Source organism: Staurois parvus, unplaced genomic scaffold, assembly GCF_062004578.1.
Source record: "Staurois parvus isolate SC_StPar_1 unplaced genomic scaffold, SC_StPar_1.0 ptg000449l, whole genome shotgun sequence".
Taxonomy (NCBI): Eukaryota; Metazoa; Chordata; class Amphibia; order Anura; family Ranidae; genus Staurois; species Staurois parvus.
In genome coordinates this window covers 3,881,291-3,942,238 of record NW_028318245.1, presented here as the reverse complement: position 1 = coordinate 3,942,238, position 60,948 = coordinate 3,881,291, and the positions used below count along the sequence as shown (strand labels likewise).

At 49.7% G+C, this 60,948-nt stretch overlaps 3 protein-coding genes across 5 annotated transcripts; all 3 read left to right on the top strand.

Moving 5' to 3' along the window:
* Nucleotides 1–231: 231 nt before the first annotated feature.
* LOC149453369 (uncharacterized) lies at nt 232–40,288 on the top strand. 3 transcript variants are annotated; one of them, XM_089688274.1, is made up of 9 exons: nt 232–285; nt 3,902–4,015; nt 4,111–4,233; nt 4,303–4,426; nt 23,299–23,396; nt 23,610–23,894; nt 24,011–24,145; nt 24,243–24,327; nt 38,612–40,288. In XM_089688274.1, the coding sequence occupies exons 2-9, from the start codon at nt 3,923–3,925 to the stop codon at nt 40,069–40,071; spliced, it is 2,403 nt and encodes an 800-aa protein (XP_089544400.1). In that variant the 5' UTR covers nt 232–285; nt 3,902–3,922; the 3' UTR covers nt 40,072–40,288. The 3 variants fall into 3 exon arrangements, with proteins under 3 accessions (XP_089544400.1, XP_089544402.1, XP_089544401.1); XM_089688276.1 differs by lacking the exons at nt 23,299–23,396; nt 23,610–23,894; nt 24,011–24,145; nt 24,243–24,327; nt 38,612–40,288 and adding exons at nt 4,543–4,946; nt 5,062–5,118; nt 5,230–5,373; nt 5,490–5,628; nt 6,838–8,230; XM_089688275.1 differs by lacking the exons at nt 23,299–23,396; nt 23,610–23,894; nt 24,011–24,145; nt 24,243–24,327; nt 38,612–40,288 and adding exons at nt 4,543–4,946; nt 5,062–5,373; nt 5,490–5,628; nt 6,838–8,230.
* LOC149453370 (gastrula zinc finger protein XlCGF66.1-like) lies at nt 20,244–23,250 on the top strand. Its single transcript, XM_089688600.1, has 4 exons — nt 20,244–20,554; nt 22,475–22,601; nt 22,802–22,972; nt 23,059–23,250. The coding sequence occupies exons 1-4, from the start codon at nt 20,550–20,552 to the stop codon at nt 23,248–23,250; spliced, it is 495 nt and encodes a 164-aa protein (XP_089544726.1). The 5' UTR covers nt 20,244–20,549.
* Nucleotides 40,289–54,117: 13,829 nt separating the features above from the next.
* LOC149453368 (uncharacterized) lies at nt 54,118–58,497 on the top strand. Its single transcript, XM_089688442.1, has 4 exons — nt 54,118–54,229; nt 54,338–54,448; nt 54,558–54,699; nt 55,930–58,497. The coding sequence occupies exons 2-4, from the start codon at nt 54,395–54,397 to the stop codon at nt 57,399–57,401; spliced, it is 1,668 nt and encodes a 555-aa protein (XP_089544568.1). The 5' UTR covers nt 54,118–54,229; nt 54,338–54,394; the 3' UTR covers nt 57,402–58,497.
* Nucleotides 58,498–60,948: the final 2,451 nt, after the last annotated feature.

Below are 60,948 nucleotides of genomic sequence, written 5' to 3'. Positions count from 1 at the left end.
TCCTGAAATATTCATTTTTTTGTTTTTTTTTTATCTCTGGTGTAATATATGTTAAAAAATTAAAGAAAACATCAAGAATTGGCTGTCAAAAAAATCAAAAACAATGTAGGCTGCAGTTTTTATGGTCTCCACAAGAAGGTGATCCTAAGTCGTGTCAATGGACCACACAGACAGGAAGTGATGTCCAGACAGGAAGTGATGTCAGGTATAAAAGGGAAGTTGTGGGTGAGAGGGGAGTCGGGAGGAAGTAGAGAGGAGACATTGCTGGAACTGGCAGCAGAAGAGGTAAAAATGTATATATTTTTCATTCTATTTCCCAACTTTTCTCCCTGGCAGCATACACGTGTGTTAGGCTCCTCTCTTTGAACTCCCATAGGATTTCATACTAATGAACGAAAGTCCCACCGGGATGGCTTCAATCTCTTTTTGTCCTCGTTACCTAGGATCGTAACCATAGGTTATGACATAGCCAGGAAAATGGAAAAATTGGTATCAAATACTTACCGTAATTTTCCTTGCCTGACTTACCTCAATGGCACCATGCTTCCTGCCCCAGAAAGTGTAATTTATTTCAGGTACTTATATAGCGCTGTCAATTTACGCAGCGCTTTACACATATATATTGTACATTCACATCAGTCCCTAACCCTCAAGGGGTGTACAATCTAAGGTCCCTAACTCACATTCATACATACACATATTAGGGCCAATTTAGACTGGATCCAATTAACCTACCAGCATGTCTTTGGAGTGTGGGAGGCAACCGGACTACCCAGAAGAAACCCACGCAAGCACAGGAAGAACATGCAAACTCTATGCAGGAGGCGCCATGGTCGGGAATCGAACCCATGACCCATTTACTGCAAGGCAAAGGTGCTAACCACTAAGCCACTGTGCCACCCATAATGACTTCTTACAAGAAAAGGACCAGCTGGGTAGGACTTCAGTTTTTTAGCAGGAGGTCCTGTGGCAGCTCGGAGACCAAGCCTAACCTACCAGTATGCTGCTGGGAAAATGGAAAATTGGTATCAAATACTTACCCCAATTTTCCTTTCCTGGCTTACCTCAATGTCAGCATGCTTCCCGCCCCAGAACGTGTGATGACTTCTTACAAGAAAAGGACCAGCTGGCTAGGACTTTCAGTTTTTTTACTCCCGAGGTCCTATGGGAGCTCAGAGACCAAGCCTAACCTACAGGTATGCTGCTATGAGATAGCTGGGAAAATGGAAAATTGCTATCAAATACTTGCCCTAATTTTCCTTTCCTGGCTTACCTCCATGGCAGCATGCTTCCCGCCCAAGAAAGTGTGATGACGTTTTACAAGAAAAGGACCAGCTGGCTAGGACTTTCAGTTTTTTTACTCCAAGGTCCTATGGGAGCACCAAGACCAAGCCTAACCTACAGGAAAATTGGTATCAAATGCTTACCCCAATTTTCCTTTCCTGGCTTACCTCCATGTAAGCATGCTTCTCGCCCCAGAAAGTGTAACAACTTCTTTACAAGAACAGGACCAACTGGGTAGGACTTCAGTTTTTTAGTAGGAGGCCTTATGGGAGCTCGGAGACCAAGCCCAAACTATGCATATGTTGCTATGAGATAGCTTGGAAAGCAGAAAAATTGGTATCAAATACTTACCCTAATTTTCCTTTCCTGGCTTACCTCCGTGGCAGCATGCTTCAGTTTTTTTACTCCCAAGGTCCTATGGGAGCTTGGAGACCAAGCTGAACCTACAGGCATGCTGCTATGAGATAGCTGGGAAAATAGAAAATTGGTATCAAATGCTTACCCCAATTTTCCTTTCCTGGCTTACCTCCATGTCAGCATGCTTCCGGCCCCATAAAGTGTAACAACTTTTTTACAAGAACAGGACCAAATGGGTATGACTTCAGTTTTTTAGTAGGAGGTCCTATCCTAACCTAACCTATGTGCATGTTGCTATGAGGTAGCCAGGAAAATGGAAAAATTGGTATCAAATACTTACCGTAATTTTCCTTTCCTGACTTACCTCCATGGCAGCATGCTTCCCGCCCCAAAAAGTGTAACAACTTCTTTACAAGAACAGGACCATTTGGGTAGGACTTCAGTTTTTTTAGTAGGAGGTCCTGTGGGAGCTCAGAGACCAAGCCCAACCTATGTGTATGTTGCTATAAGATAGCTGGGAAAGTGGAAAAATTGGTATCAAATACTTACCGTAATTTTCCTTTCCTGACTTACCTCCATGGCAGCATGCTTCCTGCCCCAAAAAGTGTAATGACGTCTTTATAAGAATAGGACCAACTGGGTAGGACTTCAGTTTTTTTAGTAGGAGGTCTTATGGGAGCTCAGAGACCAAGCCTAACCTATGGGTATGTTGCTATGGAGATAAATCCGGAAAGGAAAATGATGGTATTTGATGTGAATTTTCTGTTTTACACCCAGTAACACCCCTCCCCTCGTTTTGTCTGTCCTCATCTTCCATATTGTTTCATCTCCAGCAACTGCTACACACACAAATATTTTTATCTCATTGAGACCAACAAGGGGGCTTATTTTATCCCACTGATGGGACTAATTTTATCCCACTCGCACCAACGGTGGGACTTGTTTTATTCTAGTGACACCAACAATGGGGCCTATTTTATCCCACTGACACCAAAAATGGTGCTTATTGCATTTCACTGACACCAACGGTGGGACTTATTTTATCCCACTGACACAAATAATGGGACTCATTTTATCCCACTGACACAAACAATGGGACTTATTCTATACCACTGACACCAATGATGGAGGTTATTTTATTCCACTGACCCCAATGATGGATCTTATTCTATCCCACTGACACCAATGATGGAGGTTATTTTATCCCACTGACCCCAATGATGGAGGTTACTTTATCCCAATGACACCAACAATGGGACTTATTTTATTCCAAGGACCCCAATGATGGATCTTATTCTATCCCACTGACACCAATGATGGGACTTTTTTTTTTCCCACTAACACCAACATATGGACTTTTTTTTCCTTCTCACACAAACAATGGAACGTTTATCCCACTGACACCAAAAATTAGGGTTAATTTTATCCCAATGGGATCAGCGATGGGGCTTGTTTTATGCCCTTTACACAAAAGATGGGGCTTTCAATGATGGAACTTATTTTATGCAGGTGGCACCAAGGATGGTGCCATCTCTTCTTATTTTCCTAAAACAGGCGAGCCATGGATGGAAAGGTGTAGCACTATGATGCCAGCTGGCATTTTTCTTCTTCAACCCTTTAAGATGTCCGTTTAATTTGTTCCAAATTCTGACAACGATCGAATATATACCAAACAACCCCTTTAAAAGCCCAACGGCAGCTAAAATGTCCGTGGTTTTGATGGGGAAGGGGACAGTTAGGACTGGTTAGATTATTTCGGTCTATCCTAGTCGTGCTGATTTTCACTCATATCCTGTTCTGTTTGATATGTATCACCTGGAAAAGATTAGGGACGGACTGACCATTCGGGCACTCGGGCACTACCCGAGGGCCTGGGGTCAGTAGGGGGCCCCACGAGATGCCCCTGGAACCTTTCATAGGCTTTTTCATAGGCTTTTTTGGGTGTGGTTTGAATGTGGGCGAGGACTCAAGGGCCCCATGATCCCCTATTGCCCGGGGGCCCCATGAGTTGTCAGTCCGCCCCTGGACAAGACACGAAGGTAAATCTCCCCAACCGGAACACGGACAGAAGAATACCTCCATGGAGTATGTGACATTTTTCCAGTCAATCCAAGCCTAGTCAATGGTTAGAGTTGTGCTTTAAAGGTCTGCATGTAGTAAAGGAAACCATCTGAAATGATAGAAACTCTGGAAGAACTATAGAGGACATTATTCATCCCGGTACAGTCCAGATAATTCTCTGTTTACTATCCGTCCACAGAGAGAAGAGTCCAGTATAGACATGACCCTCAAAAAAATGGACAAAGACCAAAGCCATGTGACTGAGAGGATGATAAATCTCACGCTGGAGATCATCTACCTGCTGACCGGAGAGGTGAAGAGGATTCTGGGAGGTTACATGACATCACTCCAATCTCACATTTTTGGAAAGTCCATAGTTATCATTGTCACTTTCTTTTTTTGACGCAGGATTATAACGTAGTAAGGAAAAAATGTGGTGAGCATCCACCTCACTCAATGACACCTGAGACAGACAACATGCAGAAGATCCTAGAAGTCACCAAGAAGATGATGGAGTTGCTGACAGGAGAGGTGAGTGGTGAATTCTGGGACATTTTCCAGAATTCACCAAGATGGTGACTGTATCATTGTGTGTCACAGGTTTCTATAAGGTGTCAGGATGTCACTGTCTATTTCTCCATTGAGGAGTGGGAGTATTTAGAAGGACACAAGGATCTCTACAAGGACGTCATGATGGACAATCAGCCGCCCCTCACATCACCGGGTAAGAGGAGACTTTATTGGAAAGGAGAGAGCAGTACGGAGGGTCCACCTAGATCCCCCATCATCTGATAAACACATAGAAACAATGGATTCAGTCAGTGTGTGTGTTTCCTACAGATGGATCCAGTAATGGGAACCCACCAGAGAGATGTCCCCGCCCTCTGTATTCCCGGGATTCCACACAGGAAGGTCACACCATCCCCCACCATCATCAGGTAGACGGATCCAGTAATGGGAACCCACCAGAGAGATGTCCCTGTCCTCTGTATTCCCGGGATTCCACACAGGAAGGTCACACCATTCCTCACCACCATCAGGTAGATGGATCCAGTAATGGGAACCCACCAAAGAGATTTCCCCGTCCTCTGTATTCCTGGGATTCCACACAGGAAGATCGCTCCATCCCTCACCATCATCAGGTAGATGGATCCAGTAATGGGAACCCACCAGAGAGATGTTCCCGTCCTCTGTGTTCCTGGGATTCCACACAGGAAAATCACAGCTATGCAGAACTTGATCAGGTAGATGGCATTGAGCATCCAGAACTCAATAATGGTTCTAAGCTATGAGATGACACTCTTTTATGTCATCTCTTGTTCCTTTTAAGGTATGTAATCTGTCATCTTTGGGGTTTAGAGTGAAGAACTGCAAGACATCAAAGTAAACGTTAAAGAGGAAGAAGAAGAGACATTGGTGAGTGAAGCTCAGCAGTCTATGGAGGAGGGGGAGATGATTGTTTTTCCCACAGATGAATTCAGTAATGGGAACCCACCAGAGAGATGTCCCCGTCCTCTGTATTCCCAGGATCCCACACAGGGAGATCACACCATCCCTCACCATCATCAGGTAGATGGCTCCAGTAATGGGAACCCACCAGAGAGATGTCCCTTTCCTCTGTATTCCCGGGATTCACCACAGGAAGAACACACCATCCCCCACCATCATCAGGTAAGTGGGACTGAACCTGCAGACCTAAAAATGTATTCTAAGCAAAGAGAGGATATTCTTCTATGTAATATCTTGCTCCTTTTAATAATTGCATTCTATCATCTTTGGGGTGTTAGGATGAAGAATTGAAAATCATCAAAGTTGAGTATAAAGAGGAAGAAGAGACTTTGATGAGTGGAGATCAGCAGTCTATGGAGGAGGGGGAGATGACTATGAAAAGTAAACAGAAGGAATCTTCTCTGCCTATAAACATAGGTAAGAAATAAATACTAAATGCAGCCAGATAAAGACTGAGATAACCACTGGCAGTGTGAACATCATCGATGTACCTACTTGTCCAGCTAATGTTCTAAAAAAAATGAGGCTGAAGTATTGTAAACCATATGGTATACAAATCTCCTGTCCTTACCAGAAGAATGTAAGCTTTGTGTTTACCACACTATCAAATGTTCCCAACAAATGAGGAGGAGATACTGGACACCATATGAAAGGTCCATCTCCAATCCTCAATATAACGTCATGTTCCCAACAAATGAGGAGATACTGGATACCATATGAAAGGTCCATCTCCATTCCTCAATATAACGTCATGTTCCCAACAAATGAGGAGGAGATACTGGACACCATATGGAAGGTCCATCTCCATTCCTCAATATAACGTCATGTTCCCAACAAATGAGGAGGAGATACTGGACACCATATGAAAGGTCCATCTCCATTCCTCAATATAACGTCATGTTCCCAACAAATGAGGAGGAGATACTGGACACCATATGAAAGGTCCATCTCCATTCCTCAATAGAACGTCATGTTCCCAACAAATGAGGAGGAGATACTGGACACCATATGAAAGGTCCATCTCCATTCCTCAATATAACGTCACGTTCCCAACAAATGAGGAGGAGATACTGGACACCATATGAAAGGTCCATCTCCATTCCTCAATATAACGTCATGTTCCCAACAAATGAGGAGGAGATACTGGACACCATATGAAAGGTCCATCTCCATTCCTCAATATAACGTCATGTTCCCAACAAATGAGGAGGAGATACTGGACACCATATGAAAGGTCCATCTCCATTCCTCAATATAACGTCATGTTCCCAACAAATGAGGAGGAGATACTGGACACCATATGAAAGGTCCATCTCCATTCCTCAATAGAACGTCATGTTCCCAACAAATGAGGAGGAGATACTGGACACCATATGAAAGGTCCATCTCCATTCCTCAATATAACGTCACGTTCCCAACAAATGAGGAGGAGATACTGGACACCATATGAAAGGTCCATCTCCATTCCTCAATATAACGTCATGTTCCCAACAAATGAGGAGGAGATACTGGACACCATATGAAAGGTCCATCTCCATTCCTCAATATAACGTCATGTTCCCAACAAATGAGGAGGAGATACTGAGAATGTTTCTTAACACTTATATCAAAATTGTTTTCTAACAGATGGATTTGGCGGGAATTCCCCTGAGGAACATCGTATTATATCTTCGACCTGTAATGCAGAAGACAACATTGTACAATATTCCCCAGAAGAAAATCTCGTTAATAAAATTACTCATCACACGGCTTACTATGTGAAGAGATTGATGGATCCCTCTAATCCTGAGGAACCATCTGATAAATCACATGTGTCATTTTCTGAAGGTTCTCTAAGCCATGAAGTAGTTCGCACAATGGAGAGTTCATTGATAGGTTTTGTAGTTAAGAACACTCTGACTGAAAATGGAACACTTTTTAAACAGCAGAGAAGTCGCATGAGCGGGCCTCCGTTTTCATGTTCAGAGTGCGGAAAATGTTTTACCGCCAAAAGAAACCTTCTAAGGCACCAGAAAAATCACAAGGGCGAGCGCCCGTTCCCATGTTCAGAGTGCGGGAAATGTTTTACTGTTAAAAGCAATCTTCTTACACACCAGAGAAGTCACACAGGTGAGCGTCCTTTCCCATGTTCAGAGTGCGGGAAACGTTTCATTGAGAAAAAAACACTGCTTACACACCTGAGAAGTCACAGGAGTGAGTATCCTTTCTCATGTTCAGAGTGTGAGAAATGTTTCCTTCAGAAAGAAGACCTGTATAAACACCAGAGAATTCACACAGGTGAACGTCCATTTTTATGTTCAGAGTGCGGGAAATGTTTCTTTCACAGATCAGACCTTCTTAGACACCAGAGAACTCACACAGGTGAATGTCCCTATTCCTGTACAGAGTGCGGGAAAAATTTCAATGACAAAGGAAACCTTCATAAACATAAGAAAATTCACACGGGCGAGCGTCCATTTCCATGTTCAGAGTGCGGGAAATCTTTCATTAGTAAAGGAAACCTTCTAAGACACCAGAGAAGTCACACAGGTGAACGCCCATTCTCATGCTTGCTGTGCGGGAAATCTTTCATTGAAAACAAGGACCTTCATAGACACCAGAGAATTCACACAGGTGAACGTCCTTATACATGTTCAGAGTGTGGGAAATGTTTCACTAAGAAAGAAAGCCTGGTCAGCCACCAAAAAAGTCACACCTGAAAGGGAAAAAAAAAAGAGACCTCTTTATACACCAGAGATGTCACTTAATTTTTAGGTGACAGTGTGACTATTCTTGTTCAGAGTGCGGGAAATGTTTCATTCAGAAAACTGTTCTTGTTAGATACCAGAGGATTTACATAAATGAGCAATCTCTATTCATGTTCAGAATACAAGAAATGTTTTACACATGAAGGAAATCCAATTAGATATCGCAGTATACTCAGCTGCTGATTTTGCTGACAAATATACAGTGCCATTTAACAAGTGGAATTGTTCTATTCATAAAAAATGGTATAATTAATAAAACATAGATTTTGGTACATCCTGGTAATAGAGACACAACTCATTTATAGGATGGGGGAGGAGAGGTGTCAGAGAATGTAGTGTGGATGGTGGAGGGAGGAGAGCTGTCAGAGAATGTAGTGTGGATGGGGGAGGAGAACTGTCAGATAATGTAGTGTGGATGGTGGAGGAGAGCTGTCAGAGAATGTACTGTGGATGGTGGGGGGAGGAGAGCTGTCAGAGAATGTAGTGTGGATGGTGGGAGGAGAGCTGTCAGAGAATGTAGTGTGGATGGTGGGAGAGCTGTCGGAGAATGTAGTGTGGATGGTGGAGGAGATCTGTCAGAGAATGTAGTGTGGATGGTGGAGGAGAGCTGTCAGAGAATGTAGTGTGGATGGTGGGAGGAGAGCTGTCAGAGAATGTAGTGTGGATGGTGGAGGAGATCTGTCAGAGAATGTAGTGTGGATGGTGGAGGAGATCTTTTAGAGAATGTAGTGTGGATGGGGGAGGAGAGCTGTCAGAGAATGTAGTGTGGATGGTGGGAGGAGAGCTGTCAGAGAATGTAGTGTGGATGGTGGGGGAGGAGAGCTGTTAGAGAATGTAGTGTGGATGGTGGGGGGAGAGCTGTCGGAGAATGTAGTGTGGATAGTTGAGGAGAACAGTCAGAGAATGTAGTGTGGATGGTGGGGCGAGAGCTGTCAGAGAATGTAGTGTGGATGGTGGAGGAGAGCTGTCAGAGAATGTGTTGTGGATTGTGGGAGGAGAGCTGTCAGAGAATGTTGTGTGGATGGTGGAGGAGAGCTCTCGGAGAATGTAGTGTGGATGGTAGAGGAGAGCTGTCAGAGAATGTAGTGTGGATGTTGGGGGGAGGAGAGCTGTCAGAGAATGTAGTGTGGATGGTGGGAGGAGAGCTGTCGGAGAATGTAGTGTGGATGGTGGGAGGAGAGCTGTCGGAGAATGTAGTGTGGATGGTGGGAGGAGAGCTGTCAGAGAATGTAGTGTGGATGTTGGGGGGAGGAGAGCTGTCAGAGAATGTAGTGTGGATGGTGGGAGGAGAGCTGTCGGAGAATGTAGTGTGGATGGTAGAGGAGAGCTGTCAGAGAATGTAGTGTGGATGTTGGGGGGAGGAGAGCTGTCGGAGAATGTAGTGTGGATGGTGGGAGGAGAGCTGTCGGAGAATGTAGTGTGGATGGTGGGAGGAGAGCTGTCGGAGAATGTAGTGTGGATGGTGGGAGGAGAGCTGTCGGAGAATGTAGTGTGGATGGTGGGAGGAGAGCTGTCGGAGAATGTAGTGTGGATGGTGGGAGGAGAGCTGTCAGAGAATGTAGTGTGGATGGTGGGAGGAGAGCTGTCGGAGAATGTAGTGTGGATGGTGGGAGGAGAGCTGTCAGAGAATGTAGTGTGGATGGTGGGAGGAGAGCTGTCGGAGAATGTAGTGTGGATGGTGGGAGGAGAGCTGTTGGAGAATGTAGTGTGGATGGGGGGAGGAGAGATGTTGGAGAATGTAGTGTGGATTGTGGAGAGCTGTCGGAGAACGTAGTGTGGATCGGGGGAGGAGAGATTTAGGAGAATGTAGTGTGGATGGTGGAGGAGAGCTGTCAGAGAATGTAGTGTGGATGGTGGGAGGAGAGCTGTTGGAGAATGTAGTGTGGATGGGGGGAGGAGAGATGTTGGAGAATGTAGTGTGGATTGTGGAGAGCTGTCGGAGAACGTAGTGTGGATCGGGGGAGGAGAGATTTAGGAGAATGTAGTGTGGATGGTGGAGGAGAGATGTAAGAGAATGTAGTGTGGATGGTGGGAGGAGAGCTGTCAGAGAATGTAGTGTGGATGGTGGGAGGAGAGCTGTCGGAGAATGTAGTGTGGATGGTGGGAGGAGAGCTGTCGGGGAATGTAGTGTGCATGGGGGGAGGAGAGATGTTGGAGAATGTAGTGTGGATTGTGGAGAGCTGTCGGAAAAAGTAGTGTGGATCGGGGGAGGAGAGATTTAGGAGAATGTAGTGTGGATGGTGGGAGGAGAGATGTCAGAGAATGTAGTGTGGATGGTGGAGGAGAGCTGTCAGAGAATGTAGTGTGGATGGTGGAGGAGAGCTGTCAGAGAATGTAGTGTGGATGGTGGGGGAGGAGAGCTGTCAGAGAATGTAGTGTGGATGGTGGGGGAGGAGAGCTGTCAGAGAATGTAGTGTGGATGGTGGAGGAGATCTGTCAGAGAATGTAGTGTGGATGGTGGGAGGAGATCTTTTAGAGAATGTAGTGTGGATGGGGGAGGAGAGCTGTCAGAGAATGTAGTGTGGATGGTGGGAGGAGAGCTGTCAGAGAATGTAGTGTGGATGGTGGAGGAGATCTTTTAGAGAATGTAGTGTGGATGGGGGAGGAGAGCTGTCAGAGAATGTAGTGTGGATGGTGGGAGGAGAGCTGTCAGAGAATGTAGTGTGGATGGTGGAGGAGATCTGTCAGAGAATGTAGTGTGGATGGTGGGAGGAGATCTTTTAGAGAATGTAGTGTGGATGGGGGAGGAGAGCTGTCAGAGAATGTAGTGTGGATGGTGGGAGGAGAGCTGTCAGAGAATGTAGTGTAGATGGTGGGGGAGGAGAGCTGTTAGAGAATGTAGTGTGGATGGTGGGGGGAGAGCTGTCGGAGAATGTAGTGTGGATGGTTGAGGAGAACTGTCAGAGAATGTAGTGTGGATGGTGGGGGGAGAGCTGTCAGAGAATGTAGTGTGGATGGTGGAGGAGAGCTGTCAGAGAATGTGTTGTGGATGGTGGAGGAGAGCTCTCGGAGAATGTAGTGTGGATGGTAGAGGAGAGCTGTCAGAGAATGTAGTGTGGATGTTGGGGGGAGGAGAGCTGTCAGAGAATGTAGTGTGGATGGTGGGAGGAGAGCTGTCGGAGAATGTAGTGTGGATGGTGGGAGGAGAGCTGTCGGAGAATGTAGTGTGCATGGGGGGAGGAGAGATGTTGGAGAATGTAGTGTGGATTGTGGAGAGCTGTCGGAGAACGTAGTGTGGATCGGGGGAGGAGAGATTTAGGAGAATGTAGTGTGGATGGTGGGAGGAGAGATGTCAGAGAATGTAGTGTGGATGGTGGAGGAGAGCTGTCAGAGAATGTAGTGTGGATGATGGGGGAGGAGAGCTGTCAGAGAATGTAGTGTGGATGGTGGGGGAGGAGAGCTGTCAGAGAATGTAGTGTGGATGGGGGAGGATTGTTGTCAGAGAATGTAGTGTGGATGGTGGGGGAGGAGAGCTGTCGGAGAATGTAGTGTGGATGGGGGAGGAGTGTTGTCAGAGAATGTAGTGTGGATGGGGGAGGAGAGCTGTCAGAGAATGTAGTGTGGATGGTGGGGGAGAGCTGTCAGAGAATGTAGTGTGGATGGTGGGGGAGGAGATCTGTCAGAGAATGTAGTGTGGATGGTGGGAGGAGAGCTGTCAGAGAATGTAGTGTGGATGGTGGAGGAGAGCTGTCAGAGAATGTAGTGTGGATGGGGGAGGAGAGCTGTCAGAGAATGTAGTGTGGATGGAGGAGGAGAGCTGTCAGAGAATGTAGTGTGGATGGTGGGGGGGAGGAGAGCTGTCAGAGAATGTAGTGTGGATGGTGGGGGGGAGGAGAGCTGTCAGAGAATGTAGTGTGGATGGTGGGGGAGAGCTGTCAGAGAATGTAGTGTGGATGGTGGGGGAGGAGATCTGTCAGAGAATGTAGTGTGGATGGTGGGAGGAGAGCTGTCAGAGAATGTAGTGTGGATGGAGGAGGAGAGCTGTCAGAGAATGTAGTGTGGATGGGGGAGGAGAGCTGTCAGAGAATGTAGTGTGGATGGAGGAGCAGAGCTGTCAGAGAATGTAGTGTGGATGGTGGGGGGAGGAGAGCTGTCAGAGAATGTAGTGTGGATGGTGGGGGAGGAGAGCTGTCAGAGAATGTAGTGTGAATGGTGGGGGTCTGTCTCTATAATCCCAGACTGGCTGTATGATGGTGGGATCGTAGGTTACACCTGTCATTTTGTTCCCTACAGATAGTTCTTTTTATTGTTTTCATGCGTAGTTCGATGTTGGGACTACTCAGACACTCCCTCCGTACCATGATATGATGTCTAAGAATCTTCCTGGTTGGATTCCATCAATGTTGAACAAATCACCAACTCTCTCCATATACAAATGTCGCCCAACCCTGCAGGGCAACGTCATTATTCTTTTCCATCTTTACCATTCATGATCCATTAGATGGAAATCTGGCTTCTATTAGAGCCAAATACGAGGACTTCTGAACACTGTAGATAGGTGGACCCGGTTCCCAATGGATTCTGCCAGTTCCAACCTGATAGAGGAACAGTTCATGATTCAAAAAGGAACAAGTTTGACATAAATCTCATCTGCTGCACTCAGTTTCCATGGTCAAAGTTTGTGATTACTACTGTCTCAACCATTCTGGTTTTGTTGGTGCTTCTACAGAACATCATCAGAGATCAGACAGAACATCAGGAAATATCTGGCTGCTGTAGAACATCTGGCTGGAAGTAGGAATGAGCTTCTAATTAACCATGAGCTTGACCTGAACTAAAAAATGGGGGAACTAACTTGAAGGCTCACCAATATAGCAACCAATGTCCAATAAAAGACTTCCTGCCTATTGAACTGGGGTCAGGTGGCTTAGAAGGGCCAATAATAATAGGGGGTTTCACATGTGCCACACCCCTCCTTATAAAAGTCCAGCTTCCAAGCAGCCTTTTGTCCCTGTGTCTGGAGATCTGTACACGGCTCAAAAAACCGAAAGGCAGACTTTGTAATCCGAGTCGCATCAAATCAATGACACTCCTGGGATATTGATCTGGTCAGGAAAATAGCAGAGGGGGTTGTTCATCAGTTTCAGCTGCTTTTGTGTTCATGAATTTAACAACAGGTGCACTAGATGGGCAACAATAAGATGACCCCCAAAACAGGAATGGTTTTACAGGTGGAGGCCACTAACATTATTTTCCCTACTCATCTTTTTTGACTGTTTTTCACTCGTTTTGCATTTGGCTAGGGTCAGTGTCACTGCTTGTAGCATGGGGCCATACCTGGACCCTACAGAGGTTGCACAGGCAGTCCAACTCCTCCAGGATGGCACATCAATGCATTCCATTGCCAGAAGGTTTGCTGTGTCTCCCAGCACAGTCTCAAGAGCATGGAGGAGATTCCAGGAGACAGGCAGTTCCTCTAGGAGAGCTGGACAGGGCCGTAGAAGGTCCTTAACCCATCAGCAGGACCGGTATCTGCTGCTTTGTGCAAGGAGGAACAGGATGAGCCCTGCCAGAGCCCTACAAAATGACCTAAAGAAGGCCACTGGTGTGAATATCTCTGACCAAACAATCCGAAACAGACTTCATGAGGGTGGCCTGAGGGCCCGACGTCCTCTAATGAGCCCTGTGCTCACTGCCCGGCACCATAGAGCTGGATTGGCATTTTCCATTGAACACCAGAATTGGCAGTGTTATGGACCAGCCGGCGGTAGCCTCTAGCGCTCCACAAACTGGGATTCCCCAAGGCGCGGAATCTAAGCCCCGACCTGCTTGTTCACCAGGGCCCCTGATGGTGGGGATGGACTTGGAGCAGGCCGAAACCAGGTCGCGGCCCCTGGGGGCAACCAGTTGTGGTAGAAGCACTTGCCGGTGGTATATAGCAGGTGAGAGCCTGATGTGAGGAGGCAGAGTGAGCGAAGTCAGACAGGCCAGGTCGGTAACGGTGGAGGCAGGACGGTACAAGCGGCAGGCAGAAGGATAGACAGGTCACAGGCCAGGTTCGGTAACGGGAGATCAAACCTACAGGATTAGGCAGGAGAATGGTCAGACAAGCCAGGGATCAAAGCCGGAGATAGTCAACGAATCAGGTTCAGGCAGGGTCGGCAACAAGGCAATCACTCAGGAAACACAGGATACAGGTAAAGACCATACGGCAACTTGAGCATAGACATAGCCTGTTTAAATAGGGCGCCCTGCGCCCTCATTGGTGCCAAGCGCACGTCCGCGAGTGCGCATGCGCGACCGCCGTTGCCGTCGCCCAGGTCCTAATGACCGCACGCTAGTGTGCCCTGGCATACCGTGCATGCGCAGACCTGTGCGCCGCGGTAAAGCCTGGGGTCCCTGACATTGCCCCCCCCCTACGGGCAGCCTCCGGATGCCCACTCGATTTCTCCTTCGAGGCTGGTTGCGAAGGTTGCGAAGGAATTCCTGAATCAATCTAGGGGCATGGACATTTTGAGCAGGTTCCCACAAATTCTCTTCTGGCCCATAGCCTTTCCCCTTGATGAGGTATTGCATTTGATCACCCCTTCTTCTGCAGTCAATAATCTCTACCTCGAATTCCTCTTCCCCATCAATGTCTATGGCCTCTGGGGGTCTAGATCTACGATCTGAAAAAAGATCTGGAACTGCGGGTTTCAACAAAGACACATGGAAAACAGGTTGTATTTTAAAAGATTCGGGAAGTGCTAGCTTGTATGCAACTTCATTGATCTTACGTTCTACTCTGAAAGGGCCCACGAATTTGGGTGCCAATTTCCTTGACGGGCATGCCAGTTTCAGATTGGTCGTCGCTAACCAAACCTGATCCCCGGGGTGTATGACCAATTCCCCTCTTCCTTTTGTTTACTGTAATAATTTATTATTGGTTGTGAAGAAATTTAGGGTCTCTTGGGCCGCTGGGACTGAGTTCTCCGGGACCAGATCTGGCAGGAAAGTAGGGTGGAACCCATAGTTGGCGAAGAACGGGGATTGATTGGTGGCAGAATGGTTCACATTATTATAGGCAAGTTCTGCCATTGGCAGAAGTATCAGCCAGTCATCTTGCAGAAATGAAGTGTAACATCTAAGATATTGTTCAAGTGTTTGATTGGTCCGCTCAGTCTGTCCTTTAGTTTGTGGGTGATACGCCGAAGAAAAAGACAGCTTGATTTCCAAACCCTCGCATAAAGCCTTCCAGAATTTGGACGTAAACTGAACTCCCCGATCCGAAATAATATTCTTTGGCACTCCGTGAAGTCTCACTATCTCCTTAATGAAGACCTGTGCCGTTTCGGAAGCGGATGGTGTCTTTTCTAGTGGGAGGAAGTGGGCCATCTTAGAGAGACGGTTCACTACTACAAAAATCACGGTGTGATCCTGCGATGGTGGCAGTTCCACGATAAAATCTATGGAGATCATACTCCATGGCTGGTCAGGTATTGGCAAGGGTCGCAGCAGGCCCCAAGCCCTGTCTCTGGTGGGTTTATTCCGATTGCAAATAGTGCAAATTCTAATGTACGTTTCACAATCTTTGGCCATACTTGGCCACCAAAACGTGCGTTGTGCCAATTCTAGGGTCTTGTGTATTCCAAAGTGACCCGCCAATGGATGATCATGACAGTAGCCCAAAACCAGGATCTGAGCTTCCTTGGGTACCAGGATCTGTTCCCCCCCTCCACAAGAGACCTTTCCTGCGCTGTATTAAGATTCCAGGTAGGTCAGGAACCCTGGTGGACGCAGCCTGTGGTTTGGACAAAAGCTCAGACTGGAGCAGTAAGAAACTACCTGCCGGCAAGATGGTATCCGGTTTGGGTGTTTCTTTAGGGTCTTCAAACATCTGGGAGAGAGCATCTGGTTTCGTGTTTCTAGACCCGGGTCGATAGGTTATATGTAGATTGAACCTAGAAAAGAATAATGCCCATCTGGCCTGGCGTGGTCTAAGGCGTTTAGCTGTCTTCAGATACTCTAAATTTTTATGGTCGGTGTAGACCAAAATGGGGTGTAGGGCTCCCTCTAATAGATACCGCCACTCCTCTAATACTGCCTTAATTGCTAACAATTCCCGATCCCCAATATCATAATTCCTTTCTGAGGGGGAGAGCTTCCTAGAAAAGAAAGCTACCGGGTGCATAAGCTCCTTTGCACCTACCCTTTGCGACAAAACTGCTCCGACAGCAACTTCTGATGCGTCCACCTCTAATATATATGGTAATGATGCATCAGGGTGGCTCAAGATGGGAGCTGCTGTGAACAGTTTCTTCAAGGCCTCAAAGGCGGCCTGTGCTGCTGGGGTCCACTGAAAATGTACCCCCATCTTTGTGAGTTGGGTGATGGGGGATACCAGGCCTGAGAAATTTTTTATAAATTTCCTATAAAAGTTGTCAAAACCAATAAATCTCTGAACCCCCTTCTTATCCGTGGGGGCCGGCCATTCTAAAATTGCAGTGATTTTCTGGGGGTCCATAGCAATCCCAATGGTGGAAATGATTAGACCCAAAAACGAGATACTACGCTGCTCGAAATGGCATTTTTCGGCTTTGGCATAGAGCCCATGCTGGCAAAGTCGCTCCAGCACACTCCTGACATGCCCCCGATGCACTTCCAGAGACGAGGAAAAGATCAGAATATCGTCTAGATAAACAATTACAAAAATGTCCAAAAAGTCTCTAAAAATATCATTCACAAAATGCTGAAACGTGGCCGGTGCATTACATAACCCAAATGGCATAACTAAGCATTCGAAGTGCCCGAACCGAGTGTGAAAAGCGGTTTTCCACTCGTCCCGTTTGCGTATACGGACCAGGTTATAAGCGCCCCTGAGATCGAGTTTTGAAAAAATAGAAGTTGTCTTTAACCTTTGGAATAACTGAGGGACCAAGGGAAGGGGGTAGCGATTCTTGACTGTGATCTTATTTAAGTCCCTATAATCGACACATGGCCTCAGGGACTGGTCCTTTTTTTCAACAAAAAAGATTCCTGCCCCAGCCGGTGATGTGGAAAGGCGGATAAAGCCTTTCCGAAGGCTGTCATCAATATATTCTTTCAATGCCCCCAACTCTCGTTCTGACAGGGGAAAGATTCGGCCAAATGGTATCTCAGATCCTGGGAGAAGGTCGATGGGGCAGTCGTAAGCCCGATGCGGGGGAAGAATATCTGCTCCCCGTGGGCTAAAAACGTCAAGAAACTGATGATAGGCCGCAGGCACAATTTGGGCTAACTTGGTATCGGTACTCACACATAACAAGGTTGGTGTTTCTAGTGGTAACCTGGGTAAGCAATGCTCCTGACAATAAGGTGAGTGAAACTGAATCGACCCGGCTTTCCAGTCAATTTGGGGGTCGTGAGCTCGTAGCCAGGGAAGCCCCAAAATAACTGGAAATAGGGGGGACGCAATGGCGTCCAAACGGAGAAGCTCTTGATGGTGCTCTGCCACTGTGGTGTGTATAGGAGGGGTCTCCCGATCTACCGTCCCCAATTTTATTCAAGACCCATTGGCCAAAAAAATGTTCAGGCCATGCTCCTTGGTGAGCAATGGAATCTGCTGCTGGGCTGCAAAGCTAAGGTCAATAAAACAACTACACACCCCGGAGTCAATAATAGCTGTCACCTGTACGATTCTTAAGGGGAGCTGAAAAGACACAGGCACAGCCAAGTGAGTGGGGTTGCCTGTGCACGCAGGAGATATAGCAGAAATAAAGCAAGAGCACTTACGAAACTTCTCTGGACAGGAGCGCACCATGTGACCCGCTGCTCCGCAGTAGAGGCATAGGTTGTTCGACCGACGTCTCTGGCGTTCTTCCGTTGAAAGGGAAGACCGCATCAGACCAAGCTGCATGGGCTCAGCCCCATCTGACGGTTCTGGACTCCGATTGCCAACAGTGGCCCTTGGCAAGACTGGTACCCTTGGCAGCATCCAGCTGGTTCTTGGCCCCTGGCTGGACCTCTCCTGTCTCCGTTCCCGCAACCTACGGATGGCCCGGTTTATTAGGTCTTCCAAGGAGTCAGGTACTCCTACTCTTGCTAACTCATCTTTAAGCGGGTCAGACAACCCTAACCAAAATTGATGACGCAGGGCCGCGTCATTACACTGAGTGTCTCCGCTCCAACACCTAAATTCCGCTGCATAATCCTCCGCAGCCCGGCGTCCCTGCTGTAAGGTATAGAGGGCTGCCTCAGCCGAGGAGGCTCGATGCGGGTAATCATTGCTTTGAAAAAGGTAGCAATGGAGTTCAGGTGTGGGTGATGAGTTTCCATCAGATGGTGAGCCCATCCCTGGAGTTCACCCTGCAACAAGGATATAATGAACCCTATCTTCACAGATTCAGACGAAAAAATCCGGGGTTGTAAATCAAAATATAGCTGGCAGGAGTTCTGGAAGGCCCTGAACTTTCCTCGATCCCCACTGAAACGTTCGGGTGTTGGCACTCGCAGTTCTGGCAGGGGGATGGAGAACGCTGCTCCATCGGAAGATTCTGCAGAGCCCCTGGCAGAAGGCGCACTAACCGGGTCTGATGTTATGGGAGCAGGTGCGGCTAGGCTCTGAACACGTCCCTCCAAATGCTTATATCCTTCCTCTAGCGTTTTAATGGCTTGTATGAGCGCCACCAGGTGTTGGAACATCTCTTCCCAGGGAGAGGGTCCTCCTCCAGACTCTGTCATGGCCGTATGGTTCTTTTATGGACCAGCCGGCGGTAGCCTCTAGCGCTCCACAGACCAGGATTCCCCAAGGCACGGAAACTAAGCCCCGACCTGCTTGTTCACCAGGGCCCCTGATGGTGGGGATGGACTTGGAGCAGGCCGAAACCAGGTCGCGGACCCTGGGTGCAACCAGTTGTGGTAGAAGCACGTGCCGGTGGTATATAGCAGGTGACAGCCTGATGTGAGGAGACGGAGTGAGCGAAGTCAGACAGGCCAGGTTGGTAACGGTGGACGCAGGACAGTACAAGCGGCAGGCAGAAGGATAGACAGGTCACAAGTCGGGTTCGGTAACGGGAGATCAAACGTGCAGGATTAGGCAGGAGAATGGTCAGACAAGCCAGGGATCAGAGCAGGAGATAATCAGCGAATCAGGGTCGGAAATCTCTCAGGAAACACAGGATACAGGTAAAGATGATACGGCAACTTGAGCATAGACATAGCCTGTTTAAACAGGGTGCCCTGCGCCCTCATTGGTGCCAGGCGCGCGAGTGGGTATGTGCGAACGCCGTCGCAGGCGCCCAGGTCCTAATGCCTGCACGCTAGTGTGCCCCGGCATACCGCGCATGCACAGACCTGTAAAGCCTGGGGTCCCTGACAGGCAGGTCCACCACTGGCACCCTGTGCTTTTCACAGATGAGAGCAGGTTCACCCTGAGCACATGTGACAGAAGTGAAAGGGTCTGCAGAAGCCGTGGAGAACGTTCTGCTGCCTGTAACATGGTTCACCATGACCATTTTGATGGTGGGTCAGTGATGTTCTGGGGAGGCATATCCATGGAGGGATGCACAGACCACTACAGGCTAGGCAGTGGCACCCTGACTGCCATTAGGTATGGGGATGAATCCTTGGACCCATTGTCAGACCCTATGCTGGTGCAGTGGGTCCTGGGTTCCTTCTGGTGCGGAGGGTCCTGGGTTCCTCCTGGTGCATGACAATGCCTGGGCTCATGTGGGGAGAGTATGCAGGCAGTTCCTGGAGGATGAAGGAATTGCTACCATTGAATGGCCCCCACGCTCACCTGACCTAAATCCAATAGAACACCTCTGGGATGTCATGTTTCAGTCCATGTGACGCCACCAGGTTGCCCCTCAGACTATCCAGTAGCTCAGTGATGTCTGGTCCAGATCTGGGAGGAACACCTGAATCACATGATTGGGAGGGGATTGGAACACCTATATCACATGATATGAAGGGGATTAGAACATCTGAATCACATGATATGGAGGAGATTGGAACACCTGAATCACATGATATGGAGGGGATTGGAACGCCTGAATCACATGATATGGAGGGGATTGGAACACCTGAATCACATGATTTGGAGGGCGGGGAAAATACTTTGGGCAATATAGTGTACATAAAAATTAGTTTCATAATTTTTTTTTTTTTTTAACTCTGGTGTAGCTTTTAGGAAAATTGTTAAGAACCTCCACCCCCAGGAAGCACTGAAATACAATGCAGGATGCAGTTGTTACATTCTCCCAAGAAGGTGATCTCACGTATTGTAGGTGGAACGCACAGACAGGAAGTGATAGGAGGTGCAGACAGGAAGTGATGTCAGGTTTAAACAGGAAGTTCTGGGTGAGAGGTTAGTCTGGAGGAAGTAGAGAGGAGACATTGCTGGAACTGGCAGCAGAGGAGGTAATGTTTACATTTATGCAGGCCATACATGGGTCGAAATTCGACCAGTTTTTCGGACCTAAGAATTATTGGCCAATTTTCGCTCTGTTAGTGGGTCAATGGCACCAGGCGATTTTCGTGGCTCCTCTCCTTTTCGGTGATCGGGCATGTTGGAAAATTTGTGAAAAATGACCGATTTTCAACTCAATGATGGTCAAATCGTACGATCGTTTTTTCCGAAAAGAATAAGCGCATGAGCCGTGACCTGAAAGGAACAGAAGATTCGCCTGTTATATGAGGTAAACTTTATGACTTGGTTGGCCGATTTTCTAAATCATTGATTGCACCATGGGATTACCGAGCAAATGACGTTTTAAATTTTTGGACAAAAAAATCATTCGGAATTCGACCCATGTATGGCCTGCATTACACCCAGTAACGCCCTGTCATGTCCATCCTCTTCCTCCATAGTCACCGTGATGTCCGTCCTCTTCCTCCATAGTCACCGTGATGTCCGTCCTCTTCCTCCACAGTCAACGTGATGTCCGTCCTCTTCCTCCATAGTCTCTGTGATGTCCGTCCTCTTCCTCCGTATTCACTGTGATGTCCGTCCTCTTCCTTCATCGTCACTGTGATGTCAGTCCTCTTCCTCCATAGTCTCCGTGACGTCCTTCCTCTTCCTACATAGTCACTGTGATATCTGTCCTTTTTCCTCCATAGTCACCGTGATGTCCGTTCTCTTCCTCCATAGTCTCCATGACGTCCTTCCTCTTCCTACATAGTCTCGGTGACGTCCGTCTTCTTCCTCCATAGTCACTGTGATGTCCATCCTCTTCCTCCATAGTCACTGTGATTATTATTATACAGTATTTATATAGTGCCAAAGGGTTTGCTCAGCGCTGTACAGTAGCAAGGGGGACATGACATGAGACAAGAAAGTAACAATACACTACACGAGGGGTTCGAGGGCCCTGCTCTTTCGAGCTTACAATCTAGGAGGGAGGGGAAGGTGGAACAGGAGGAGATGGCTGTGGGGGATGGATTGGTGGGTGGAGTGGAGGAGGTTAGTTAGGTGAGGGCGGGGTAGGCTTCCCTGAAGAGATGGGTTTTCAGGGTGCGCCTGAAGGTGAGGAGGGTAGGTGACATTCTGATGGATTGGGGTAGGGAGTTCCAGAGGATGGGGGAAGTCCTAGAGAAGTCCTGCAATCGAGCGTGGGAGGAGGAGACCAGGGAGCTAGAGAGCAGGAGGTCCTGTGAGGAGCGGAGGGCACGGGTAGGGTAGTATCTGGGTATCAGGTCAGTTATGTAGTTCGGGGCGGCATTGTGAATGGCCTTGTAGGTCAGGGTTAGCAGCTTGAACTTGATGCGTTGGGCAATCGGGAGCCAATGAAGGGATTGGCAGAGTCCAGGCGTGAGATGATGAGGGAGTGTACGAGTTGTTTGGTGGTGTCTGGGGTGAGGAATGTACGTATCTTGGAGATGTTGCGGAGGTGGAGCCTCAGCAGTTGGATGTGGGGTAGGAAGGAGAGGTGGGAGTCCAGGGTGACACCCAGGACTTTGGCGTGTGGGGTGGGAGAGATGGTGACTGTGATGTCCGTCCTCTTCCTCCATAGTCTCTGTGATGTCCGTCCTCTTCCTCCATAGTCACCGTGACGTCCGTCCGCTTCCTCCGTAGTCACCGTGACGTCCATTCTCTTCCTCTGTAGTCACCGTGATATCTGTCCTCTTCCTCCGTAGTCACCGTGATGTCTGTCCTCTTCCTCCATAGTCTCTGTGATGTCTGTCCTCTTCTTCAATAGTCACTGTGATATCTGTCCTCTACCTCCATAGTCATGTCCCTCCTTTTCCTCCATTTCCTTGTATCTCCAACATTTTGTTACACACAAAATTATATTCAGGAGAAAGGACCAGGGGATTGCAGAACTCAGAACCAAGAAACACATCGAGGTGACAAGATACGAACTAAGTCAGAGAAGGATGATCGATCGTATCGTTCTACTATATCATCCTACTTTGTTACAATATCAGAGACCTTTGTTACAACCTCTCCAACCAGAACACATACAGAACAATTCTGTCCACAGATTATCCAACATTTTTCCAGCCAATCTAAGATTAAAAAATAGGTTTCTCACTTTCAGTGAGATTAACAAGATCTGTAAGGTGTCAGAATTCTGTGCAGACATCATTCATCCTGATAACTCTCAGTTTATTGTCAGTCTACAGAGAGGAGAGTCCTGTATAGATCACATGACCACATCAATGAAGATGGATGAGGACCAAAGTCATGTGAGTGAGAAGATATTGGACCTCACCCTGGAGATCATCTACCTGCTGACCGGAGAGGTGAGGAGGATTCTGGGAGGTCACATGACATCACTCTCATCTCTAATAAAACACAGACCTGACCAGAGAGGTGAGGAGGATTCTGGGAGGTCACATGACGTCACTCTTATCTCTATTAATAATACACAGACCTGACCGGAGAGGTGAGGAGGATTCTGGGAGGTCTGTGGTGATAATTGTTGCTTTCTCTCTATACTCAGGATTATAAAGTAGTGAAGAAAATATCTGGTGAGCCTTTACCACCCAGTAGTTGTCTCCAGAGGACATCACCCATCACAGTGCCTCCACCGCACTGCCAGACAACAGAGAGAACCAGTGCCAAGAAGATTCTAGAAGTCACCCAGAAGATGATAGAGCTGCTGACAGGAGAGGTGAGCGGTGCCGGGAATTCTGGGACATTCTCCAGTAACAGACAAGGGATGTGTCTGGATGGTGACTGTATCATTGTGTGTGTCAGGTTCCTATAAGGTGTCAGGGTGTCACTGTCTATTTCTCCATGGAGGAGTGGGAGTATTTAGAAGGACACAAGGACCTCTACAAGGACGTCATGATGGACAATCAGCCGCCCCTCACATCACCGGGTAAGAGGAGACTTTATTGTAAAGGAGAGAGCAGTACGGAGGGTCCACCTAGATCCCCCATCATCTGATAAACACATAGAAACAATGGATTCAGTCAGTGTGTGTGTTTCCTACAGATGGATCCAGTCATGGGAACCCACCAGAGAGATGTCCCCGTCATCTGTATTCCTGGGATTCCACACAGGAAGGTCACACCATCCCCCACCATCATCAGGTAGATGGATCCAGTAATGGGAACCCACCAGAGAGATGTCCCCGTCCTCTGTATTCCCGGGATTCCACACAGGAAGGTCACACCATCCCCCACCATCATCAGCTAGATGAGACTGAACATGACCAAAAATGTCTTCTAAACTATGAGAAGGTGTTCTATTATGTAATATATTTTTCCTTTTTATAAATGTATTCTGTCATCTTTGGGGTTTAGGGTGAAGAACTAAAGGATGTCAAGGTTGAAGTTAAAAAGGAAGAGACATTGGTGGGTGGAGATCACCAGCCTATGAAGGAGGGTTGTCCAATAATGGGATCCAGTAATGGGAACCCACCAGAGAGATGTCCTTGTCCTCTGTATTCCCGGGATTCCACACAGGAAGGTCACACCATCCCCCACCATAATCAGGTAGATGGATCCAGTAATGGGAACCCTCCAGAGAGATGTCCCCATCCTCTGTATTCCACACAGGAAGGTCACACCATTCCTCACCATCATCAGGTAGATGGGACTGAGCATGTAGACCTAAAAATATATTCTAATCTATGAGAGGACATTCTTCTATGTAATCTCTTGTTCCTTTCTATAAATGTATTCTATCATCTTCGGGGGTTTAGGGTGAAGAACTAAACGACATCAAAGTTGAGTTTACGGAGGAAGAAAAAATGTTGGGTCAACCGTCTATGGGGGAGGGTGTTCATGGTTCCCGGGATTCCACACAGGAAGGTCACACCATCCCTCACCACGATCAGGTAGAGCAAAGAACTCACAATATTTCTAGACTACAAGATGACTTTCTTCAATGGAATCTTTTGTCGGCATTCACCTTTTTTCGATTCTGGGGTTTAGGGAGAAGATCTGAAGGGCATCAAAGTTGAGGGTGAAGGGGAAGAGGAAAGGTTGGTGAGAGGAACTCAGCAGTCTATGGAGGAAGGTGAGATGATTATATATACAGTTGTGTTCAAAAGTTTGCACCCCCCCCACCCCGGCAGAAATGGTGACATCTTGGCAATGATATTGGAAATATGACTGATCCTGCCAAAAAATGTTTTATTTAGGATAGTGATGATAGGAAGCCATTTATTATCACATCCCCGCTGGAACAAAATTGTCCTGCCCCCCCCAAATCAGAAGTGTCCTGCCCCTCCCCCCCCCGGATCAGAAGTGAACGGCCCCCCTCGGATCAGAAGTGTCCTGCCCCCCACCCCCCTGGATCAGAAGTGTCCTGCCCCCCACCCCCCCGGATCAGAAGTGTCCTGCCCCCCCCCGATCAGAAGTGTCCTGCCCCCCCCAAATCAGAAGTGTCCTGCCCCTCCCCCCCCCCCCCCGGATCAGAAGTGTCCGGCCCCCCTCGGATCAGAAGTGTCCTGCCCCCCACCCCCCTGGATCAGAAGTGTCCTGCCCCCCACCCCCCCGGATCAGAAGTGTCCTGCCCCCCACCCCCCCGGATCAGAAGTGTCCTGCCCCTACCCGATCAGAAGTGTCCGCCCCCTGGATCAGAAGTGTCCGCCCCCTGGATCAGAAGTGTCCGCCCCCTGGATCAGAAGTGTCCTGCCCCCCCCCCCCTCCCGGATCAGAAGTGTTCTGCCCCCCCCCCAGATCAGAAGTGTCCTGCCCCCCCCGGATCAGAAGTGTCCCCCCCCGGATCAGAAGTGTCCTGCCCCCCCCCCGGATCAGAAGTGTCCTGCCCCCCCCCCCGGATCAGAAGTGTCTTGCCCCCCCCCCCCCCCGGATCAGAAGTGTCCTGCCCCCCCCGGATCAGAAGTGTCCTGCCCCCCCCGGATCAGAAGTGTCCTGCCCCCCCCGGATCAGAAGTGTCCTGCCCCCCCCGGATCAGAAGTGTCCTGCCCCCCCCCGGATCAGAAGTGTCCTGCCCTCCCCCCCACGGATCAGAAGTGTCCTGCCCTCCCCCCCCACGAATCAGAAGTGTCCTGCCCCCCCCCCCCCACGGATCAGAAGTGTCCTGCGCCCCCCCCCCCACGGATCAGAAGTGTCCTGCGCCCCCCCCCCCCCACGGATCAGAAGTGTCCTGCCCTCCCCCCCACGGATCAGCAGTATCCTGCCCTCCCCCCCACGGATCAGGAGTGTCCTGCCCTCCCCCCCACGGATCAGGAGTGTCCTGCCCTCCCCCCCACGGATCAGGAGTGTCCTGCCCTCCCCCCCACGGATCAGGAGTGTCCTGCCCTCCCCCCCACGGATCAGGAGTGTCCTGCCCTCCCCCCCACGGATCAGGAGTGTCCTGCCCTCCCCCCCACGGATCAGGAGTGTCCTGCCCTCCCCCCCACGGATCAGGAGTGTCCTGCCCTCCCCCCCACGGATCAGGAGTGTCCTGCCCTCCCCCCCCCCCGGATTAGAAGTGTCCTGCCCTCCCCCCCCGGATCAGAAGTGTCCTGCCCCCCCCCCCCCCCGGATCAGACGTGTTCTCCCCCCCCCCCCGGATCAGAAGTGTCCTGCCCCCCCCCCCGGATCAGAAGTGTCCTGCCCCCCCCGGATCAGAAGTGTCCTGCCCCCCCCAGATCAGAAGTGTGCTGCCCCCCCCCAGATCAGAAGTGTTCTGCCCTCCCCCCCACGGATCAGAAGTGTCCTGCCCTCCCCCCCACGAATCAGAAGTGGCCTGCCCCCCCCCCCCCCACGGATCAGAAGTGTCCTGCCCCCCCCCCCCACGGATCAGAAGTGTCCTGCCCTCCCCCCCACGGATCAGAAGTGTCCTGCCCTCCCCCCCACGGATCAGAAGTGTCCTGCCCTCCCCCCCACGGATCAGAAGTGTCCTTCCCTCCCCCCCCGGATCAGAAGTGTCCTGCCCTCCCTCCCACGGATCAGCAGTGTCCTGCCCCCCCCCGCACGGATCAGCAGTGTCCTGCCCTCCCCCGCACGGATCAGCAGTGTCCTGCCCCCCCCACGGATCAGCAGTGTCCTGCCCCCCCCCCCCCACGGATCAGCAGTGTCCTGCTCCCCCCCATGGATCAGAAGTGTCCTGCTCCCCCCCACGGATCAGAAGTGTCCTGCCCCCCCCCACGGATCAGAAGTGTCCTGCCCCCCCCCACGGATCAGAAGTGTCCTGCCCCCCCCCACGGATCAGAAGTGTCCTGCCCCCCCCACGGATCAGAAGTGTCCTGCCCCCCCCCCCCCCACGGATCAGAAGTGTCCTGCCCCCCCCCCCCACGGATCAGAAGTGTCCTGCCCCCCCCCCCCCCACGGATCAGAAGTGTCCTGCCCCCCCCCCCACGGATCAGAAGTGTCCTGCCCCCCCCCCCACGGATCAGAAGTGTCCTGCCTTCCCCGGATCAGAAGTGTCCTGCCCTCCCCGGATCTGAAGTGTCCTGCCCTCCCCCCCACAGATCAGAAGTGTCCCCCCCTCCATCAGAAGTGTCCAACTCCTGGATCAGAAGTGTCCTGCCCCCCCCCCCCCCACGGATCAGAAGTGTCCTGCCCTCCCCCCCACAGATCAGAAGTGTCCCCCCCTCCATCAGAAGTGTCCAACTCCTGGATCAGAAGTGTCCTGCCCCCCCCCCCCACGGATCAGAAGTGTCCTGCCCCCCCCCACGGATCAGAAGTGTCCTGCCCTCCCCACGGATCAGAAATGTCCTGCCCCCCCCCCCACGGATCAGAAGTGTCCTGCCCCCCCCCCACGGATCAGAAGTGTCCTGCCCCCCCCCACGGATCAGAAGTGCCCTGCCCCCCCCCACGGATCAGAAGTGTCCTGTCCTCCCCGCATCTGAAGTGTCCTGCCCTCCCCCCCACGGATCAGAAGTGTCCGCCCCCTGGATCAGAAGTGTCCACCTCCTGGATCAGAAGTGTCCTACCTCCCCCCCACGGATCAGAAGTGTCCTGCCCCCCCCGGATCAGAAGTGTCCTGCCCCCCCCCCCACGGATGAGAAGTGTCCTGCCCTCCCCCCCACGGATCAGAAGTGTCCTGCCCTCCCCCCCACGGATCAGAAGTGTCCTGCCCTCCCCCCCACGGATCAAAAGTGTCCTGCCCTCCCCGGATCTGAAGTGTCCTGCCCTCCCCCCCACGGATCAGAAGTGTCCTGCCCTCCCCGGATCTGAAGTGTCCTGCCCTCCCCCCCACGGATCAGAAGTGTCCGCCCCCTGGATCAGAAATGTCCACCTCCTGGATCAGAAGTGTCCTACCCCGCCCCCCCCCCCCCACGGATCAGAAGTGTCCTGCCCCCCCCACGGATCAGAAGTGTCCTGCCCCCCCACGGATCAGAAGTGTCCTGCCCCCCCCACGGATCAGAAGTGTCCTGCCCCCCCCCACGGATCAGAGGTGTCCTGCCCCCCCCCCACGGATCAGAAGTGTCCTGCCCCCCCCACGGATCAGAAGTGTCCTGCCCCCCCCCCACGGATCAGAAGTGTCCTGCCCCCCCCCCCCCCACGGATCAGAAGTGTCCTGCCCCCCCCCACGGATCAGAAGTGTCCTGCCCCCCCCACGGATCAGAAGTGTCCTGCCCCCCCCCCCACGGATCAGAAGTGTCCTGCCCCCCCCCACGGATCAGAAGTGTCCTGCCCCCCCCCCCACGGATCAGAAGTGTCCTGCCCTCCCCAGATCTGAAGTGTCCTGCCCTCCCCGGATCTGAAGTGTCCTGCCCTCCCCGGATCTGAAGTGTCCTGCCCTCCCCGGATCAGAAGTGTCCTGCCCTCCCCCCCACGGATCAGAAGTGTCCACCCCCTTGATCAGAAGTGTCCGCCCCCTTGATCAGAAGTGTCCGCCCCCTTGATCAGAAGTGTCCGCCTCCTGGATCAGAAGTGTCCTACCCCCCCCATGGATCAGAAGTGTCCTGCCCCCCCCCACGGATCAGAAGTGTCCCCCCCCCCCCACGGATCAGAAGTGTCCCTCCCCCCCCCACGAATCAGAAGTGTCCTGCCCCCCCCCACAAATCAGAAGTGTCCTGCCCCCCCCCACGGATCAGAAATGTCCTGCCCTCCCCCCCACGAATCAGAAGTGTCCTGCCCTCCCCCCCACGGATCAGAAGTGTCCTGCCCTCCCCCCCACGGATCAGAAGTGTCCTGCCCTCCCCCCCACGGATCAGAAGTGTCCACCTCCTGGATCAGAAGTGTCCTACCCCCCCCCCACGGATCAGAAGTGTCCTGCCCTCCCCCCCACGGATCAGAAGTGTCCTGCCCTCCCCCCCACGGATCAGAAGTGTCCTGCCCTCCCCCCCACGGATCAGAAGTGTCCTGCCCTCCCCCCCCTCACGGATCAGAAGTGTCCTGCCCTCCCCCCCACGGATCAGAAGTGTCCTGCCCCCCCCCCCCCACGGATCAGAAGTGTCTTGCCCCCCCCACAGATCAGAAGTGTCCTGCCCCCCCACAGGTCAGAAGTGTCCTGCCCCCCCCCACGGATCAGAAGTCTCCTGCCTTCCCCGGATCAGAAGTGTCCTGCCCTCCCTCCCACGGATCAGAAGTGTCCGCCCCCTGGATCAGAAATGTCCACCTCCTGGATCAGAAGTGTCCTACCCCCCCCCCCCACGAATCAGAAGTGTCCTGCCCCCCCCCCCCCACGGATCAGAAGTGTCCTGCCCCCCCCCACGGATCAGAAGTGTCCTGCCCCCCCACAGATCAGAAGTGTCCTGCCCTCTCCGGATCTGAACTGTCCTGCCCTCCCTGGATCAGAAGTGTCCTGCCCTCCCCCCCACGGATCAGAAGTGTCCGCCCCCTTGATCAGAAGTGTCCTACCCCCCCCATGGATCAGAAGTGTCCTGCCCCCCCCCCCACGGATCAGAAGTGTCCTGCCCCCCCCACGGATCAGAAGTGTCCTGCCCCCCCCACGGATCAGAAGTGTCCTGCCCTCCCCCCCACGGATCAGAAGTGTCCTGCCCCCCACACGGATCAGAAGTGTCCTGCCCCCCCCCACGGATCAGAAGTGTCCTGCCCCCCCCCCACGGATCAGAAGTGTCCTGCCCTCCCCCCCACGGATCAGAAGTGTCTTGCCCCCCCCCCCACGGATCAGAAGTGTCCTGCCCCCCACGGATCAGCAGTGTCCTGCCCCCCCCACGGATCAGAAGTGTCCTGCCCCCCCACGGATCAGAAGTGTCCTGCCCCCCCCCCCCCCACGGATCTGAAGTGTCCTGCCCTCCCCGGATCTGAAGTGTCCTGCCTCCCCACGGATCAGAAGTGTCCTACCCCCCCATGGATCTGAAGTGTCCTGCCCTCCCCGGATCTGAAGTGTCCTGCCCCCCCACGGATCTGAAGTTTCCTGCCCTCCCCGGATCTGAAGTGACCGCCCCCTGAAATGTTTGGCCTTGGTACAGACACAAGGTGACACACACGGGTAACAATGCCAATTAAAGGTTCATTTCTCACATCTGCGACTTTTTATATTTCAATCAGTGTCTGTGTATAAATAGTCAGTGAGTTTGTTGGCTCTCATGTGGATGCACTGAGCAGGATACATACTGAGCCATGGGGAGTAAAAAAGAACCGTCCCAAAGACCTGCGTAACAAGGTAATGGAACTTTATAAAGACGCAAAAAGGATATGATTGTGCATATTTGTGTGTCTGTACCAAAGCCAACATTCCAGGGGAGGGAAAGGTTTGATCCGGGCCATTTGGGTGATTTCTGGTAATATGATTTTAAAAGGACCCAAACAACTCTGTGATAATAAATGGCTTCATATCAGCACTATCTGAAGTAAAAGACAGGTGTTTTTTGGCATGATCAGTCAGTTTCAAAATCAATCATTGGCATTGGTGGAAGGAATAGTGCCCTATCACTGGTATCAGTGGGAGGAATAGTGCCCCATCATTGGTGTCAGTGGGAGGAATAGTGCCCCATCATTGGTGTCAGTGGGAGGAATAGTGCCCCATCATTGGTGTCAGTGGGAGGAATAGTGCCCCATCATTGGTGTCAGTGAGAGGAATAGTGCCCCATCATTGGTATCAGTGGGCGGAATAGTGCCCCATCATTGGTGCAAGTGGGAGGAATAGTGCCCCATCATTGGTATCAGTGGGAGGAATAGTGCCCCGTCATTGGTATTAGTGGGAGGAATAATGCCCCATCATTGGTGTCAGTGGGAGGAATAGTGCCCCATCATTGGTATTAGTGGGAGGAATAGTGCCCCATCATTGGTGTCAGTGGGAGGAATAGTGCCCCATCATTGGTATCAGTGGGAGGAATAGTGCCCCCTCATTGGTGTCAGTGGGAGGAATAGTGCCCCATCATTGGTATTAGTGGGAGGAATAGTGCCCCATCATTGATGTCAGAGGGAGGAATAGTGCCCCATCATTGATGTCAGTGGGAGGAATAGTGTCCCATCATTGGTATCAGTGGGAGGAATAGTGCCCCATCATTGGTGTCAGTGGGAGGAATAGTGCCCCATCATTGGTATCAGTGGGAGGAATAGTGCCCCCTCATTGGTGTCAGTGGGAGGAATAGTGCCCCATCATTGGTGTTAGAGGAAGGAATAGTGCCCCATCATTGGTGTTAGAGGAAGGAATAGTGCCCCATCATTGGTATCAATGGGAGGAATAGTGTCTCATCATTGGTGTCAGTGAGAGGAATAGTGCCCCATCATTGGTGCAAGTGGGAGGAATAGTGCCCCATCATTGGTATCAGTGGGAGGAATAGTGCCCCATCATTGGTGTCAGTGGGAGGAATAGTACCCCATCATTGGTGTTAGAGGAAGGAATAGTGCCCCATCATTGGTGCAAGTGGGAGGAATAGTGCCCCATCATTGGTGTCAGTGGGAGGAATAGTGCCCCATCGTTGGTATCAGTGGAAGGAATAGTGCCCCATCATTGGTGTCAGTTGGAGGAATAGTGCCCCATCATTGGTATCAGTGGGAGGAATAGTGCCCCATCATTGGTGTCAGTGGGAGGAATATTGCCCCATCATTGGTATCAGTGGGAGGAATAGTGCCCCATCATTGGTGTCAGTGGGAGGAATAGTGCCCCATCACTGGTGTCAGTGGGAGGAATAGTGTCCCATCATTGGTATCAGTGGGAGGAATAGTGCCCCATCATTGGTATCAGTGGGAGGAATAGTGCCCCATCATTGGTGTCAGTGGGAGGAATAGTGCCCCATCATTGGTGTCAGTGGGAGGAATAGTGCCCCATCACTGGTGTCAGTGGGAGGAATAGTGCCCCATCATTGGTATCAGTGGGAGGAATAGTGCCCCATCATTGGTGTCAGTGGGAGGAATAGTGCCCCATCACTGGTGTCAGTGGGAGGAATAGTGCCCCATCATTGGTATCAGTGGGAGGAATAGTGCCCCATCATTGGTGTCAGTGGGAGGAATAGTGCCCCACCACTGGTGTCAGTGGGAGGAATAGTGCCCCATCATTGGTGTCAGTGGGAGGAATAGTGCCCCACCATTGGTATCAGTGGGAGGAATAGTGCCCCATCATTGGTGTCAGTTGGAGGAATAGTGCCCCATCATTGGTGTCAGTGGGAGGAATAGTGCCCCATCATTGGTATCAGTGGGAGGAATAGTGCCCCATCATTGGTGTCAGTTGGAGGAATAGTGCCCCATCATTGGTATCAGTGGGAGGAATAGTGCCCCATCATTGGTGTCAGTGGGAGGAATAGTGCCCCATCATTGGTGTCAGTGGGAGGAATATTGCCCCATCATTGGTATCAGTGGGAGGAATAGTGCCCCATCATTGGTGTCAGTGGGAGGAATAGTGCCCCATCATTGGTGTCAGTGGGAGGAATATTGCCCCATCATTGGTATCAGTGGGAGGAATAGTGCCCCATCATTGGTGTCAGTTGGTGGAATAGTGCCCCATCATTGGTCAGTGGGAGGATTAGTGCCACATCATTGGTGTCAGTGGGAGGAATAGTGCCCCATCATTGGTATTAGTGGGAGGAATAGTGCCCCATCATTGGTGTCAGTGGGAGGAATAGTGTCCCATCATTGGTGTCAGTGGGAGGAATAGTGCCCCATCATTGGTGTCAGTGGGAGGAATAGTGCCCCATCATTGGTGTCAGTGGGAGGAATATTGCCCCATCATTGGTATCAGTGGGAGGAATAGTGCCCCATCATTGGTGTCAGTTGGAGGAATAGTGCCCCATCATTGGTGTCAGTGGGAGGAATAGTGCCCCATCATTGGTGTCAGTGGGAGGAATAGTGCCCCATCATTGGTATTAGTGGGAGGAATAGTGCCCCATCATTGGTGTCAGTGGGAGGAATAGTGTCCCATCATTGGTGTCAGTGGGAGGAATAGTGCCCCATCATTGGTGTCAGTGGGAGGAATAGTGCCCTATCATTGGTGTCAGTGGGAGGAATAGTGCCCCATCATTGGTGTCAGTGGGAGGAATAGTGCCCCATCATTCGTGTCAGTGGGAGGAATAGTGCCCCATCATTGGTGTCAGTGAGAGGAATAGTGCCCCATCATTGGTATCAGTGGGAGGAATAGTGCCCCATCATTGGTGTCAGTGGGAGGAATAGTGCCCCATCATTGGTGTCAGTGGGAGGAATAGTGTCCCATCATTGGTATCAGTGGGAGGAATAGTGCCCCATCATTGGTATCAATGGGAGGAATAGTGTCTCATCATTGGTGTCAGTGAGAGGAATAGTGCCCCATCATTGGTGCAAGTGGGAGGAATAGTACCCCATCATTGGTGTTAGAGGAAGGAATAGTGCCCCATCATTGGTGCAAGTGGGAGGAATAGTGCCCCATCATTGGTGCAAGTGGGAGGAATAGTGCCCCATCATTGGTGTCAGTTGGAGGAATAGTGCCCCATCATTGGTATCAGTGGGAGGAATAGTGCCCCATCATTGGTGTCAGTGGGAGGAATATTGCCCCATCATTGGTATCAGTGGGAGGAATAGTGCTCCATCATTGGTGTCAGTGGGTGGAATAGTGCCCCATCATTGGTGTCAGTGGGAGGAATAGTGCCCCATCATTGGTGTCAGTGGGAGGAATAGTGCCCCATCATTGGTGTCAGTGGGAGGAATAGTGCCCCATCATTGGTATTAGTGGGAGGAATAGTGCCCCATCATTGGTGTCAGTGGGAGGAATAGTGCCCCATCATTGGTGTCAGTGGGAGGAATAGTGCCCCATCATTGGTATCAGTGGGAGGAATAGTGCCCCATCATTGGTGTCAGTGGGAGGAATAGTGCCCCATCATTGGTGTCAGTGGGAGGAATAGTGCCCCATCATTGGTGTCAGTTGGAGGAATAGTGCCCCATCATTGGTGTCAGTTGGAGGATTAGTGCCCCATTATTGGTGTCAGTGGGAGGAATAATGCCCCATCATTGGTGTCAGTGGGAGAAATAGTGCCCCATCATTGGTGTCAGTGGGAGGAATAGTGCCCCATCATTGGTATTAGTGGGAGGAATAGTGCCCCATCATTAGTGTCAGTTGGAGGAATAGTGCCCCATCATTGGTGTCAGTGGGAGGATTAGTGCCACATCATTGGTGTCAGTGGGAGGAATAGTGTCCCATCATTGGTGTCAGTTGGAGGAATAGTGCCCCATCATTGGTGTCAGTGGGAGGAATAGTGCCCCATCATTGGTATTAGTGGGAGGAATAGTGCCGCATCATTGGTATTAGTGGGAGGAATAGTGCCCCATCATTGGTATTAGTGGGAGGAATAGTGCCCCATCATTGGTGTCAGTTGGTGGAATAGTGCCCCATCATTGGTCAGTGGGAGGATTAGTGCCACATCATTGGTGTCAGTGGGAGGAATAGTGCCCCATCATAGGTGTCAGTGGGAGGAATAGTGCCGCATCATTGGTATCAGTTGGAGGAATAGTGCCCCATCATTGGTGTCAGTTGGAGGAATAGTGCCCCATCATTGGTGTCATTTGGAGGAATAGTGTCCCATCATTGGTGTCAGTGGGAGGAATAGTGCCCCATCATTGGTATTAGTGGGAGGAATAGTGCCCCATCATTGGTGTCAGTGGGAGGAATAGTGCCCCATCATTGGTGCAAGTGGGAGGAATAGTGCCCCATCATTGGTGTCAGTTGGAGGAATAGTGCCCCATCATTGGTATCAGTGGGAGGAATAGTGCCCCATCATTGGTGTCAGTGGGAGGAATATTGCCCCATCATTGGTATCAGTGGGAGGAATAGTGCCCCATCATTGGTGTCAGTGGGAGGAATATTGCCCCATCATTGGTATCAGTGGGAGGAATAGTGCCCCATCATTGGTGTCAGTGGGAGGAATAGTGCCCCATCATTGGTGTCAGTTGGAGGAATAGTGCCCCATCATTGGTGTCAGTGGGAGGAATAGTGCCCCATCATTGGTGTCAGTGGGAGGAATATTGCCCCATCATTGGTATCAGTGGGAGGAATAGTGCCCCATCATTGGTGTCAGTGGGAGGAATAGTGCCCCATCATTGGTGTCAGTGGGAGGAATATTGCCCCATCATTGGTATCAGTGGGAGGAATAGTGCTCCATCATTGGTGTCAGTGGGTGGAATAGTGCCCCATCATTGGTGTCAGTGGGAGGAATAGTGCCCCATCATTGGTATTAGTGGGAGGAATAGTGCCCCATCATTGGTGTCAGTGGGAGGAATAGTGCCCCATCATTGGTGTCAGTGGGAGGAATAGTGCCCCATCATTGGTATCAGTGGGAGGAATAGTGCCCCATCATTGGTGTCAGTGGGAGGAATAGTGCCCCATCATTGGTGTCAGTGGGAGGAATAGTGCCCCATCATTGGTGTCAGTTGGAGGAATAGTGCCCCATCATTGGTGTCAGTTGGAGGATTAGTGCCCCATTATTGGTGTCAGTGGGAGGAATAATGCCCCATCATTGGTGTCAGTGGGAGAAATAGTGCCCCATCATTGGTGTCAGTGGGAGGAATAGTGCCCCATCATTGGTATTAGTGGGAGGAATAGTGCCCCATCATTGGTGTCAGTGGGAGGATTAGTGCCACATCATTGGTGTCAGTGGGAGGATTAGTGCCACATCATTGGTGCTAGTGGGAGGAATAATGCCCCATCATTGGTGTCAGTGGGAGGAATAGTGCCCCATCATTGGTGTCAGTTGGAGGAATAGTGCCCCATCATTGGTGTCAGTGGGAGGAAGAGTGCCCCATCATTGGTATTAGTGGGAGGAATAGTGCCGCATCATTGGTGTCAGTTGGTGGAATAGTGCCCCATCATTGGTCAGTGGGAGGATTAGTGCCACATCATTGGTGTCAGTGGGAGGAATAGTGCCCCATCATAGGTGTCAGTGGGAGGAATAGTGCCGCATCATTGGTATCAGTTGGAGGAATAGTGCCCCATCATTGGTGTCAGTTGGAGGAATAGTGCCCCATCATTGGTGTCAGTGGGAGGAATAGTGCCCCATCATTGGTATTAGTGGGAGGAATAGTGCCCCATCATTGGTGTCAGTGGGAGGAATAGTGTCCCATCATTGGTGTCAGTGGGAGGAATAGTGCCCCATCATTGGTATTAGTGGGAGGAATAGTGCCCCATCATTGGTGTCAGTGGGAGGAATAGTGCCCCATCATTGGTGTCAGTGGGAGGAATAGTGCTCCATCATTGGTGTCAGTAGGAGGAATAGTGCCCCATCATTGGTGTCAGTGGGAGGATTAGTGCCACATCATTGGTGTCAGTGGGAGGATTAGTGCCACATCATTGGTGTTAGTGGGAGGAATAGTGCCCCATCATTGGTGTCAGTGGGAGGAATAGTGCCCCATCATTGGTATAAGTTGGAGGAATAGTGCCCCATCATTGGTGTCAGTGGGAGGAATAGTGCCCCATCATTGGTGTCAGTAGGAGGAATAGTGCCCCATCATTGGTGTCAGTGGGAGGAATAGTGCCCCATCATTGGTGTCAGTGGGGGGAATAGTGCCCCATCATTGGTATCAGTGGGAGGAATAGTGCCCCATCATTGGTGTCAGTAGGAGGAATAGTGCCCCATCATTGGTGTCAGTGGGAGGAATAGTGCCCCATCATTGGTGTCAGTGGGAGGAATAGTGCCCATCATTGGTGTCAGTGGGGGGAATAGTGCCCCATCATTGGTATCAGTGGGAGGAATAGTGCCCCATCATTGGTGTCAGTGGGAGGAATAGTGCCCCATCATTGGTATTAGTGGGAGGAATAGTGCCCCATCATTGGTGTCAGTGGGAGGATTAGTGCCACATCATTGGTGTCAGTGGGAGGAATAGTGCCCCATCATTGGTATTAGTGGGAGGAATAGTGCCCCATAATTGGTGTCAGTGGGAGGAATAGTGCCCCATCATTGGTGTCAGTGGGAGGATTAGTGCCACATCATTGGTGTCAGTGGGAGTATTAGTGCCCCATTATTGGTGTCAGTGGGAGGAATAATGCCCCATCATTGGTGTCAGTGGGAGGAATAGTGCCCCATCATTGGTATCAGTTGGAGGAATAGTGCCCCATCATTGGTGTCAGTGGGAGGATTAGTGCCACATCATTGGTGTCAGTGGGAGGATTAGTGCCACATCATTGGTGCTAGTGGGAGGAATAGTGCCCCATCATTGGTGTCAGTGGGAGGAATAGTGCCCCATCATTGGTATCAGTTGGAGGAATAGTGCCCCATCATTGGTGTCAGTGGGAGGAATAGTGCCCCATCATTGGTGTCAGTTGGAGGAATAGTGCCCCATCATTGGTGTCAGTGGGAGGAATAGTGCCCCATCATTGGTATTAGTGGGAGGAATAGTGCCCCATCATTGGTGTCAGTGGGAGGAATAGTGCCCCATCATTGGTATTAGTGGGAGGAATAGTGCCCCATCATTGGTGTCAGTGGGAGGAATAGTGCTCCATCATTGATGTCAGTTGGAGGAATAGTGCCCCGTCATTGGTGTCAGTGGGAGGAATAGTGCCCCGTCATTGGTGTCAGTGGGAGGAATAGTGCCCCGTCATTGGTATTAGTGGGAGGAATAGTGCCCCATCATTGGTGTCAGTGGGAGGAATAGTGCCCCATCATTGGTGTCAGTGGGAGGATTAGTGCCACATCATTGGTGTCAGTGGGAGGATTAGTGCCACATCATTGGTGTTAGTGGGAGGAATAGTGCCCCATCATTGGTGTCAGTGGGAGGAATAGTGCCCCATCATTGGTGTCAGTTGGAGGAATAGTACCCCATCATTGGTGTCAGTGGGAGGAATAGTGCCCCATCATTGGTATTAGTGGGAGGAATAGTGCCCCATCATTGGTGTCAGTGGGAGGAATAGTGCCCCATCATTGGTGTCAGTGGGAGGAATAGTGCTCCATCATTGGTGTCAGTAGGAGGAATAGTGCCCCATCATTGGTGTCAGTGGGAGGAATAGTGCCCCATCATTGGTGTCAGTGGGGGGAATAGTGCCCCATCATTGGTGTCAGTGGGAGGAATAGTGCCCCATCATTGGTGTTAGTGGGAGGAATAGTTCCCCATCATTGGTGTCAGTGGGAGGAATAGTGCCCCATCATTGGTGTCAGTTGGAGGAATAGTACCCCATCATTGGTGTCAGTGGGAGGAATAGTGCCCCATCATTGGTATTAGTGGGAGGAATAGTGCCCCATCATTGGTGTCAGTGGGGGGAATAGTGCCCCATCATTGGTATAAGTTGGAGGAATAGTGCCCCATCATTGGTGTCAGTGGGAGGAATAGTGCCCTATCATTGGTGTCAGTGGGAGGAATAGTGCCCATCATTGGTGTCAGTGGGGGGAATAGTGCCCCATCATTGGTATCAGTGGGAGGAATAGTGCCCCATCATTGGTGTCAGTGGGAGGAATAGTGCCCCATCATTGGTGTCAGTGGGAGGAATAGTGCCCCATCATTGGTGTCAGTGGGAGGAATAGTGCCCCATCATTGGTGTCAGTGGGAGGATTAGTGCCACATCATTGGTGTCAGTGGGAGGAATAGTGCCCCATCATTGGTGTCAGTGGGAGGATTAGTGCCACATCATTGGTGTCAGTGGGAGGAATAGTGCCCCATCATTGGTATTAGTGGGAGGAATAGTGCCCCATAATTGGTGTCAGTGGGAGGAATAGTGCCCCATCATTGGTGTCAGTGGGAGGAATAGTGCCCCATCATTGGTATTAGTGGGAGGAATAGTGCCCCATCATTGGTGTCAGTGGGAGGAATAGTGCCCCATCATTGGTATAAGTTGGAGGAATAGCGCCCCATCATTGGTGTCAGTAGGAGGAATAGTGCCCCATCATTGGTGTCAGTAGGAGGAATAGTGCCCCATCATTGGTGTCAGTGGGAGGAATAGTGCCCCATGGCATGATGGGACTTGTAGTACTTCCAACAGCTGGAGGGCCACAGTTTGGGGACCCCTGGATGGAGGATACTTATAATAAAATCTTGCTTTTAAACAGATGGCCAGAGTATCCGTGAGGAACGTCGGGATTTATTTCCCGATCCCGCCGAAGATGAAGAAATCGCTCCGTTTCTTCAAACTTCCAATCCCGGGGAATCATCTGATCCATCACAGACTACGACCTCCAACATCCGCCACAGTGCAGACCGATCAACAGATCCATCTGACCCCAAAGGATCTTCCGCAATCCACGAAGAGACGTCCTTGTCCTGTTCGGTGTGCGGGAAATCCTTCGCCGAAAAGAGAAACCTCTTTGCGCATCGGAGAATTCACCAGATCGAGCGTCTTTTCCAATGTTCCGTGTGCGGGAAAAGTTACGTGCGGAAAGAAAAACTGGTCATACATCAGAGAACTCACACCGGCGAACGACCTTACTCGTGTTCAGTGTGCGGGAAGTGTTTCGCTGAGAAGGGGACGCTTCACAGACACCAGAAATCCCACACGGGCGAGCGTCCCTATTCTTGCCCTGAGTGCGGGAAAGGGTTCATCAGCAAAGAAGACCTTCTAAAGCACCAGAGAATTCACACTGATGAGCGCCCTTATCCTTGCTTGGAGTGTGGGAAGTGTTTTAAAGAAAAAAGAACGCTTGTTATACACCAGAGAATTCACACGGGTGAGCGTCCTTTCTCCTGTTCAGTGTGCGGGAAGTGTTTCAGCCATAAAGTGAGCCTATTTAGACACCAGAAAATTCACACGGGTGAGCGTCCATATTCATGTCCTAAGTGCGGGAAATGTTTTGTTCGGAAAGAAGACCTTCTGAAACACCAGAGAGTTCACACTGGTGAGCGCCCTTATTCATGTGTAGAGTGCGGAAAATGTTTTACTAAGAAAAGAACACTTGTTATACACCAGAGAACTCACACAGGTGAGCGTCCTTATTCATGTTCTGAGTGCGGGAAATGTTTTGCTGAGAAAAGAGTGCTTCTTATCCATCAGCGAAGTCACACAGGCGAGCGTCCCTTTTCATGTTCAGAGTGCGGGAAATGCTTTACTGAGAAAAGAAACCTTCTTACGCATCAGATAATTCACACGCGTGAGCGTCCGTATTCATGCTCAGAGTGCGGGAAAGGTTTCAATCAGAAACAAAGCCTTCTCACGCACCAGAAAATTCACACGAGCGATCGCCCTTTCTCCTGTTCAGAGTGCGGGAAATGTTTTGTTCAGAAAGGAAACCTTCTTTCGCACCAGAGAATACACACGGGCGAGCGGCCCTTCTCGTGTTCGGTGTGCGGGAATAGTTTCGGCCGTAAAGCAAGCCTTCTTAGACACCAGCGGGTTCACACAGGCGAGCGTCCGTTTTCGTGTTCGGAGTGCGGGAGATGTTTCAGTGACAAAGGAAGCCTTCTTGAACACCAGAGAGTTCACACGGGTGAGCGGCCTTATGCATGTGCAGAGTGTGGGAAAGGTTTCATTTACAGGAAGAAACTTTTAAGACACCAGAGAATTCACATGGGCTGATGGAATTTCTCATGGAAATGGTTTGCCAGAAAAGTCACATTGGGGACGGCTCTACTTCATAGTCAGGGATTCTACAAGGAAGCAAATGGTGTCACTGGACAGTGCCTTGCAAAAGTCTTCACACCCCTTGGTCACAAATGTTGGGAACCGTTTCTCATTTTACTTCCACTTCACAATTATCACATCCAATCCCGATAAATACATTGTAACATGACAACACGGGGGGGGGGGGTTGGGGGATACATTTAACATGACAACATGGGGGGGATACATTGCAACATGGCAACATGGGGGGATACATTGTAACATGACAACATGGGGGGGATACATTGTAACATGACAACATGGGGGGAAGGGGAATACAATGTAACATGACAACATGGGGGGGGGGATACATTGTAACATGACAACAGGGGGGCAGGGGGAATACATTGTAACATGACAACATGGGGGGAGGGGAAATACAATGTAACATGACAACACGGGGGAGAATACATTGTATCATGACAACACGGGGGGGATACATTGTAACATGACAACATAGGGGTGATACATTGTAACATGACAACATGGGGGGGATACATTGTAACATGAGAACACGGGGGGAGATACATTGTAACATGACAACATGAAGGGGATACAATGTAACATGACAACATGGGGGAATACAATGTAACATGACAACATGGGGGGGAATACATTTTAACATGACAACACGGGGGGCGGATACATTGTAACATGACAACACGGGGGGGGATACATTGTAACATGACAACACGGGGGGGGATACAAGGTAACATGACAACATGGGGAGGGGGAATACATTGTAACATGACAACATGGGGGGGGGATACAACGTAACATGACAACATGGGGGGGGAATACAATGTAACATGAGAACACGGGGGGGATACATTGTAACATGACAACATGGGGAGGGGGAATACAATGTAACATGAGAACACGGGGGGGATACATTGTAACATGACAACATGAAGGGGATACAATGTAACATGACAACATGGGGGAATACATTGTAACATGACAATATGGGGGGGGGGAATACATTTTAACATGACAACATGGGGGGAGGGGGAATACAATGTAACATGACAACCCGGGGGGCGGATACATTGTAACATGACAACACGGGGGGGATACAATGTAACATGACAACATGGGGAGGGGGAATACAATGTAACATGACAACACGGGGGAGAATACATTGTAACATGACAACACGGGGGGGTACATTGTAACATGACAACATGGGGGGGGGGATACATTGTAAAATGACAACATGGGGGGGAATACATTGTAACATGACAACACGGGGGGATACATTGTAATATAAGAACACAGGGGGGGGGGGATACATTGTAACATGACAACATGGGGGGGATACAATGTAACATGACAACATGGGGGAATAAATTGTAACATGACAACACAGGGGGAGGGGGAATACAATGCAACATGACAACATGGGGGGAATACATTGTAATATGACAACATGGAGGGGATACAATGTAATGACAACATGGGGGGGATACATTGTAATATGACAACACGGGGGGGATACATTGTAACATGAGAACACGGGGGGATACATTGTAACATGACAACACGGGGGCGGATATATTGTAACATGACAACACGGGGGGGGGGGATACAATGTAACATGACAACACGGGGAGGGGGAATACATTGTAACATGACAACATGGGGAGGGGGAATACAATGTAACATGACAACATGGGGAGGGGGAATACATTGTAACATGAAAACATGGGGGGAGGGGGAATACAATGTAACATGACAACACGGGGGAGAATACATTGTAACATGACAACATGAGGGGGGGGATACATTGTAACATGACAACACGGGGGGGGGGATACATTGTAACATGACAACATGGGGGGAATACAATGTAACATGACAACATGGGGGGGATACATTGTAACATGACAACATGGGGGGGACTACATTGTAACATGACAACATGGGGGAGGGGGAATACAATGTAACATGACAACATGGGGGGGATACATTGTACCATGAGAACACGGGGGGATATATTGTAACATGACAACACCGGGGGGGGGGGGGGGAGATACATTGTAACATGACAACATGGGTGGGGATACAATGTAACATGACAACATGGGGGGGGGATACCTTGTAACATGACAACACGGGGGGGATACCTTGTAACATGACAACACGGGGGGGGTGATACATTGTAACATGACAACACCGGGGGGGGGAGATACATTGTAACATGACAACATGGGGGATATTTCATGGGGGAGGAATACATTGTAACATGACAACATGGGGGACATTTCAGGGGGGAGGGGAATACATTGTAACATGACAACATGGGGGACATTTCGGGGGGGGGGAGGGGAATACATTGTAACATGACAACATGGGGGACATTTCAGGGGGGGGGGGGGAATACATTGTAACATGACAACATGGGGGACATTTCAGGGGGGGGGGGGGAATACATTGTAACATGACAACATGGGGGACATTTCGGGAGGGGGAGGGGAATACATTGTAACATGACAACATGGGGGACATTTCAGGGGGGGGGGGATACATTGTAACATGACAACATGGGGGATATTTCAGGGGGGGGAATACATTGTAACATGACAACATGAGGGACACTTCGGGGGGGGGGGAATACATTGTAACATGACAACATGGGGGACATTTCGGGGGGGGGGGGGAATACATTGTAACATGACAACATGGGGGACATTTCGGGGGGGGGGAATACATTGTAACATGACAACATGGGGGACATTTTGGGGGGGGGGGATACATTGTAACATGACAACATGGGGGATATTTCAAGGGGAGGGGGACTTCTTTAAGGTGTTGTAGATCTGTAACAATTGTGGTTTGAAGTTTGTTTGGTAAACGTGTGTCGGCCTGTAAAAAATACCGAATCCACATCTAGGCCGATCCTGTGGCTGAGCCCCTCATCGTCTCTCCATACAATCATTATGTTCTGTATTCTGACATGCTGATAAATAAAGAGTACCTGTGGTCAGTGTGCAGATTTTTGTGAAGAAACAATTGGTGTAAATTTGATTCATGAAGATGTAACTCGGGGAATAACAATTGTAAAGGTGAATGTGAGATGTGACAATATATCCCCCAGCTTGCCGACCCGATCACAGGACACACACTGCGAGCAAATGGTACAGCCTGGGCTTTTTATTCCTCAAATAGGTGCAGGAACTCCCCCCTTCCAAGGCACCCCTTGTCTCCACCCCTACCCCCCTCCAAGCACTGTTCCTTGGTTCCACCCCCTACCCACCTCCAAGCACTGTTCCTTGTCTCCACCCCCTACCCACCTCCAAGCACTGTTCCTTGTCTCCACCCACTACCCACCTCCAAGCACTGTTCCTTGTCTCCACCCCCTACCCACCTCCAAGCACTGTTCCTTGTCTCCACCCACTACCCACCTCCAAGCACTGTTCCTTGTCTCCACCCCCTACCCACCTCCAAGCACTGTTCCTTGTCTCCACCCACTACCCACCTCCAAGCACTGTTCCTTGTCTCCACCCACTACCCACCTCCAAGCACTGTTCCTTGTCTCCACCCCATACCCATCCCTGAGCACCGTATCTTGTCTCCACCCCCTACCCACCTCCGAGCTCCGTCGTCTCCAACCCCTATCCACCCCTAAGCACCATATCTTGTCTCCACCCCCTATCCATCTCCGAGCACCGTCCCTTGGTTCCACCACCTACCCACCTCCGAGTACTGTCCCTTGTATCCACCTCCGCGCACCATTTCTTGTCTCCAACCCCTATTCACCCCTGAACACCTACCTTGTCACCACCCACTACCTATCCCTGGGCACTGTCCCTTGTCTCCAACCCCTATCCATCCCTGAGCACCGTACCTTGTCTCCACCCCCTACCCACGTCTGAGCACTGTCCCTTGTCTCCACCCCCTATCCAACTCCAAGCACTGTCCCTTGTCTCCACCCCCTACCTACTTCCAAGCACTGACCCTTGGTTCCACCCCCTACCCACTTCCGAGCACCGTCCTTTGGTTCCACCCCCTCCCACCTCCAAGCACCTTCCCTTGGTCCCACCCCTGAGCACTGTACCTTGTCTCCACCCCCTACCCACCTCCGAGCACCGTCCCTTGTCTACAACCCCTATCCAGCCCTGAGCACCGTCCCTTGTCTCCACCCCTACCCACTTCTGTGCACCATCCCTTGGTTCTACCACCTACCCACCTCCGAGCACCGTCCCTTGTATCCAAGTCCAAGCATTCACCTTTGGTTCCAACACCTACCCACCTCCGAGCACCGTCCCTTGTAACCAAGTCCAAGCATTGACCTTTGGTTCCAACACCTACCCACCTCCGAGCACTGTCCCTTGGTTCCACCATCTACACACCTCCGAGCACTGTTCCTTTGGTTCAACTGCCTACCCATCTCTGAGCACTGTCTCTTTGTTTCACCATCTACCCACCTGTAAGCACTGTTTTTTGGTTCCACCCCCTACCCACCTCCAAGCACTGTCCCTTGTCTCCACCTCCTACACACCTTCAAGCAGCGTCCCTTGTCTCCACCCCCTACCCACCTCTGAGTACTGTCCCTTGGCTCCACCCCTTACCCACCTCTGAGCATGGTCCCTTGTCTCCATCCCCTACCCACCTCCGAGCACCGTCCCTTGGTTCCACCCCTTACCCATCTTCCAGTACCGCCTTTTTTAGAGAATACAGAACCAAGTATCATTTTGTGGTGCAAAGTAATTTGTATGGAGTTTGTTAATGATAACAAGAAAAGCAGCAAAATACAGGTGTAACTCGAAAAATTAGAATATGGTGCAAACGTTCATTTATTTCAGTAATGTAACTTAAAAGGTGAAACTAATATATGAGATAGACTCATTACATGAGAAGCAAGATAGTTCAAGCCGTGATTTGTCATAATTGTGATGATTATGGCTTACAGCTCATGAAAACCCCAAATACACAATCTCAGAAAATGAGAATATTACATGCAATCAATAAAACAAGGATTGTACATAGAACAATATCAGACCTCTGAAAAGTAGAAGCATGTATATGTACTCAGTACTTGGTTTGGGCCCCTTTTGCAGCAATTACTGCCTCAATGCGGCGTGGCATGGAAGCTATCAGCCTGTGGCACTGCTGAGGTGTTATGGAAGACCAGGATGCTTCAATAGCGGCCTTCAGCTCTTCTACATTGTTCGGTCTCATGTCTCTCATCTTTCTCTTGGCAATGCCCCATAGATTCTCTATGGGGTTCAGGTCAGGCGAGTTTGCTGGCCAATCAAGCACAGTAATCCCATGGTCATTGAACCAGGTTTTGGTGCTTTTGGCAGTGTGGGCAGGTGCCAAGTCCTGCTGGAAAATGAAGTCAGCATCCCCATAAAGCTCGTCTGCGGAAGGAAGCATGAAGTGCTCCAAAATCTCCTGGTAGATCCTGGACTTAATGAAGGACAGTGGACCAACACCAGCAGATGACATGGCTCTCCAAATCAACACAGACTGTGGAAACTTCACACTGGACTTCAAGCATCTTGCAGTGTGTGCCTCTCCATTCTTCCTCCATACTCTGGGTCCTTGGTTTCCAAATGAGATGCAAAAGTTGCTCTCATCAGAAGAGAGGACTTTGGACAACTGAGCAACAGACCAGGTCTGTTTTTCTTTAGCCCAGGTAAGACGCTTCTGACATTGTTTGTTGTTCAGGAGCGGCTTGACAAGAGGAATACGACATTTGAAGCCCATGTCCAGGATCCGTCTGTGTGTGGTGGCTCTTGATGCGCTGACTCCAGCCTCAGTCCACTCCTTGTGAAAGTCCCCAACACTTTTGAATGGCCTTTTCCTGACAATCCTCTCCAGGCTGCTGTCATCCCTGCTGCTTGTGCACCTTTTTCTTCCACACTTTTCCCTTCCACATAACTTTCTATTAATGTGCTTTGATACAGCACTTTGGGAACATCCAACTTCTTTTGCAATTACCTTTTGAGGCTTTCCCTTCTTATGGAGGGTGTCAATGATGGTGTCAGGTCAGTAGTGACCTGAACTTTTGCACGATATTCTAATTTTTCGAGTTTCACCTGTAGATCCCAGGTAGAAACTGCAACCACAGACCTCCCCCACAACAATAGACCCCCAGCAACAATAGATTCTCCGCCCAACTAAGAATGGATCGCCCCACAACAATGGACCCCAGCAACAATAGATCCATCCCAACAACAATAGATCCACCCCATCAAAAGTAGACCCCCAGCAACAACAAAAGATCTCTAAGCAGCCAGCATCAATAGAGTTCTCCCTTAACAGTAGATCCCTCCCAGCAACCGATTTTCGTGGAACCATCAAATTTGAGTGATCGGGTATGTTGGAAATGTTTTGAAAAACGAAAGAATTTCTAATCAATGATGGGGAAAATGAGCTGTTGACCTGGAAAGAAAAGAAGATTCTTTTCTGTAGCAAAATTAGGTAAAATTTGAAGGCTAGGTTGGTCAAATTCTGAAATCAATGGTGGCACCATAGGATTACAAAATGTACAAAATTTCCAATTTTCAAAGTAAGTTGACTACCTCTTTAGAAGCTAGGGAAGACAGATTAGCTTTTTGTGGAGCAGAGGGGCAGTGTGGAAATTGCTCATGACAGAGGGTGGAAGGGCGAGAGATATGACATGGAACATTGAGAAAGGAAGAGAAGGCAGAACAGGATCTGACCGTGGGGGAAATAAAAAAGAGGCAGAGTTGGACTGAGGCATAAGAGGAGGCAAAGACTAGATGATTTTAACGCAAGGAAGCAGTGGAATCTGATAGAGCTGCCTTTCTAAACCATTTTACCCCAGAGGAACCCTTAAAATAATTTTCAGGTCTTGGGGAACCCTTACTAAAACCAATTATTCAAGGAGATCGACAGGATAAAAGCCCTCTACATTGATGATTGGTAGGAAGAATGCAACCCTTTATAGTGCTGGTCGAAATCAACCACATCTCAAGGAACTCCTAGCAACCTCTGGAAGAAACCCAGGGTTCCCAGGGACTCTAGTTGAGAACGGCTGTGATAGAGGAGGACAATCAACCACATCTCAAGGAGTTCCTAGCAACCTCTGGAAGAGCCCCAGGGTTCCCAGGGACTCTAGTTGAGAACAACTGTGATAGAGAATAGAGGAGGACAATCAACCACATCTCATAGAACTCCTAGTAACCTCTGGAAGAACCCCAGAGACTTTAGTTGAGAATGGCTGTGATAGAGGAGGGCATTCAACCACATCTCAAGGTACTCCTAGCAACCTCTGGAAGAACTCCAGGGTTCCAAGAGACTCTAGTTGAGAATGGCTGTGATAGAGAATAGAGGAGGACACTCAACCACATCTCAAGGAACTCCTAGCAACCTCTGAAAGAACCCCAGGGTTCCCAGGGACTCTAGTTGAGAATGGCTGTGAGAAAATAGAGGAGGACAATCAACCACATCTCAAGGAACTCATAGAAACCTCTGGAAGAACCCTAGGGTCCCCAGGGACTCTATTTGAGAATGGCTGTGATAGAGAATAGAGAAGGACAATCAACCACATCTCCAGAAACTCCTAGCAACCTCTGGAAGAACCCCAGGGTTGCCAGGGACACTAGTTGAGAATTGCTGTGGTAGAGAATAGAGGAGGACAATCAACCACATTTCAAGGAACTCCTAGCAACCTCTGGAAGATCCCCAGGGTTGCCAGGGACTCTAGTTGAGAACGGCTGTGATAGAGGAGGACAATCAACCACATCTCAAGGAGTTCCTAGCAACCTCTGGAAGAGCCCCAGGGTTCCCAGGGACTCTAGTTGAGAACAACTGTGATAGAGAATAGAGGAGGACAATCAACCACATCTCATAGAACTCCTAGTAACCTCTGGAGGAACCCCAGAGACTTTAGTTGAGAATGGCTGTGATAGAGGAGGGCATTCAACCACATCTCAAGGTACTCCTAGCAACCTCTGGAAGAACTCCAGGGTTCCAAGAGACTCTAGTTGAGAATGGCTGTGATAGAGAATAGAGGAGGACACTCAACCACATCTCAAGGAACTCCTAGCAACCTCTGGAAGAACCCCAGGGTTCCCAGGGACTCTAGTTGAGAATGGCTGTGAGAAAATAGAGGAGGACAATCAACCACATCTCAAGGAACTCATAGAAACCTCTGGAAGAACCCTAGGGTTCCCAGGGACTCTATTTGAGAATGACTGTGATAGAGAATAGAGAAGGACAATCAACCACATCTCCAGAAACTCCTAGCAACCTCTGGAAGAACCCCAGGGTTGCCAGGGACACTAGTTGAGAATTGCTGTGGTAGAGAATAGAGGAGGACAATCAACCACATTTCAAGGAACTCCTAGCAACCTCTGGAAGAACCCTAGGGTTGCCAGGGACTCTAGTTGAGAATGGCTGTGATAGAGAATAGAGAAGGACAATCAACCACATCTCCAGAAACTCCTAGCAACCTCTGGAAGAACCCCAGGGTTGCCAGGGACACTAGTTGAGAATTGCTGTGGTAGAGAATAGAGGAGGACAATCAACCACATCTCAAGGAGCTCCTAGCAATCTCTGGAAGAACCCCCGGCTTCCCAGAGACTCTACTTGAGAATGGCTGTGATAGAGAATTGAGGAGGACAATAAACCACATCTCAAGGAACTCCTAGCAACCTCTGGAAGAACCCCAGGGTTCCCAGGGACACTAGTTGAGAATGGCTGTGATAGAAAATAGAGGAGGACAATCAACCGCATTTCAAGGAACTCCTAGCAACCTCTGGAAGATCCCCAGGGTTGCCAGGGACTCTAGTTGAGAATGGCTGTGATAGAGAATAGAGCAGGACAATCAACCACATTTCAATGAACTCCTAGCAACCTCTGGAAGAACCCCAGGGTTCCCAGGGACTCTAGTTGAGAATGGCTGTGATAGAGAATAGAGAAGGACAATCAACCACATCTCCAGAAACTCCTAGCAACCTCTGGAAGAACCCCAGGGTTGCCAGGGACACTAGTTGAGAATTGCTGTGGTAGAGAATAGAGGAGGACAATCAGCCACATCTCAAGGAGCTCCTAGTAACCTCTGGAAGAACCCTAGGGTTCCCAGGGACTCTAGTTGAGAACGGCTGTGATAGAGAATAGAGGAGGACAATAAACCACATCTCAAGGAACTCCTAGCAACCTCTGGAAGAACCCGGGGACTCTAGTTGAGAATGGCTGTGATAGAGAATAGAGGAGGACAACCAACCACATCTCAAGGAGCTCCTAGCAACCTCTGGAAGAACCCCAGGGTTCCCAGGGACACTAGTTGAGAATGGCTGTGATAGAGAATTGAGGAGGACAATAAACCACATCTCAAGGAACTCCTAGCAACCTCTGGAAGAACCCCGGGGACTCTAGTTGAGAATGGCTGTGATAGAGAATAGAGGAGGACAATCAACCACATCTCAAGGAACTCCTAGCAACCTCTGGAAGAACCCCAGGGTTGCCAGGGACTCTAGTTGAGAATGGCTGTGAAAGAGAATAGAGGAGGATAATCAACCACATCTCAAGGAATTCTTAGCAACCTCTGGAAGAACCCCAGGGTTCCCAGGGACTCTAGTTGAGAATGGCTGTGAGAGAGGTTTGAGGAGCACAATAAACCACATCTAAAAGAACTAGCAAGCTCTGGAAGAACCCTAGGGTTCCCAGGGACTCTAGTTGAGAACAGCTGTGATAGAGGAGGACAATCAACCACATCTCAAGGAGTTCCTAGCAACCTCTGGAAAAACCCCAGGGTTCCCAGGGACTCTAATTGAGAATGGTTGTGAGAGAGAATTGAGGAGGACAATAAACCACATCTAAGAGAACTCCTAGCAAGCTCTGGAAGAACCCTAGGGTTCCCAGGGACTCTAGTTGAGAACGACTGTGATAGAGAATAGGGGAGGACAATCAACCACATCTCATGGAACTCCTAGCAACCTCTGGAAGAACACCAGAGACTCTAGTTAAGAATGGCTGTGATAGAGGAGGACACTCAACCACATCTCAAGGAACTCCTAGCAACCTCTGGAAGACCCAAGGGCTGTGAAAGAGAATAGAGGAGGATAATCAAGCACATCTCAAGGAATTCCTAGCAACCTCTGGAAGAACCCCAGGGTTCCCAGGGACTCTAGTTGAGAACGGCTGGGATAGAGGAGGACAATCAACCACATCTCAAGGAGTTCCTAGCAACCTCTGGAAGAACCCCAGGGTTCCCAGGGACTCTAGTTGAGAATGGCTGTGAGAGAGAACTGAGGAAGACAATAAACCACATCTAAAAGAACTCCTAGCAAGCTCTGGAAGAACCCTAGGGTTCCCAGGCTCTCTAGTTGAGAACGAATGTGATAGAGAATAGGGGAGGACAATCAACCACATCTCATGGAACTCCTAACAACCTCTGGAAGAACACCAGAGACTCTAGTTGAGAATGGCTGTGATAGAGGAGGGTACTCAACCACAACTCAAGGCACTCCTAGCAACCTCTGGAAGAAACCCAGGGTTGCCAGGGACTCTAGTTGAGAATGGCTGTGATGGAGAATAGAGGAGGACAATCAACCACATCTCAAGGAACACCTAGCAACCTCTGGAAGAACCCTACGGTTGCCAGGGACTCTAGTTGAGAATGGCTGTGATAGAGGAGGACACTCAACCACATCTCAAGGAACTCCTTGCAACCTCTGGAAGACCCCAGGGTTCCCAGGGACTCTAGTTGAGAATGGCTGTGATAGAGGATAGAGGAGAACAATCAACCACATCTCAAGGAACTCCTAGCAACCTCTGGAAGAACCCCAGGGTTCCCAGAGACTCTAGTTGAGAATGGCTGTGATAGGGAATTGAGGAGGACAATCAACCACATCTCAAGGAACTCCTAGCAACCCCTGGAAGAACACCAGGGTCCCCATGGACTCTAGTTGAGAATGGCTGTGATAGAGAATTGAGGAGGACAATATACCACATCTCAAGGAACTCCTAGCAACCTCTGGAAGAACCCCAGGGTTCCCAGGGACTCTAGTTGATAATGGCTGTAAAAGAGAATAGAGGAGGACAATCAACCACATCTCAAGGAGTTCCTAGCAACCTCTGGAAGAGCCCCAGGGTTCCCAGGGACTCTAGTTGAGAACAACTGTGATAGAGAATAGAGGAGGACAATCAACCACATCTCATAGAACTCCTAGTAACCTCTGGAGGAACCCCAGAGACTTTAGTTGAGAATGGCTGTGATAGAGGAGGGTACTCAACCACAACTCAAGGCACTCCTAGCAACCTCTGGAAGAAACCCAGGGTTGCCAGGGACTCTAGTTGAGAATGGCTGTGATGGAGAATAGAGGAGGACAATCAACCACATCTCAAGGAACACCTAGCAACCTCTGGAAGAACCCTACGGTTGCCAGGGACTCTAGTTGAGAATGGCTGTGATAGAGGAGGACACTCAACCACATCTCAAGGAACTCCTTGCAACCTCTGGAAGACCCCAGGGTTCCCAGGGACTCTAGTTGAGAATGGCTGTGATAGAGGATAGAGGAGAACAATCAACCACATCTCAAGGAACTCCTAGCAACCTCTGGAAGAACCCCAGGGTTCCCAGAGACTCTAGTTGAGAATGGCTGTGATAGGGAATTGAGGAGGACAATCAACCACATCTCAAGGAACTCCTAGCAACCCCTGGAAGAACACCAGGGTCCCCATGGACTCTAGTTGAGAATGGCTGTGATAGAGAATTGAGGTGGACAATAAACCACATCTCAAGGAACTCCTAGCAACCTCTGGAAGAACCCTAGGGTTCCCAGGGACTCTATTTTAGAATGGCTGTGATAGAGAATTGAGGAGGACAATATACCACATCTCAAGGAACTCCTAGCAACCTCTGGAAGAACCCCAGGGTTCCCAGGGACTCTAGTTGATAATGGCTGTAAAAGAGAATAGAGGAGGACAATCAACCACATCTCCAGGAACCCCTAGCACCCTCTGGAAGAACCCCAGAGTTCCCAGAGACTCTAATTGAGAACGGCTGTGATAGAGAATATCGGAGGACAATCAACCACATCTCAAGGAGCTCCTAGCAACCTCTCAAAGAACCCTAGGGTTCCCAGGAACTCTAGTTGGGAATGGCTGTGATTGGGATAAAACTCATGTGAAGGGATGAATGGGGTTGTAAAAAAAAAAGAGCCACCAAAGTTATTTTTTTAATTCATTAGTTTCACATGTTTTTTTAAAAAAAAAACCTATCAACTAATTTTTGTCTTTTCAACTGGAGTAACATATACAACAAAACTGAAGAAAGCACCAAGAAGCATCGGTCAAGGTATGGAAGAACAATGTAGGGTGCCATTTTTATATTCTCCACAAGCGGTGTCAGTGGAACCTACAAACAGGAAGTGATGTCATCTACCCACAGGAAGTGATGTTGAGCTATAAAAAGGAAGTTCTGGGTGAGAGTTGACTTGGGAGGAAGACGGGAGGAAGACGAAAGAAGACATTGCTGGAACTGGCAGCAGAGGAGGTAATACGATCTGATTTGCTATTTGCACCCAGTAACCTCGCAAGAACAAATATATTTAGGAGAAAGGATCGGGTGGTTGCAGAACTTGACATTAAAAAAGTTGGACTCGAGGTAACGGAACTGGAAACCCATCTAGGTACAAAGATACGAGGTAAGTCGGAGAATGCCTTCGGATCACATTGTTACACTCCAACAAAGTTCTTTCTTGTTACAATGGAAGATTCGTTGGTTACTTTATCACCATGTGATGGAAACGGGTCCTGAGGAAGGACTTATGTTAGTCGAAACAGTTTCTCCAGACAAGTCTGTTTTATCCCATTGACAGCAATGATGGATCTTAATGTTCTCCCACTGCCACCAATGATGGGATTTACATTACATCTAATTCCTCCTCTGTGCACCCTCAACAGTAGGCTGGCCACCTCATCCCTTTAAACCCGGACACTAGTGACACAGGTTCTGAGGCTGATTAAGGTGGTCATTAAACTAACTTAGTGCCTTCTCTGCAATAAATTAGCTTCGGAACCCGTGTCATTCATATGTTTTTGGTTTTAAAGGGATGAGGTGGCAACCCTACTCGACAGCATATCTAACACTTCTCTGGAGATTTCAAACCTAAAATAAAAGGTTTTAGTTGGAGTTGTTCTTCAAAAAAATTTACCTAACCGGAGGAGGATTCTGGGAGGTCACATGACATCACTCATCTCTATTAATAAAACACAGAGCTGACCGGAGAGGTGAGGAGGATTCTGGGAGGTCACATGACGTCACTCATCTCTATTAATAAAACACAGACCTGACCGGAGAGGTGAGGAGGATTCTGGGAGGTCACATGACGTCACTCATCTCTGTTAATAAAACACAGACCTGAACGGAGAGGTGAGGAGGATTCTGGGAGGTCACATGACATCACTCATCTCTATTAATGAAACACAGATCTGACCGGAGAGGTGAGGAGGATTCTGGGAAGTCTGTGGTGATAATTGTTACTTCCTCTCTATACTCAGGATTATAAAGTAGTGAAGGAACTATCTGGCGATCCATTATCACCCAGCAGCCGTCTTCACAGGACATCACCCATCACAGGGCCTCCACCTCACTGCCTGACAACAGTGGGAACCAGTGCCAAGAAGATTCTAGAAGTCACCCAGAAGATCATTGATCTGCTGACAGGAGAGGTGAGCGGTGCCGGGAATTCTGGGACATTCTCCAGTAACAGACAAGGGATGTGTCTGGATGGTGACTGTATCATTGTGTGTGTCAGGTTCCTATAAGGTGTCAGGGTGTCACTGTCTATTTCTCCATGGAGGAGTGGGAGTATTTAGAAGGACACAAGGACCTCTACAAGGACGTCATGATGGACAATCAGCCGCCCCTCACATCACCGGGTAAGAGGAGACTTTATTGTAAAGGAGAGAGCAGTACGGAGGGTCCACCTAGATCCCCCATCATCTGATAAATACATGGAAACAATGGATTCAGTCAGTGTGTGTGTTTCCTACAGATGGATCCAGTAATGGGAACCAACCAGAGAGATGTCCTCGTCCTCTGTATTCCCGGGATTCCATACAGGAAAATCACACCATTCCTCACGATCATCAGGTAGATGGGGCTGAACATGTAGACCTAAAAATGTATACTGAAATGTAATTCTTCTATGTATTCTCTTGTTTCTTTGTATACATGTATTCTGTCATCATTGGGGTTTAGGGCGAAGAACTAAAATATATCAAAGTTGAGGTTAAAGAGGAAGAAGAAGAGACCGTGATGGGAAGTCGGCAATCTACAGAGGGTGGTTCTCTGTATTCACACCATGATCAGGTAATCAGGACTGAAAATATTTTTAAACTATGAGAAAAAATTTCTTCTGTGTTATTTCTTTTCTACAGTTTTATTTCCAGATTATATATTTTATCATTTTGGGGTTTAGGGTGAAGAACTGAAAGGCATTAAAATTGAGATTAAAGAGGAAGAAGAAGAGACGTTGGTGAATGGAGCTCAGCAGTCTATGGAGGAGGGGGAGATGATTACTAAACATGAACAAGAGAAATATTCTCTGTATATCAACACAAGTAAGTAATAACCATTAATTGCAGAAACAGTTCTTGGGAGCAGATACTGTACACCATATGAAAGGTCCATCTCCATTCCTCAATATAACGTCATGTTCCCAACAAATGAGGAGGAGATAATGGACACCATATGAAAGGTCCATCTCCATTCCTCAATATAACGTCATGTTTCCAACAAATGAGGAGGAGATAATGGACACCATATGAAAGGTCCATCTCCATTCCTCAATATAACGTCGTGTTCCCAACAAATGAGGAGATACTGGACACCATATGAAAGGTCCATCTCCAATCCTCAATATAACGTCATGTTTCCAACAAATGAGGAGGAGATAATGGACACCATATGAAAGGTCCATCTCCATTCCTCAATATAACGTCGTGTTCCCAACAAATGAGGAGGAGATACTGGACACCATATGAAAGGTCCATCTCCATTCCTCAATATAACGTCACGTTCCCAACAAATGAGGAGGAGATACTGGACACCATATGAAAGGTCCATCTCCATTCCTCAATATAACGTCATGTTCCCAACAAATGAGGAGATACTGGACACCATATGAAAGGTCCATCTCCATTCCTCAATATAACGTCATGTTCCCAACAAATGAGGAGATACTATACACCATATGAAAGGTCCATCTCCATTCCTCAATATAACGTCATGTTCCCAACAAATGAGGAGGAGATACTGGACACCATATGAAAGGTCCATCTCCATTCCTCAATATAACGTCATGTTCCCAACAAATGAGGAGGAGATACTGGACACCATATGAAAGGTCCATCTCCATTCCTCAATATAACGTCATGTTCCCAACAAATGAGGAGGAGATACTGGACACCATATGAAAGGTCCATCTCCATTCCTCAATATAACATCATGTTCCCAACAAATGAGGAGATACAGGACACCATATGAAAGGTCCATCTCCATTCCTCAATATAACGTCATGTTCCCAACAAATGAGGAGGAGATACTGGACACCATATGAAAGGTCCATCTCCATTCCTCAATATAACGTCATGTTCCCCACAAATGAGGAGGAGATACTGGACACCATATGGAAGGTCCATCTCCATTCCTCACAGTAATAATGTCATTGATGCACTCTGTTATGCCAGAGCTCCGTGAATCTGTTGAGTTTTGTACCAACACATATGACTCATGTATGTAAGGCATGAAGAGTACATGTAACATTGGTCTGAAAATTGTTTTCCCAACAGGTGGACACTATGTCCAGAATACCTCTGAGGGACCTCAATTTCTATCCCCAGATCGTAATGCAGAAGAAGTTGGAATCACTCAACACTTTCCAGGTGTAAATCCCGTGACTCCAAGTATACATCCCAGACCCTACCAGTTGGGGAGATCAATGGATCCCTCGAACCCTGAGGAATCCTTGGATCAATCACATACTATGACTTCAGATATCCATCTAATATCTCACAGTGTGAATCAATCAATAGATTCATCCAATCCCAAGGAATCTTCTTCAAACGGTGAAGGAGCTCACACGAGACAGGCCTCATGGTCATGTTCGGTATGCAGGAAATCGTTCACTAAAAAGAGAAACCTTGTAGCACACCAGAGAATTCACACAGGGGAGGGTCTTTTCCAATGTTCAGAGTGCGGGAAGTGTTTTGTCCAGAAAGAAAAACTTGTTATACACCAGAGAATTCACACTGGCGAGCGTCCCTTTTTATGTTCCGAGTGCGGAAAAGGCTTTGCCGAAAAAAGAACGCTTCAAAGACACCAGAGATCTCACACAGGGGAGAGGCCCTATCCATGCGGCGAGTGTGGGAAACGTTTCATTCAGAAAGAAGACCTTATTAAACACCAGAGAATTCACACAGGGGAACGTCCCTATTCGTGTTCAGAGTGCGGGAAATGTTTCACCGAAAAAAGGACGCTGGTCATACATCAGAGAATTCACACGGGTGAGCGACCCTATTCGTGTTTAGAGTGCGGGAGGTGTTTCGCTGAGAGGAGAATACTTCTTATACACCAGCGAAGTCACACGGGTGAGCGTCCCTTTCCCTGTTTGGAGTGCGGGAAATGTTTGACTGAGAAAAGAAACCTTCTTATGCATCAGAAAATTCACACGGGTGAGCGTCCATTTTCATGTCCAGAGTGCGGGAAAGGTTTCACTGAGAAAAGATCGCTCGTTAAGCACCAGAAAAGTCATACTTGTGGGTGTCTTTTTTCATATACAGAGTGTGGGAAAGGTTTCATACAGACGGGAGATCTGCAACATCAGGGAAGTCATTCATGCGAGCGTCCCTATTTATGTCCCGAGTGTGGGAAAGGCTTCATCCACAAAGAAAACCTTCTTAAACACCAGCGAATACACTCAACCGATCGCCCTTACTCCTGTTCCGAGTGCGGGAAAGGTTTTGTCCAGAAAGGAAACCTTCTTTCACACCAGAGAATTCACACAGGCGAGCGTCCTTTCTCGTGTTCGGTGTGCGGGAAATGTTTCAGTCATAAAGTAAGCCTTCTTCGACACCAAAGAATTCACACAGGCGAGCGCCCGTATCCATGTTCAGAGTGCGGGAAATCTTTCACCGACAAAGGAAACCTTCTTAAACACCAGAGGATTCACACGGGGGAGCGTCCTTATGCATGTTCAGAGTGCGGGAAAGGCTTTATTTACAGGAAAAAACTGATACGGCACCAGAAAATTCACACGCGCTAACACCCTTTGCTTGTGTTCAGAATGCGGGAAACGTTTCAAGGAGAAAGGACACTGGGAGTCCACATGACAAAGGGGTTTTTTTCATATCTAGCCCTAGGGCATGCCCCTCCCCCCCCATCATTTCTCTCCATACAATCATTATTGCTGCGGCCATGTTTTGTATTTTTTTACCCTAATATAAGAGGACCCGTAGGCCGGGGCGTATTGACCACAAGGCATTTGCTCAGGGCGCCATTTTTTAGGGGGGCCCCTCGGAAGAAGGAGCACACGCCACATGGGGACCAGGTGGGATCCAAGAGAGCCTGCAGGCTGCTTGACGGTGTATGCAGAGCCCGGCTCTTGTTCCTGGGGATGGCCTGAGCTGTGAAGGTGAGTGTCTGGGAGTTTCTTTGTGTTGGTTGGTGTCAGGCTCTCTCCTTTGGGGAGGTGGGTCGCTGGTTGGTGTTATGCTCTCTCCGCGGTTGGGTGGGGGAAGTGTTGGTCAGCTTCGGGCCCTCTCCTTCTGGGGGTTGTTGGTCAGTGTTATGCTCTCTCCACAGTGGGGGGGGGGCATGTTGATCAGTGTCAGGCTCTCTCCTTTGGGGAGGTGGGTTGCTAGTTGGTGTTATGCTCTCTCTGCGGTTGGGGGGGGCATGCTGGTTGGTGTCAGGCTCTCTCCTTTGGGGAGATGGGTTGCTGGTTGGTTTTATGCTCTCTCCGCAGTTGGGAGGGGCATGCTGGTTGGTGTCAGGCTCTCTCCTTTGGGGAGGTGGGTTGCTGGTTGGTGTTCTGCTCTCTCTCTGCAGTTGGAGGGGGGCGTGCTGGTCGGTGTCAGGCTCTCTCCTTTGGTGAGGTGGGTTGCTGGTTGGTGTTATGCTCTCTCCACGGTTGGGGGGGGGGGGGCGGCGTGTTGGTCAGTGTCAGGCTCTCTCCTTTGGGGAGGTGGGTTGCTAGTTGGTGTTATGCTCTCTCTGCGGTTGGGGGGAGCATGCTGGTTGGTGTCAGGCTCTCTCCTTTGGGGAGATGGGTTGCTAGTTGGTGTTATGCTCTCTCTGCGGTTGGGAGGGGCATGCTGGTTGGTGTCAGGCTCCCTCCTTTGGGGAGGTGGGTTGCTGGTTGGTGTTATGCTCTCTCCACGGTTGGGGGGGGGGGGGGGGCGGCGTGTTGGTCAGTGTCAGGCTCTCTCCTTTGGGGAGGTGGGTTGCTAGTTGGTGTTATGCTCTCTCCGCGGTTGGGGGGGGGCATGCTGGTTGGTGTCAGGCTCTCTCCTTTGGTGAGGTGGGTTGCTGGTTGGTGTTATGCTCTCTCCACGGTTGGGGGGGGGGGGGGGGGTCGGCGTGTTGGTCAGTGTCAGGCTCTCTCCTTTGGGGAGGTGGGTTGCTGGTTGGTGTTCTGCTCTCTCCGCGGTTGGGGGGGCGGCGTGTAGGTCGGTGTCAGGCTCTCTCCTTTGGGGAGGTGGGTTGCTAGTTGGTGTTATGCTCTCTCCGCGGTTGGGGGGGGGGGGGCATGCTGGTTGGTGTCAGGCTCTCTCCTTTGGGGAGATGGGTTGCTGGTTGGTTTTATGCTCTCTCCGCAGTTGGGAGGGGCATGCTGGTTGGTGTCAGGCTCTCTCCTTTGGTGAGGTGGGTTGCTGGTTGGTGTTATGCTCTCTCCACGGTTGGGGGGGGGGGGCGGCGTGTTGGTCAGTGTCAGGCTCTCTCCTTTGGGGAGGTGGGTTGCTAGTTGGTGTTATGCTCTCTCCACGGTTGGGGGGGGGGGGCATGCTGGTTGGTGTCAGGCTCTCTCCTTTGGGGAGATGGGTTGCTGGTTGGTTTTATGCTCTCTCCGCAGTTGGGAGGGGCATGCTGGTTGGTGTCAGGCTCTTTCCTTTGGGGAGGTGGGTTGCTGGTTGGTGTTCTGCTCTCTCTGAAGTTGGAGGGGGGCGTGCTGGTCGGTGTCAGGCTCTCTCCTTTGGGGAGATGGGTTGCTGGTTGGTTTTATGCTCTCTCCGCAGTTGGGAGGGGCATGCTGGTTGGTGTCAGGCTCTTTCCTTTGGGGAGGTGGGTTGCTGGTTGGTGTTCTGCTCTCTCTGAAGTTGGAGGGGGCGTGCTGGTCGGTGTCAGGCTCTCTCCTTTGGTGAGGTGGGTTGCTGGTTGGTGTTATGCTCTCTCCACGGTTGGGGGGGAGGCGGCGTGTTGGTCAGTGTCAGGCTCTCTACTTTGGGGAGGTGGGTTGCTGGTTGGTGTTCTGCTCTCTCCGCGGTTGGGGTGGCGGCGTGTAGGTCAGTGTCAGGCTCTCTTCGCGGGAAAGGATGGGGCAGACGATTTTTGTGTTGCCTAGGGCAGAACAAAACTTAGATACACCACTGCCCGTGGGTTATGTAAATAGATATGCCCTTAACCCCTCACCCTCCTGACGATTTACCCCCCCTTCCTGACCGGGCCATTTTTTGCGTTATGGCGCTCCGTTACTTTAACTGACAATTGCGCGGTCGTGCAACACTGCTCCCAAATTAAATTTGCGGCCTTTTTTTTCCCCCATGAATGGAGCTTTCTTTTGGTGGTATCTGATCGCCTGTTCGGTTTTTATTTTTACATGTCCAGTAAAAAAAATTTTAAAAATCAAATTTCATCATAAATTTACGCCAAAATGTATTCCACTCCGTGTCTTTGCTACAAAAAAATCTTGATACATGTAAATTAATTGGTTATAGCATTTACAAATGGCAGTGTTTATATACACTGGGATTTTTTTTTAATTTTTACTAGTAATGGCGGTGAGCGGGACTGTGGGACATTCTGACACTGGGGGGGAGCTGACTTGGTGTCACTGACATCCCCAGTGACACCAATACAGTGATCAGTGCTAATAAAAAGCACAGACACTATGCTAATGGAACAGGGCAGGAAGGCGTTAACATGAGGGGTGATCAAAGGGTTAACTGTGTGCTGGGAGTGTTTTACTAGGGGGCGGGGTCTGTGTGCTTCACTGTAATCACACTGCTTTGGATGGCCGTGCTGTGCACCACAAAGAGAAACTGACGCGTTTCGGCCCTTACGGTGACTGACTAGAGCCTGTAAGGGCTGAAATGCATCAGTTTGTCTTTGTGGTATATCTTAGACCTTAGAATTCCACGGGTGGGAATTCCCTACATCTTCTTTTGAGTTTGAGGGTAGCAGCACCAAACCTTTTGCATTATAGACATTGGAATGTTGAGGGTTACCTTCGGAAGATATGGACTGATACAGCATGACTAATCGCTGGAGTTACTTTGGTAGAGTTGGCCACACTCCTTGGTAGACTTGGCCAGAACTCTAAAATCTTCTTTACTACATATCCATTAGGAGTAAAGATCCACCACAAAGAGAAAGTTGATGCGTTTCAACCCTTACGGTGAATGACTAGAGCCTGTAAAAGCTGAAACGCATCAACATTATCTTTGTGGTAGATCTTAGAGCTTTGACCACATGGTTGCCGACCTTTCTCAAATTAAACTTCCAATTGAACAGATTGTGTGGCTGTGGTCTTGGCATGGGCGAGAATTCCCTACACCTTATTTTGAGTTTGATGGTAGCAGCACCAAACCTTT

What these genes read in the sequence shown, in the direction of transcription:
- LOC149453368 (XM_089688442.1), top strand. Translation starts at nt 54,395, where the DNA reads ATGGGAAGTCGGCAATCTACAGAGGGTGGTTCTCTGTATTCACACCAT. An exon ending in TGTATTCACACCATGATCAG is followed by an intron (nt 54,449 to 54,557) that starts GTAATCAGGACT and finishes TTTGGGGTTTAG; the next exon opens with GGTGAAGAACTGAAAGGCAT. An exon ending in TTCTCTGTATATCAACACAA is followed by an intron (nt 54,700 to 55,929) that starts GTAAGTAATAAC and finishes TTTTCCCAACAG; the next exon opens with GTGGACACTATGTCCAGAAT.
- LOC149453369 (XM_089688274.1), top strand. Translation starts at nt 3,923, where the DNA reads ATGACCCTCAAAAAAATGGACAAAGACCAAAGCCATGTGACTGAGAGG. An exon ending in CCATCCCCCACCATCATCAG is followed by an intron (nt 23,397 to 23,609) that starts GTAGATGGATCC and finishes TTTGGGGTTTAG; the next exon opens with GGTGAAGAACTAAAGGATGT. An exon ending in TCAGCAGTCTATGGAGGAAG is followed by an intron (nt 24,328 to 38,611) that starts GTGAGATGATTA and finishes GCTTTTAAACAG; the next exon opens with ATGGCCAGAGTATCCGTGAG.
- LOC149453370 (XM_089688600.1), top strand. An exon ending in TCTACCTGCTGACCGGAGAG is followed by an intron (nt 22,602 to 22,801) that starts GTGAGGAGGATT and finishes CTCTATACTCAG; the next exon opens with GATTATAAAGTAGTGAAGAA. An exon ending in TAGAGCTGCTGACAGGAGAG is followed by an intron (nt 22,973 to 23,058) that starts GTGAGCGGTGCC and finishes TGTGTGTGTCAG; the next exon opens with GTTCCTATAAGGTGTCAGGG.